Raw genomic sequence first — 64,793 nt, forward strand, 5'->3', positions numbered from 1 at the left:
TTCTTCTTCTTCTTCTTCTTCTTCTTCTTCTTCTTCTTTTTTAATATATAAGACTCACAGGAAAATCACTTTAGCAGAGTTGATTTTTTTTTATACGTATAAATTAGGGTTAATGATACCACCCAACTCAGAGTGATATTGCTAGTCAATATTTGCAAACATGTTAATGCAAATTGTCAAGTATTGGCTTCACATACTTTCAGCAACACATTATGGATCTAACTAGTAGGAAAGACACCTGACAATTTCAGAAGTCTTTGCAAAGCTGATATATTTTTATTGCTATTTTCCAGATCTCTAGTAAGAAAAAAAAAAATCTCACTTTAATCAGAAGTTAGGGGATTTTTGGAAGAAACTGAGGTGCTTCCATCAATCTGATGGAGGCTGAAAATTTAAGTCTTTAATGCAATGGTTAATTTTCTTATACTTAAGTATGCTCATATGAAGTAGAAAAACATGTATTTTCTCAATTGATATGAAATTCCACCTCTTTTTTTGAAATTCCACTTTTATTACACTTGTTATCTAAAACTTTGGCCTATTATGGTAAGAATGCAAGCAAACAAAAAAAATCTGAATTCTCATTTTTTGACTAAGTTGTAAGATACCTTTTAGCAAATTATTCTAAAACCATCTTTGCCCTTGATTGTTAACTTTAGAAAATACATTCTTATAAGACTGTGAAAATCAGTTCTGATTTTGGTGTGGTGCTTGTAATAGTCATTTAAACATTGTTATTGACAGTTGATCATTTACTTCCTTGATAATAAATTGCTTTTGGTAGCTATTCCCTTTCCTCACAAATACTATTTTGTGAACATTCCAACCAAGTGCTTATAGAAAGAGATTCTGATGTCCTTGACCAAATATACCATAATTGTTCAGGCTGGATTTTTCATTTAGTGTGGCTTTTACAAGGCAGGCACTTTTCCACATTCCCTACGTAATTCTATGCTTGTTTTCCCCAAATGAAGGAGAAAATAACCTACATTTCTCTTTGCTGGAGAAACTTACATAAAGGAAGAGAATGTTAGACACCAAAGACATGCACTTCAGGAACTATACTTGCTAGTAACAGAAACAGACTCACTCTCAGTCATACACACTTACTTGTTAAGTCCCCCACCTGTGTCACTACATCTCCAATTGAGAATACTGAATACAGAGATTTGACAGAGTACAGATTTCTCACCCACATAAAAATGGAATGGTATTGACCTCATTGATCATTTTCCTGTCAGCTGAATCGTCACTGCTCATAGCAGTTTGATTTTAGAGGTTAATAGTATGGCACTTCTACTTTTAATTCTATTTTATACAAACATCTTCATTGGTTTCTTTAGAGATAAAGTCTCTATGACCATCCATAGAGATAGATAAATATACATGTGGAGCATATTTATAATTGTAGTTAGTATAATTGATGCGAATATACCAGATAACAAATTAGGTATCCCCTCTAGAATTTTTTTCAATACTGAAATCACCAATATGTATGATTTTACCAAAATGTATGATTTTGAGACAAGGTTTCATTGTACTTTTTTTTTTTAACCTCTGGATGTAGACTTTTTGAATTTTATGATGCATTCTTATGAAAGTACTTACATTTGGACAAAGTCAAAACCATAGGTAAGAAAATCTCATGAATATTTTTCCAAGAAGGAGAAGTATAAGAATCACAATGGTGGGAGAATTCCACTAAGATCAGATATGATGTGGAGATCCAGAACTTTCATACATCACCTTGCTTTCAGCCAACTGAGCCACCCAGGTGCCCCTTTCTCCTTGCTTTTTGTATTTGTTTTACTCATAGTCACGTTCCTATTACTGCCACTTTTGCCACTAACTACTGCTCATCATGACATTATTATATCGCAAGCATCGAGCTAAACATTTCATAGAGTTGCTTTATGCAGTCAGAACAATGCTGTAACAAGTATGTTTTTGCATTACCACACCGTTCCTAATGATGATTATGCTAGTTCAGAACACTAAATCTTGGAAAGGTTAAAGCAATTGTCTCTGATCACACAATACACAAGTGGTGAAACTGGAATTTCTGAGCTTCAGAGCTGCTGTATAACAATATTTCAATGTATTAAACTACAAGCAGAGCCTCCAATTATTACTCTCACCAAAATACAACCAAACTCAGTTCTTTGGCTGCTTGCCTTTCAAAATCTAAAGTGAGCTCTGGCTACAATGACCAAAGCATCCATAATCTTAACATTCCCAACAGCCTCCCACAATTCCAAGCTACTTTACTTTGTAAGAGACAGAGATTTTTATGATATAAAATGTGCTTTATACTTTCATAGCCCACTCATGAATACGCTTATTTTCCTTGGGGGCACAGTTTCTGTGCATCTTGAAACAGAGAAATTTAAAAGAAATTCCATTTCTGTGAGTAATGTCTCTATGTGAAATAATAATGATATAAAAAAATAAATATAAGCCATTTAAAAGGAGAGAAAAGAATTTACTATGCTTTCTCTAGAGAATAATGGGCGAGTTTTCTGACTTCCCTAATCCATCTCCTGAATGCCTGATGTGTACTTCTGCTGCAGGGAGAAAGCAGCATTGGTTTTCACTCTGTGAAATGAGCTGGACTCTATCTTCTGCCTATCTGATGCTCTTTTCCGGGATCTTAGCACAGTTAAAAATGGAGATGAAGCTGATTGGGTTTTTTTTGTGTGTGCCAAACGTTGGCTGATGCCCACAACAGTGAAATCACTCTGGAGATGTGTCCAGAGCACAGAACACAGATTTTCTGAAGCTGCCGGGGAGAAGGTGGGCGGAGCGAGGGCGGTGCCCTTGCAATTGCTGGAGTTGTTTTTGGCTGGAGTCCGTGGAAACTGATGAAGATGTCACACTAGCAATCTCAGTATGTGACAGCTCAATATTGTGACAGACATATGGCTGCACAGCTTTACCCTGGGAACTTTTGTTCTGCTGCACTTTCCCCTAATACCACTTGAGTTATTTGCGTTCGGAAGGCTTCATTTTAGACTCCTCTTTCTCTCCCCCGTCTATCCATCCCGACTTTTTCTTAACACAAAATGGATTGTAGGATTATTACACTAAGAAATATGAGAGGGAGGGATGTCTGGGTGGGCTCAGTCAGTTATGTGTCAGCCTTTGGCTCAGGTCATAATCCCAGGGGATCCAGTCCTGCATGGGCCTCCTTGCTCAGCAGTGAGCCTGCTTCTTCCTCTGCCCACTGCTCCCCTCTGCTTGTGCTTTCTCTCTCTCTCTCTCTTTCTTTGACAAATAAATAAATAATCTTCAAAAAAAAATCAGAGAGGGAGACAAAGCATGAGAGACTCTGGACTCTGGGAAATAAACTGAGGGTTACAGAAGGGGGTGTGGGATGGATCAACTGGGTGACGGGTATTAAGGAAGGCACTTGTTATGATGAGCCCTGGGTGTTATATGCAACTAATGAATCACTGATCACGACATCAAAAACTAATGATGTACTATATGTTGGCTAACTGAACATAACTAAAAAAAAGACTATAACCATGTACCATTGGTAAAGTAGAGTAAGAAAAATATCCACTTGGAATAGCATTTCAAAACTATCGTCTGGGATCTGAATTTAACTAGCATGGAATCACTTGACCACATTGGTCTTGCATTGTTTGCCAATTATGTCATCCAGGTAAAGCATATTTGCCCCCCAAAATAATTTCTTTGAGTTTTGGGAGCCCTATAATGAGCTTATTGGCAAATATAGAATGTGATATCTTATTATATTAATTTACAACTGGTACTTAACCCAGAACTACTAACCATACCTGTTACTAAATATTTTTATAAAGATTTTATTTATGTATCTATTTGTGAGAAAGAATGAGAGTGGGTAGAGCAGAGCAGGTGGGAGAGGGAAGGGGAAAGAATCTCAAGCAGACTCCACACACTGAGCAAGGAGCCTGATGTGGGGCTCAATCTTATGACCCTGGGATCATGACCTGAGCTGAAACCAAGATTCAGACACTTAGCCGACTGAACCATGCAGGTATCCCTCAAATATTGTTTTATTTAATGTTCATGACAAGCGCTTGAGGGAGATATGATTGACATAATTTTATCAAAAGGCAAATTGAGGTTCAAAGAAGCTAAGTGACTTGGCCAAAGTTACACAGTTAGTAAGTGATGGCTCTAGATCTGTACCCCAGAGCTTCTAATTTTAATTATTTTTAATTATCTCTACCACCTTATGCCTCTTGAAAAATATTTGTTAAGTGGATTTGTAGTCAAAAAAAAAATACAACTATGTATTGGAGGATGAATTCAATATTAGGTATTCATTTTTGAAAAGGCTTGGCTCAGACTCCAAAGTGAAATATTTTGTGATCGCTCAGACTGGTGACATATTCTTAAATTGGTAAAACGAACATATCAAAAAGCACACATTCAAAATAATTCAGAAAACCATGTGCCATCCAGGGAACTCAACCAAAGTTCTGAAATGTTTCTGGGTCAAGAAGAAAGGAGACTAATGAGATTGTTTCCTGATGCTTCCAATGCTTCCCTTTCTTCTTTTTCTACCGGCACCTGTAGGTCTACATTTCGGAGGAACCAGAATTAGTTCAAGCTATGAGGAATGAAGATGAAAGGAAGGCAGCGGTGGAACACAGAAATGGGGACATAGACAGGAAGACAGTCTGTATTTGAGATGTAACCTTACATACGATTGAGAGCATACCCAACAGTATGAGTGTGCCTGTAACTCTTATATAATCTGAGGAAGCTGTTATAAAACCTCAAGACAAGTGCATGGAGGGGTTCCCATTACTGGACTTGGCCATCACAAAGTCAGGGATTTTATCTTATTTATCTCTGAATGGAACACTCAGGATAACGTGTATCTAGCCAGTGTTGACTTCACCCTCCAGTGTGTTGTAACACTGGAGGGTCTCAGCAATGAAGATACTTCAGTAATGGAAACTTTCAGGGAAACATACTGATTAAACAAGCTCATCAGAGGTAGGAAGCACGTTGTGCAGTTCTTAAGGGCACAACGTATAGAATGGAAATCTGTTTTAATCCAGACTCAGCTTTTTCTTTTCTAATTGAAATGCAATCCCTTTCTCTTTGTTGAGGTGACTTTGCTCCTCTTTCTCAACCACTTTATCTCTTTTCTCCTCTTCCTAAGTCATTTATTTCTCTAGTATTTATTTAAGCCTCACTAATATTTATTATTCAATAAGTGGTAGAATGAATATGTGGATAAACAAAAGAATAAATGATCAGGTCCAAAGAATATATTTGTGCTGAAGAAGATAAAGTTATCTTTTCCCACTGAATATGAAATGTTTATAGAATGCAAAAGGAATAAACACACACATACACACACACACACCCCAATCATGGGTTTTACAGTAAAAAGCTTTGATTTAAATAATGTCTTAGTCAAGTCACAGTTCTGAGATCCAGTTACCTCTACTACAAAATGGGGAGAGGGAAGAGATAAATAACGGAAGTTCTTTGGGGAATACGGAGTTATGGGGAAATTTAGTTTTGATTTTTAATTTTAAATTTTAATTTTAATTATTAATTTTAATTTTTAATTTTGATTTTGACTTTACAACAGTGTTTTGTAGGCAGAAAAATCAATGAGGTTATAAAAACTAACTAAATAAATAGAGACATGAATAAATTAAAAGCCCATTTCATTGACTAAATGAACTGGCTATAAACTTGGGTAAATAATGACACCTGTGAATGTACGTTCCTGTATTCCTTTCTGTATACAATGTGGGGAGAGTATTTTGCTGGGTCACAGCGTGCTTTGAAAACCTTCTGTTTCTCACAGTTGACTTTTTCTTCTCCTCCTCTTCCTCCCCTTCCACCTCCTCCCCGCCCCTCCCTTCCTTCCCTGCCACCTCCCCCTTTCCCTCCCTGGCCTCTTCTTCTTCTCCTTCTTCTTTTTTCTGGATTTCATGGTCAATAGCCGTGTTAGTATGAAGTGGAACTTTTCAGAATAAAGCAAGGCTTACTAACAATAAAGGATGGGGAATTGCAGGAAAGCAGTACAAACTGAGTGTAATTTCCATAATGATTCTTCTTTCTTAGTGGTTTCAACCTAAGGGCCGCTGAAGTTGTGTTTATGTCTTTTTTTTTTTTTTTGAAATTTTTATTTATTTATTTATTTATTTATTTTATAAACATATATTTTTATCCCCAGGGGTACAGGTCTGTGAATCGCCAGGTTTACACACTTCACAGCACTCACCCAAGCACATACCCCCCCCAATGTCCATAATCCCACCCCCCTACTCCCAAACCCCCTTCCCCCCAGCAACCCTCAGTTTGTTTTGTGAGATTAAGAGTCACTTATGGTTTGTCTCCCTCCCAATCCCATCTTCTTTCATTGATTCTTCTCGTACCCACTTAAGCCCCCATGTTGCATCACCACTTCCTCATATCAGGGAGATCATATGATAGTTGTCTTTCTCTGCTTGACTTATTTCGCTAAGCATGATACGCTCTCGTTCCATCCATGTTGTTGCAAATGGCAAGATTTCATTTCTTTTGATGGCTGCATAGTATTCCATTGTGTATATATACCACATCTTCTTGATCCATTCATCTGTTGATGGGCTTATGCTGAAAGGAGCTTGATTGAAGATACTGCAAATTCATATATATATATATATATATATATATATATATATATATATATATGTTTCAGTTTATTACAGATTAAAGAAAGTTGTTTTCAGGGCTTTTGGATTTTATTAAATAAGTATGTTGCTTTCTCAACTGATCTGTGAAAAACCACCTGAGTCAAATAGTTAAGTCTTAGCACTGTATATGTGGAGTTAAACACAACATTCCCATTAAGTCTGAAAAACAGGGTGTTTATACCAGCATTTGGACAGAGTTTGCTTTAGAGATAAGTGCTTTGTTTTTATGTTTATGGCTAGCAACAAAATGTGGATTCTATTTCTTTTGATTCATCTGATCTCATTCTCAATAATTTTTTATTTTTTATTTTTTTAAATAGGTAACTTTTTAAAAGGCGAAGGGAGTCCATGGCTAATTATAAGATGTTATCAAGTTGCTACAAGTTGAAAGGTTTAGTCTTTGGCTCATAGACTTTTCCTCAAGTCCTAAGGCAGTCTTGCAAAAAGAGTCCCAACACCCCAACTCATCCAAATAGCATAATAATAAAATAAATCAAACTTATGGCTTTAATGGCCTGCTAATATTTACCAGCCCTTTCTTCTCTTGCCTGTTTCATCCTGGTAATCTACGATAACATTCGCGACCTTGAGCTCTATTACCCTAAGTGAATGTATGTTACTGAAATGAATTTAAATCTCAATTATAATTAAAGCTAGTTGTCTACAGGGAGATTTTTCTTAAGCCTTTCCTAATACATCCCAGACTCCCAGCCTATGGGTCTCATTAACTTTCTCAGCTGCCCTAGGGATTCCCAGGCTTTGGAGAGCTAAGTGATGCTTATTGTTCAGGCTGTAAGGAAGGAGCTAATCTTCAAGTAGTAAGGGAAGAACATACACACACACATAAAGAGGTACATATAAGATGCTATAAGACATGTCTACAAGAACGCAGTGACAATCCAGGGAGCACATATTCCACAGGGGGACATCCGGAGTTGCTTCATTAGGAAGATATTTGCCCCAGATATTGAGGAAAAGGCTGATATCTGAAAGCAGAAATAGAGACAAGGGGCCATAAATGAGTAAAAAGCAGATGTGAGAAAAGGAGAGTGTGCCTTATCTGCTGTGCCTCAGCATGGATTAGCAGCAAAACATGGACCCCTTAGACCATGGGGCAACCTGGTAGGGCCTAGGGTGACCCTGCCTCTAGATAAAACATAGTAAACAACACCTGGTAGTCACTACTCAACTAGGGTGTGTTAGTAAAGCGAAGGAGGTACTCTTCCACAAGACATCTATTTCAACAGCCAGCTGCCAGCATGTCTCTATGCGTTGTGTGAAAGGAAGTATCTAGGATAGACTAATAGCAGGGGCCCAAGACACTCAGCCTAAGGAATATGGCTTATGGTTAAGGGAAGTTCAGACAAGAGCACTAAATCCTTTTTACAGAAAGAGTAAGTAAAATTAGAGTCAGGAAAACTTTACCATCTTAAGATGAATTATGAGGATAAAGACATAGGTAACAACATCTCAGAAAGTAAAGTAAAACCAACTAAATCTCTAAAGTGTAAGAAAACCACAGAATGGCATATAAGGAGCATATAATGGCTCAGCATGGAAAAGTGACATTGGGATTTAACTACCAAAATTCCCACAGGGGTCCCTTATGCCTCCAGATGGCCAGGTCACCATCTACCACACCAGGGTTGCTTGGAGAAATGGCTGTCCTCTATGACATACAACAGGAATAACCTTTGGCATCCCCAACCAATGCGTGAAAAATTAGGCCTCATTAATGGGTAGAGGAGATACTTTCTAATTTTCTCTGAATCAAAAATTCACATATTTCATGAAGATGCCCAATGGTGTTTCTAAGAACCTCTTGGAAGTCTTGCCTTAGGAAATGTCCACTCACTCTCATCTTGGTCAAGAGGTTGTATAACAACTTCCATCTGGCAGTGAGCACACTGAGAATGTTGCTCTGACACACCATCTTCTTCTTATGACCCCCTTCTATCTTCAGGTGACAACGTCACACTGTGTCTGAGGTAGAACTTCCTTAACTCTGCACCTGATGTTAGCTGCTGACCCAGAGCGGCATAGCTCATACCTGGTGTTATTTTCTCCTGCAGGCTGCCAGATTCTTCCATTTAATTTCTTAACAACTCCAGATGTTTGGAAATGACTTCAACAGGGCCAACCCCATGCTATCTTCTTCTGTCTTGAGTCTTCCTTCTAGCCTGAGAAACTCTGTATCCGCAAGCACACACCAGCCTGTTCTGAGATTTTAAGCCAAAGTAAAAACAAAACAAAACAAAAACAAACAAAACAAAACAACAAAAACAAAAACAAAAAAACCCTGTTCCTCTGTATATGAAATAAGTTACCCATGGTCTACTGATTCTATTATAGCTACTCTCTAAATCTTAGTCTTGACACAATTATACCACCCTACTGAGACTAGGATGAAGAAAAAAGAGCTAACCAACATTGATAGTCTTCTCATATACATTAACTTAATAAAACTTATAATTATACTTTGAAGTTAGATATTATTTTATTCTTGCATTCCCCTCCATTTTAAACTTACCATATTTTAGACAAGCTCATCTTCTACCCCAAATCTCCCTTTCCAAGGCCCTGCCCATTTTCAATAAATGAAAACTGAAACTTCCATTTATCCCATCCAAAAACTTTAGCATTATGCTTACTTTTGCTCTTTCCCATCCTACCTTGAAGCATCTCAAAAATTATATATACTCCAGCCATACTCAGAATCCAACCAATTCTTACCACGTGTGCCTCTATCGTCATGCTGTAAGAAACGATCATCTTTCGCATGAATTTTGCAACAGCCTACTAATTGTTCTTTCTTCTTCTCTCCTCACTCACTCACTCACTCCACTCCTCACTCTTCAGTCTATACTCCCCACAGAAGCCAGAGGAATCTAGCATCCTAACCCACATACCCCACTTGCAGTACCCCAGTTCCATCCCTTCTCCCTCCCTTGCTCTGCTTCACTGTTCTGTAGCTTTTGGTGTTCCCCAAATGCACTAAGCATGCTCTCACTTCCTGGCCTCTCCCCTCATTTCCTCCACCTGAGCATCTGTGCTCCCAGATATCTGCATGCTTCAGTCTCTCACCTCCTTTGGGTTTTGCTTACTTCCTTTGTGATGCCTTCCCTTGATTCTCCATTTAAAATGGCAAGGCACTCCCACACCAGTATAATTTGTTCCTTCCCTCCTTTATAGTTTTCTATAGAGCCTACCACCATCTGGCATAATACTCGTTTGATAGTATTTTTATTATACTTCTTTCTTTGTTGACTGTCTATGCTGACTAAAATGTGGATAAAGAAGAGCTGGAATTTGTGTTTGCTTTTTATTGTATCCCCAAAGCCAAGAACAGTGCCTGAATCACAGTGGGTACTCAATAAACACATGTGGGATGACTGAATTAATACAAGGCAAACAATGGATTTAGAGAAATATGGACTTGTGATGATTCAACTCTTCCTAACTTAATACCCCTTGATCTCATGCATAACTTTTTCTCAGTATCAGCTTCATTTACCTCATCTATAGAGCATAAATAGCATGAAGAATACTGATTAAAATGGTAAATATGAAATGCCTACGACATAGTAGATATGAAACAGATGATGACTGTCATTGTTATTAAAATATTATTTTTAATAACCTGTGGGATGCCATTTTCACTCTTCATAAAGTGGAAGAATTTCTGTTTTTACCACAAAGTGTAAAGGCACATGAATTAAGTAAAAATATATGCATTTATATTTATTATTTTTATGTTTAATATATAAATTTTATATAAATACAAGTGTGTGTGTGTGTGTGTGTGTGTGTGTGTGTGTAAAAATGGGCAGCACAGGGTTTGGTCCATAGAAGTTCTATAATGAGTGATTGTTTCAACTGTAGTTAAACTATCTTCAAGATTTTTTATAATACATCCATGTACTAAATTTCTTGAGTTCAAAAGTAGTTGGGCATCCTGGGGATTGGAAGGATTTTATAAATTTTAAGACTTAATATACCATGTTGCTAAAAGAGTGCTGTGCCTAGGGCTTTCATATCCAGTTGCTGAGCTTGTAGTGGCTAAGAATAAGGATCTTCAAGGCCTGCTGAACAGCTCCCAGGCCCAAAGTAGGTGGCCCTTGTTAAAGAGATTTCTTTTTCAACTTCAGGAAAATTCACAAGGACTTCACTGGTTTTTATTTGCTATCAAAAGCACACACACTCCTGGGGAGGCATTCTTACAACCTACTTCCTGCAGGTAACCCACTAGAAAAAAAGTAACACTTTGTTATCATTACCGAGAAAAAAAAAAAAAAAAAAACAGAAAAGAAAAGGAAAGAAAAAAAAAAGGAATCCTCCAGTTTTTGTCAATACCATGTCAGCTAATTAACCAAAGGAAATCTGGTGCTATGATTTTCTTTTGCCAAATCACATGAAAACAAGCCAAGTAACTTACCAGCAGAATCCTGGAGCTAGTTTGTACCAGTTTGCAAGAGAATATTCTGTGCAGAATATCTCTTTCCTCCTCTGTGTTCAGTGACATCACATTGGTTCTTGGAAACAGGCCATAGAGGGAGTATTTACACCACAGAAACGGGAAAACATCAAAAACCGGAGCTTTTGTGTTTTTTTGTTTGTTTGTTTGTTTGTTATTGTTTTTCTTCAGAGAGCTGGTTTTCCAGCACACTATTGATTCTACCTTGTTATTTCCAAATGTATGAAATAAACAACCATTCATTCAAAAATTTGTTATTGCTGTACCTTCTCTGTGCAAGGCATTGAATTTAGGAGCTGCTCTCTGAAATAGATGCATACCATTCAGTTGAATGGAATGGTTGCCTCAAAAATTGTTTTACTGCCTTGAAATTTCTGGTTTATGGTTTGGTTTCTTGAACAGTCAATGTGCGCTGTGAAGCATTTTACTTTACTGCAGAGATATTTCATTGTGTTTGCAACATGAATATGGAGCTTTAAAGATGTAAAATGTAATAATCAAGCATAGGGGATTCTCATGTTATTAAGCCTATTTGTCATTGGGGAAAGAAAAAACCTGAGAAAATCAAGGCCCTGCCAATAATGTGATCATTTCACCTAGTGGGACAGACAGGATAGGAGACTTCAGAGACATGGACCAACTCTTCCTTCAAAAGGTGTTTCACATATACCTAGAAACTTCTGAAATTATGTTTGATAAGCTGGAATGTGGCAAGAAGATGCAATCTCTCTGATTGTGTTCTCTGCATTGTCTACCTATCTAACACCTCTCAGCTTTCAACTAGGTCATGTGGCTCAGAATAAATGGCTAAGTCTTGTCTTACATGATTTAGCATGTAAAAAACTGCAGGAAAACTGCAAATTTTTCTGCAACTCATATTTAGGAGGATGGCAATAAAAGGTGCCTGCCACTCTTTTACTCATACTTTTCGATGTCTTTAATTTCTTTATTAGCTTTTATATTTTGACCTTAACTTTGAAAATAAAAATTAATATTTTATTAAAAAATTGCTTATGGGCTCTCAGCTTCCTGCCATTTCTTACAAGTCAAATTCCTTTCAATCCTATCCTCTCTTGTTTTACTCTAGTTTGGGAAGCAAGATTTTGAAATAGGACTTTTTAGATTTGTCTTTTCCCATAAACTACTGCCTTGATTATAATAAGTCCTTTAAAAAAAAGATGTAATATATTTCTTCAAGGCGTGAAGCTTCTAAAGATCTAGAGAGACAGAGATGAGCCAAATCTTTACTTTTGTGGTCTTAAAGAAAGAAGAAGAAAAAACTACAACATTTAAATAGGTTCTATCACAGAATCTTTCTTCCTTAACAAAGTGATTAATATTTCATTACTTTGTTTGAAAGTTTCTAAGAATAAAAGTAGTTTTGTTTTTAATAATACCAAGATATATTTTAAATAACATTTTAATTCTGAATATAATAAAACCATATTTAAAAGGAAATAATTACTCCAGGCATGACAAAGTTTTAAAACCTAATAATCTTTGTAAATATTAAAACCCACAGAATAAAGGGGGTGGGATTATGGACATTGGGGAGGGTATATGCTTTGGTGAGTGCTGTGAAGTGTGTAAACCTGGTGATTCACAGACCTGTACTCCTGGGGATAAAAATATATGTTTATAAAAAATAAAAAATTAAAAAAAAAAACCACAGAATAGGGTAGTTTTCTGTTAATATGGATTATCTTCCAGGCTGAGTACTGTATAGTATTCTGATCATTTCAATTAGTGGAAGCTACGAAGTTTAAAGGACAGATAAAATTCTGCCATAGATTTCCAAATTCTTGTTCTCAGTCTGATTTTCTGTATAGAGGAGATAGTAAAGTGAAGAGGAAATCAAAGTTTCATTTCCATGAAATAAGAATACCAAATATAAATATAATCTCTTTATTTTAATAGGCTTAGTCCTTACTGAAAACTGTATAAAGTAGAACTCACCATACTTCATATTACACTCTTCCTATTTATTTTATAGCAGTAGGCACTCATGGGAAGCTTTTCACCCCAAGAGCAAGCTTTTTAAGATGAAAACAACCAAACAAAAACCAGGATGCTTTTTAAAAAAATGGATTCTGTAAATATTCATTATTTAGAAAACCCCCTAAGTACACTCCTGCTTTATCAATACACAAAATCAAAGCTGATGTCCTCTAAGTAAGTGTTTTATGATGTAGGTTGCAAAGTTCGCTTTTCAACTGTAGTCAATCAGTAAACTCCTCAGCTTTTGCAGCAAGCCCTTTGCTTTGCATGAAGCATGGTCTGTTTCTGGTCCATCAAGATTCTTAAAGCATCAGAGTTCTTGCACTTTCTCTAAGCCTCTAGTGTCCACTAGTCCAAGAGCAAAGTGCTAAACTATTTGCTGGTGGTACTTCACGCTTTCTGTCAAGGTTCTTTTTTGTATTTGTGGATAAAGTCCTTTCCTTAGGAAACTGGAAAGCCATTGTCTATGTGATACCTACCCTGAAAGACTTTTTATAACCAATCCATGAAATTCAGAGCACCTCCTTGGGCTATATGTTTAAGGACAGAATTCATGCCTATCTTAAAGGGCAACGATGTTAAATCATTTTGGTATCACATGTTGCTATTTTTTATTTTTCTTTGTAGTTATTTTTTTCTTATGTATAATGGGATGGGTGGCATTGACACTTGACTCAGAGACCACCGGTCTACATCTATTGCAAAACACAAGGTTACCACAGTTGCTATTTGGGCTCAAAGCATGTATCATAAAATACAAATAGAGGGGTACCTTATCTTAAATATTTTAAAGTGTATGTGTGAAGAAAGGTGCTTATCTTTCTTCTGCTTCCACCAAGGCTACAACAATAAGCACCTGGGCTCATTCATAGGACGAGGATTGACATTAAGAATTCCCTGACTGGCTAAAGAAATGTGAAATGTGGGACTATATTATCTAGAAATGCTACAGAACTCCTTTTCTGCAGAGGTTACTGCATATTGAGAATATGAGACAGATTACTTCCAGCATCTCAAAGCATGCTCCCTCCCTCTGCTAAATTTCTAGGGCAAGTCATGTATGATGAGTAATGTGTAGCATCAGGCACTAGCAGCAAAGATGAACAAGACACTGCCTTACTCTAAGGAGATGAAAGACAACTTCTGAACACATAGTGTAGTTATGTTAGTCTTTCTATTTTAGCACTGGGGATGGTTTTTATATAACTTGATAGTTAGGTCTCAATGATATGACATGTATGTAGTATGGGACCTACCTATCCTACTTAGTGTCTAGCATATTCTCTAACAGGTAAGAGAAAAGTTGTTAATTTAATTCATTTAGCAAATATTCCTTCATTCCATAATTATCCTTAAGTCCCTACTATGTGAAGCCATCATCTCTGTAAGATGGTTTTTGCAGGTATTCCTGCCCAAATACAGGGGAATGGATTTGGCGAAAAGTTGGATTTTTGTTTTGTTTTCTTGTTTGCTTGTTCTGACTTGATTATATTTTAAAATTTAGTCATGTAAATAGATCCATCGCAGTATCTTCAAAAATGCTTCCAAGGGACTACCACTTTCAGGATGTAGAGTAGATTTTCCTTTTCCTATTCACCCCATCGAGTAAGAAGAAAAGAAAGAAAAACATAAGACCTTGAAAGGTGGAGATCAAGAGACAGACAATCTCTGAAACTTAGATCCAAGTGAGGACACAGTGGTGAGAGGTCTTGGGTTTTCCTTTTGCCTCATATATCCCAGATTTAAGGTAGAAGAGACCAGAGACCCAGAAAAACTGACAGGTCCAGACAAAAAAAAAAAAAAAAAAAAAAAAAAAAAAAGGAAACAACAAAGTCCTGCTCTCTCTATTCAAAAGACAAAGAAAACATGACTTAGCAAGAAAGAAAACCGTGAGACAAGACTCTCACCCAGCTGAACATCACAGAAAAGACTCGTAGCTCTATCCCCTCTCAGGCCAGCAAAATCCAAGTGTGGACCTAGATTTTCACCTTCACCAAGCTATGAAATGTCCCCCAAACTTCCCAGTAAGGTGATACCAGAGAAGGCCAGGTAGGACATCAGAATGTTTATCCTTGCCAGGCAGCAACAAGGCACCCTGTATCCCTTGCATTGTCAGTCGGAATGACATAGAGACCCCCCAGACTACTGTCTCCACCTAACAGTAACAAGGGGACCTTCTCCTGACATGCCACAGTAGTATCAGAATTGGCCATGGGGACAGTCATGACTTTCACCTCCACCCAGCAGCCATGCATGAGGCCACTCTTCGGCCCGCGTTGTCAGTGGTGGCCAAGTGGGTAGAGGTTACATGCACTCCTATACTAGCCAGGGAAGTATCAATGGACATCTAGTGGGAGAGCTGAAACTATTGCCCGGAAGTAATGAAAAGCCCCAATCCACTCACGTGTCAACAAAGGCCAATTAAGGAATATGAATTCTGTTCCACCCTGGTGTGAACTCTACCTTTCAGAAGGAGCCAGCGAATACAGAAGTTCTGAATAAGATATAGAGTCCCATAATATAATGTCCCCAATGTCTGCATTTTGAGTGCAAATTAGTCATTACATCAAAAACCAGGAGGTTTTCAAATGAAATGAAGGAGACGACCCATAGATACCCACTCGAAAAGGAGCAAGTCCACATCCATGGGCAATCAAGTTAAATCTGACTGAAGTCTCGCCTCCTATACAAAACTTAGCTCCAACTGGATTATGTACTTACATACAATAAGTAAGAATACAAAATTTTTTGGAAAAAAATAAAAACATGAGAGGAAACCTTTGGGACCTGAGGGTAGGCAAAGAATTCTTGGACTGGACACTAACAGCATGATCCATGAAGGGGAAAACTGGAAAACTGGACATCATGAAAATTCAAAACTTTTGTTCTGTGAATGCCTAGTAGAGGGTAAAAACTCAAGTTAAAAAATGGGAGAGAACATTTGCAAACTATTTATCTGACAAAGCTTAGTGCCAAGAATATACAAAAAAGAAAAAAAAATGAAGTTCTCAAAACTCTAGAGTTAAAATACTGGGGTGCCTGGGGTGACTCAGTGGGTTAAGCATCTGCCTTCTGCTCAGGTCATGATCTCAGGGTTCTGGGATTGAGCCCTGTGTTGGTCCCTCTGATTGGCAGGGAGTCTGCTTCCTCCTCTGCCTTTCTTTCCCCTCCCCCCGCTCATGTTCTCTCTCAAAAAAAATAAAGAACTTAAAAACAAACAAACAATTCAATTAGAAAATGGATAAGAAACATGAACAGATATTTCCCTGAAGAGGACATGCATACAGTAAATAAACACACACAAAAAAAATGATTTTAAGCATCACTAGTTTTTAGGGAAATGAAAATAAAGACACAATGACATAATTAGGGAAAAGCTCTTTGACATTGGTCTTGGCAACATTTTTTGGGCGGGGGGTGGATATCACACCAAAAGCACAAGCAACAAAGACAAAAATCAACAAGTGGGACGAGACTGGCATTATGTATTTGCACAGCCACAAAGCACAGGACTGGCTACCATTTGGGACTCAGGGGCTCCCAGCCTAGGAATGCTGTGGGCAGGAACGGGAAAGAACTCAGAACAGCTGGCATCTGCAAACACGAAAACCTGTGGGGCTAAATCCACTGAAATTCATAGGCTGTCTGAGTCTCGTTTCCTTAGTGGCAAAAGCTGATGAAGTCTTCTGCAGAGTAGGTCACTAAAACCACTGTTCCTCCCACCGCATGGCTGATCCTGGGGCCCCTGCCATAAATATTTGTTCCTAGGTACCCCCATACATGTTAGCTTTGCCAGTTTCTGGATGGGGTCACATCCCAGTAAGTCCTTTATGCAGTGTCCCAAAAGGTTGGGGTAACTCACTCCTCACTCTGTCCTTCCTTTCCTGGTTGAGAGCATCTTTTTCTAGCTTTCCTGTTGCAAATCAAAACCACAATGAGAGATCTCCTCATACCTGCATTATTTAAAAAAAAAAAACCTGAAAAAAACAAAGAAACAAACAAAAAATGTATAGCTAAAAGTGTTGGCAAGGATAAGGAGAAAAGGGAAACCCTGGGGGACCAATGATGGGAGTATAAATTGGTGCAGCCACTGTAGAAAGCAGTATACAGATGCCCCCCAAAAATTAAAAACAGAACTACCATATGATCCAGTAATTCCACCTCTGGATATATTATCTAAAGAAAATGAAAGTATCTTGAATGTCTGCACTCCCATCTTCAATGCAGCATTAGTCACAATAACCAAGACATGATAACAACTTAAGGGTCAATCAATAAATGGATAAAGAAAATGTTATAATTTTTTTCATATTATATATAAGTAACATATATAACTATATAGATACATATATATGAAATATTAGTCATAAAAAATTCTGCTGTTTGTGATAAAATGGGTAGACCTTGACGGCATTATGCTAAGTAAAATAAGTCAGATAGAGAAAGACAAATACTGTATGATCGAAAAACACTGAACTCATAAAACAAATAGGAGATTGATTATTACCAAGGGTTGTGGGAAGTTATAAGGAGGCATTGCTCCAAACGTATAAACTTTGTTACAAGATGAATAAGGTTTGGAGAGCTCAGGTACAACAGGATGACTATAGTTAATGATACTGTTTTGCATAGCTGAGAGAATAGATCTAAAATGTTCTCACCACCACCACCACAAAATGGCAATTATTTCAAACATAGCATGTTGTTAACTAACCTTATAGAAGTAAACAGTTCATAGTATACACTTGTCTCAAATCATCCGTTTGTAAACCTTAAACTTATACAATGTTGTATGTCAGTTATATTACAATAGAGCTAGGGAAAAAAATTCTAAATATGCAACTGTCACATAATCAAGCAGTTCACTTTTGGGAAACGAAATGAAATCTTATCTTCACACAAAAATCTGTACATTCATTTTTGTAGCAAATGTATTTATAACAGCTCCAAACTGGAAACAACTGCATAAACACACTATTGTATATCCTTCCCAGAAATAGTACTTAGTTAAAAAAAAATGAATTACTATGTACAATAACTTAGGTAAACCTCCTGAGAATTACATTGCTTAAAAAAAGCCAATTCCAGGGGCGCCTGGGTGGCTCAGTGGGTTAAACCTCTGCCTTCGGCTCAGGTCATGATCTCAGGGTCCTGAGATTGAGTCCCGCATCGGGCTCTCTACTCAGCGGAGAGCCTGCTTCCCGCTCTCTCTCTGCCTGCCTCTCTGCCTACTTGTGATTTCTCTCCCTCTGTGTCAAACAAATAAATAAAATCTTAAAAAAAAAAAAGCCAATTCCAAATGATTCCATTTATACAACATTCTTGTAATGAGTAAATGATAGAAACCGAAAGATCAGTAGTTGCAAGTTGCTTAGGACAAATATTGGGGGATGGGGATGAAGTGGGTGTGGCTATAAAAGGACAAGAGAAAGGCCCCTTGTGATGATAGAAATGCTCTGTCTTGTGACTGTACTAATTTGATATCCTAGTTGTTGTCCTATAATTTTGTAAGATAATTATCACTAGAGGGAAAGTGGAACAAGGTACATGGAATACCTCCAATGTCATTTCTTAAAATTACACATTAATGTACGCTGTTTCACAATGAAACCATTAAAAATTCAATCATCAATAACATCACATCCACATATTTTGCCTCTGGACTATATGGTAATCACAGAACTGCCCTTAGTTGATTTTAAGGAAACCTGTCCAGCATAGCCCTGCGCCAATTTTTTTTTTTTTATTGTGGTCATTATTAAATGACTACGTTTCAATCAAATGCATCTTCCTCTATTTTGTTTTGAGAGGTGGGGCTTGGGTCGCCGCAGAGTATATCCCCTTTGCCACCTGGTCCCATCTGTGGGCTCCCTTCTAGTTTCTCAGGCTACAGTATTTGCTGGAAGTGATCCCTCGCAATATTCTGGAGTCCCAGCTGCATATGGTCCCCAATCTGAGCTCCTGGGGCACTAGCAACAGCCAGCTGGTACAATCCTTGTTAGAGACACAAATCTCAGCAATGTGAGTCCTCCCCACCCCCTAAACTTCTAAAGCAACACCGCCACCCAAGACTCCTGAAGTCCAGCTGTACAAAATCCATTCTTCAGTATTCCAACTTCTAATCATCCCAAACTCTTGCCTGCTGTCCCTGAAACCAGGGCAACAAATATAGAAGTGACTACTTCTGTGATTCCTCAATGCCACCTTTTGCCTTTCCAGTTCTCCAGTATCGGGTTAATAATTCTTAAAATGTGTGGAACTTCCCTATGACCCTGCAATTGCACTCCTGGGTATTTACCCCAAAGATACAGATGTCATGAAAAGAAGGGCCATCTGTACCCCAATGTTTATAGCAGCAATGGCCATGGTCGCCAAACTATGGAAAGAACCAAGATGCCCTTCAACGGATGAATGGATAAGGAAGATGTGGTCCATACACACTACGGAGTATTATGCCTCCATCAGAAAGGATGAATACCCAACTTTTGTAGCAACATGGACGGGACTGGAAGAGATTATGCTGAGTGAAATCAGTCAAGCAGAGAGAGTCAACTATCATATGGTTTCACTTATTTGTGGAGCATAACAAATAGCGTGGAGGACATGGGGAGATGGAGAGGAGAAGGGAGTTGGGGTAAATTGGAAGGGGAGATGAACAATGAGAGACTATGGACTCTGAAAAACAATCTGAGGGGTTTGAAGTGGTGGGGGTGTGGGAGATTGGGGGAACCAGGTGGTGGATATTATAGAGGGCATGGATTGCATGGAGCACTGGGTGTGGTGAAAAAATAATGAATACTGTTTTTCTGAAAATAAATAAATTGAAAAAATTAAAAAAAAAATGTGTCTGTTAAAATAACTGGTACAGTTTCTGTTTCCCGAGTGCAGCCTAACAGATGTAGGCTATCCGTGGCAGGGTTTGAAGCCAAATAAAGGGAAAGTAGTGAGAAAGGCAATGAGAGACTACATGCAAGGCAAAATTATGAGATAGGCAAACACGGTGCCAGGAAAAACAATCAAAAGCAGGAGGTGGATAGGAGTTCAGGGAGAAGTAGAGCTGCAGAGAGATAAGTGTTCTGTTTTTGAGAACAGAACAAAAATAGGAGAACATTCTAGCGCTGCCTTTTCCCCACCTTGTTTTCAAGTTATGATTCAGTTCTGGCCCATGTATGTTACCAGATAATTCTCTTTTCACTTACACAGGTCTTTCTTCCCCATAAACAAACGATATTAACTAAAATAGCATCCCAGGGGTGCCTGGGTGGCTCAGTTGTTAAGAGTCTGCTTTCTGCTCAGGTCATAATTCCAGAGTCCTTGGATGGACCCCAGGATCGGGCTCCCTGCTCAGTGAAAAAACTGCTTCTCCCTCTTCCATGCCCCTCCCCCGGCTTATGTTCTCCCTTCATTGTCTCGCTCTCTGTCAAATAAATAAAATCTTAAAAAAGAAAGAAAGAAAAAAAGAAAGGAAACAGCATCCCCCTTTCTGAACAGATAGAAGGACCAAGATTAAAGACAAAGAAATGGGACAATCACATACACTTTAAAAAAGAAAAAAAGAAAAGAGCTTCACAGGGTACCTGGATGGCTCAGTCTGTTAGGCATCTGACTTCGGCTCAGGTTGTGATCTCAGGGTCCTGGGATTAAGCCTTGCAACAGACTCCACAATTGCTTGTCCCTCTGCCCCCCTTGCTCATGCACTTGCTCTCTATTTCTTTCTCAAACAAATAAATAAAATCTTAAAAACAAAAAAGAGCTCAAATCCTTTCTTTATTGGTTCACATTCCTCTACAATACTTACTCTTACCATTACCTCCTCATGTTTAGCAAGCACTTTCCACACTACAAAACATCTCCATATCTGTGTTCTTACATGACTCTCAAAACAGAGCGGTCTCTTTAGAGACAGAGAGCATGTCTTCTATTGGCTTAGTCTCCATAATGTGATGGAGTTGATGCAAGAAAGAAAAATTGTGTTCCAGGGAGCTCTTGAGTTATGACTTTAGGACATATAGCTGTTATATATGCAACCTACGAAGACTAAATATTCACAGGAAAATGTATGAACAATTCCACCTTCAACTGTGATCTCAGGTTCTTACAACCATTTCTTCTTTCCCCCTTAAAACAGCATGAATGATTCGAGTCAATATTTGCCAATTAAAATGGCAAGTACAAATATCTCTCTTGCCAAAGATAGAGATTCAGGCTTTGATCTTTTATTTTTCTCCTCAACACAGTGAAACACCACAGGTGAATGAACCTATTATTTCCCTTTAACAGAGCTAGACAGCTCTTACTTCTAGTCTCACGTCGCCTTGACCATTGATGGTCCGACAGGAAGCAGAAGGAGATGCCACAACGCACGCCCCAGCTCACAAACTGCCACTTGTAGGAGTCACTTGGACTTTCATGCCTCCCCACTGGTTCATTTAGACAAGTTCAACTTTCCCATCAGCCCAACAGCAACTATTTTCATGCTGTGACCACATCCAGCATTCCAATCTCACCGGGTTTTCAAAGGAAGAATAAAAAGCCTGCTACCTTTCCCAAACACTTTGTTCCATATTAATGACCTCACGGCTGCCCCCCTTTTCAAAAGAGAAGGTGGGGGGCATCGCCAGTTGTCTGCTTGTTTCATTCTGAATCCTGGGCAGCCCAATCTGCCACTCTTTCAACTCCCAGGCACTTTGGAGGAACATCTGCTCCATGAACAGCGAGTCTGACTCCCACCCCTCCACAGAAATCACAGCTAGTAAAAGTTTTATGGGGTGGGTACTTTTTTCCTCCTGCTTCCTCCTTTTGTAACTGACTGAAGCCCAAATGAGCAAGATGAAATGACCAGATATTTAGCCATATGTTGGCATCCACATGTGTACGTTTGGGAGGGAAGAGAAGCTGTCAGCTGTACCAAATGAACATTATAATCATCTGAAATGCAATTAACAGCCCCATAGCCAATGAATCTTTGAGGGATTCTAACAGAGTAAATTATACCTCTCACTTACCTGCAGCAAATTGCCCATGGACCAGGTTCCTTGCTTGTGAAACTCCAATCCAGTCAGTTTATTTAGACTCTGAAGGAGTTTCAGGATATTTCCATACTATTACTCCACATGGGTTATCTCTGTTCTTCCAGTAACGCCTATAAAAGCATACACAGACACACATACACACACACACACAGAATTAAAGGATATATTTAGCATATAAAATGCTGAGTAAATACTGGTTGATAGTTTATAAGTTAGTTTATAACCTGAATAAATACAGGTTGATAGTTTAGATATTTTAACACCCATAACTCACACTATTTTTTTTAACCATTTTTATTATTTGTAAAAGAAAGTGATGGGAATAAAGATTTTTCTCTTTTAAAAACTGTACTGTGTGTTAATGTGGCTTGGTATCTACAATTACACTTAGCAGAAGTACACCAGATGAATGGCAAAATCTTAATAAAAAATTATTGATTAGGACCCAGTATAATAGATTTGACTAAAATATGCTTGTGATTGCATGTCCTCAGAAGGTGACAAGGAATTCAATATTTAAGAAGTTACCAGGGGCCTGACGTTGGGCTAGTAGCTTTTATATAAATAACAATAATAAAATAAAATAGATAAAATAATTCTTTTCTATAAACACAAAAGTTTTACCCTGTCTAGCAGAGACTCAACTAACTTCTCTGCACCTGTGGAAGAAGCTCGTTTCACCTACATTCGCACATCAGTTTCAGTATTCCTAATCTCGTACCACTCATTACTCCAACTCTATAGGGCATACCTATTGTTAAGTACGTTTTGCTTAGCTGACCCAAGTCTCAGCAGGGTCCCATGAGCCTGAGGGCCAAGAACACAGGACAGACATTCCTGGCGATTAGATACTGTGCTATAAGCTAAGGGTGCAAAGCTAAACACAGCTGTCTTTATCCTCAAGGTCAAGGAGACCAGGATTAATCCTTATTGAGTACGGGCTATATGCAAGGTGTCTGCATAGATATCCAGGCACTAAAAACATATAAACCCTCACTATCCAAAACTCACCCCTTGCTATATGAAACAGTGAACTCAAATAGATTCAAACAGGGCTATCCCCTTCACTATCTGAATTCATTCTATAAACTCTTAATAACTGAATTCAGGAAACAAGTAGATTTGTATAGGAAAAGGCTCTCACTTGTTATCTTTAAATCCTCAAAGTCACCTTGTGAGGTAGGCATTCTTCCCATTTTTACAGATAAGAAAAATGAGGCTCCATGATAGTGATGTTAAAAAAAAAATCCCATCACTTTAGAATAGAAAGAGATAGCAAGATCACACAGCCCAGTGTCCTCATTTTATAGCTGGGAAAAAGGAGTTTGGGGAAGCAGAGTGATTCTCTTTAATCTTCGATCCAGCTAGGAGCAGGTCCTGCCTCAACATCTCCTGCTTCTCCCTTCTGTGCATCTTTCCACTTATCTGGGACTAGTCACCTAAGAGAATGGGCCACACACATCAGTCCCAAAACTTTTAGGGTCACACCCCCATGACCACTAAACCACAATCCCAAGCAAGATTCCATGCTTTTCTTCCTTTTTTGCTCATCTCATCCCAACGCTCCTAGCCTTTGTCCCCTCCTCTAGTCTCCCTTTCCTCCCGTACCATTTTTGTCTTCTTCCTGTTCCTTACTTGCTTCCTCTCCCTCCCTACAACATTGCTAGGAGGAGGAAATTACGATCACAGGTATCTAATAAACAGCCTTATACTACATCCCCTCTCAACAAGGAGAGCAGAGGGAGGTTCCTAGCATCCCTCAAAGTACTAGATCATACCAGCAGCAACCGTTCCCTTTCTGCAAGGAAAAAATGCCACACGTTTGTCATTTTTCTGTCCTTCTAGTCATTCACAACATGCTTCTGACATGGGGCTGATTTTTGCTTCGAGACTTCACACCCCCAGAGACTTTCCCTTAGGAAATTTACAACCTTCTGTTCCTTTCCAAGTCATCAAAATTCTAATGGAGTAGTGTACTATGTAAACCTATGCTAATTTCAGTCATTATGCAGATGTCCAAGTATATTGCAGGTTTCCACCTCAAAGTGTTATTTCCCTCTAGAGTCAAAGGTACTTGGATGAGCTGCTGATCCCTTTGTTAAAATATAATCCACATATCACTAGGTCACCAAATTTATCAAACCTCTGCCAGGAAAACAGGATCCCTCTAGAGAGGCTGGCGAGTTGAGCAGTGTTGAATTGATGCTTGTATTGAAAATGGAGTGATGGGAAAACACTCTAAAGAAACTTAACTTTTTAATTAATCATAATCTCCCCCCTTTGTGAATTTCAAAAATTCCCGTTTTTGTTTTCATTTAGCAAGCTCTGTTTGGCTCCGTCTGAGCTGCCAGGAAAACAGTATAAAAATATTTTCCATGCGTCGTCTCATATAATCCTCAAGATAATTTTAAAGGGTCTGCCTGAAATGCATCATTTTTAAACATTTAGAAGCTGATGTTTCAGTGAGGTGACAAGATATGACCAAGGCTACACAGCTCGTCCTAAGTGTTAATATCCAGACCGGCGACGCTTGAGTGGCTCAGTCAGTTAAGCTGCTGCCTACGGCTCAGGTCATGATTCTAGAGTCCTGGGATTGAACCTCACATCGGGATACTTGCTCAGTGGGGAGCCTGCTTCTCTCTCTGCTTCTGCCTGCTTGTGCACTCTCTCTCTCTCTCTCTCTCCGACAAATAAATAAATAAGTAAATAAGATCTTAAAAAACAAAACAAAAAAACCCGGGCCTTACATCAGCCTCCATGTTCTTTTCCATTTACACATATTTACAATTTCAACGTGTTGTCTATCAATTGGTCCAAGCTGGACTTTCCTTGGATAAATGTATCTAAATGGTTGAAGTGCTCATGTTCTATACAGAGTAAGATCTTCAAAGAGAGTGATGTTCTATCTAGGAGATATAAGGAGGTTCTCATTAGCCTTGTAACCAATTATACCTATGATGTTAATACAATTGGATTAAGGGCAAAGAGTTCAGTTAAGGTACATTCAATGTTAAAGTCAGAATTTCCAAATGGAAGTAGGATGTAAGTTGACATTTCCTCAGAAGGTCTCTATCACTGTGGCCTTTCCAGATCCCTAAATCAAAGAGCTCATGTTTCCTGAGAAAACTAAACTACCTCATCAAAATAAAGAAAGTTGCGGTAGACACTAGACCAAGACAAATACTAACTTCCTTATATGGGTTCCATATATACTAAGAAGGGCAAGGTTTTGATGCCCAACAGTGGGCACATGTGGCTTTGGAACCTTAACATAGAGTTCATGGCATCTAACCCTCACCCCTGCCCACCATCCAGACTCAATATGAGAATTAAAATATCGGCAATTAGGGGTGCCTGGGTGGCCCAGTCAGTTAGTTGGCTGACTCTTGATTTCGGTTCAGGTTATAATCTCAGGGTACTAAGAATGAGCTCACACTGGGCGCTGGGTGTGGAGTCTGCTTGACCATTCCCTCCCTCTCTCTCCTTTTACCCCTCCCTGCTTGCTTGCTTGCTCTCTCTCTCTTTCTCTTAAATAAAGAAACATTAAAAAATAAAATACAATATCCACATTTAAGACTACAGCATACTGTTCACATGTGACTCAAATAATGAGAACTCTTACTATTCTTCCATTCAGCACTAGGTCTGTCTTAGGGATCCATTCTAACCAGGGGCCAAATTTCCTGGCTCCAATCATGCATTTTGCCACATGCTGCCGTTCATCGTGTAGAATATAACACATGAGCAAGAGTTAAGGAGAGTAAGGATGCAGTGATGACCTCTTGATTCCTGACACCGACACTCCGCAAAAGTTCAAGCCCTGGTGTCAATAAACACTATCATCTCCCGCCCATTGGACCAGCCCCTTTTCAAACTTGGCAGTTGCTGTGTATGTACCCATTTACTGTGATTATTTCCAGAAGTGTATATTTTCACCATCTGAGCGTGAACCCATAATTTATAATAAAAGCTGAAACAGAGACACTAATGCTAAACACAGAATCTTTGCAAATTATATCCCAACAAATAATAAATTTAATAGAGGATCATGAGACCCAAATTGCTAACCATAAGGAGGAGGGAATGTATCATCTTCTAATACTATTTTACTGAATATAAATGAATAAAGCCTTCTTTTATTGAATTTGGGTCATCAGCATTCCAAATCTCAATGGGGCTTTTGACATAAACATACAATCAAGAGCTGAGTTATTATTTTTATAACGATAATATTGTAGCTGGTGCCTTCAATCAGAAGCATGATAAATAATCACAATTCATATAACTTAATAATGTGTTAATACATTTATTTCAAAAAAATATGATACCAGTGTATATCTTTCATTCATTCCCACAGTCTATTTTCTAATAAATTTTGAAACAAAATCCAAGTTTAAACATGATTGTGGTACTCTAGGCAGATGTTCAAGTCCAACCTGCCTAAAAACGCATTCAGTAAGATGAGTGGAGCATAGTCTCATCCAACTATCCCAGCTAAGTTTTCAAGATAAGTTTGACTTTAAGGAAAATCATGGCTATTTTTTTCACCCATTCATTCTCAGGAAGGCAAAATAACATTATAATAATCTGCACTCATTATAAAGTCATATGACCTTAGGTCAAATCCAGGCTGTCAATCACTGACTTTATTGCCTTCAGATACTTGCTCTCTGATTTATCTCCTTATCTGTAAAAGGGTATAATAGTGGCATTTAACTAAAAGGCTTGTTTTAGTATTAAGTGAGATAACCTACAGAAAGCAAAAAACACTACTTCTGACATGACAAATTCTAAATTAATGCTAGCTATTATTTTTCAGTTATCCACAACATTTTTGAAATGCCTACCGGTATACTCTATTAGGCAACAACCAGATGACATATTTGTCAACGCTGCCCCCACCTTGTCACATACAACCCAACCCCAAATCCCAAATATAAAGAAACTAGAGCATTCTCGCAGAGCAGTAAAGAAAGGAATCCACATTACCATGCCTTGTATTTATTTAAGTTGGTATTTAAATTCCAGTTAGTTAACATACAGTCCAATATTACTTACAGGTGTACAATGTCGTGATTCAAGACTTCAGTACAAGCCCCATTGCTCATCATAACAAGGAGAAGTCCCTAACAAGTCGCTAACAAGTCCATAAACCTCCCTACCTCTCTCATCCCCCACCCCACCTCTCTGCTGGTTACCATCAGTTTGTTCTCTACAGTAAAGGGTCTGTTTCTTGGTTTGCCTCTCTCTCTCTTTTCTCCCTCTGCTTATTAGTTCTGTTTCTTAAATTCCACATACGAGTGAAATCATATGGTATTTCCCTTTCTCTGACTTATTTCACTTGGCATAATGCACTCTAGCTCCAGCAGCATCCTTGTAAATGGCTGTAAATCTCTTTTATGTTCAAGTTATTAGATAGATAGATAGATAGATAGATATCTCACCTCTTTATGCAGTTGATGAACACTTATGCTGTTTCCATAATTTAACTATTACAGATAGTGCCACTATAAACATCAGGGTGCAGGTACCCCTTTGAATTAGTATTTCTGTGTTCTTTGGGAAAATAGTAGTAGTAGTAGTAGTAGTAGTAGTAGTAGTAGTAGTACAATTGCTGGATTATAGTGTCATTCTATTGTTAACTTTGATCTGGCTGAAGGAAGGAATAATGAAGCATCCATATTGGAAGCAAGTCCCCCACAGACAGCATGTGAGCTACACAGTCTCAATGAGCCTCTTAGTCAATCAGTAAACAGAGGCTTACATCCAAATGATGAAATATTTCAGAGTTAAGAGGGGACAATTGTGTGGTTCAATCCATTCAGCATCTGCCTTCAGTTCAGGTCAGGATCCCGGGGCCCTGGGATCAAGCCCAGCATGGGGCTCTCTGCTCAGCAGGGAGTCTGCTTCTCCCTCTCCCTCTGCCTGCTGCTCTCCCAGCTCATGCTCTCTCTCTCCCTCAAATGAATAAATAATATCTTAAAAAAATACTTCAGAGTTAAGAATAAAGCTAGCAAACTTTTAATAAAGCCATTTCGTCATCTTTAAAATGCCTTGATGGTTATTTTCAAACTTAGAATTCTCAGATGACTTGGCATTTTGTCCTGGACTGAGGTGGCATAGGAAGAGGCAGATCTTGGTGCCCAGCCCTCTCCTTGAAGCCCTGAATATATTCCTACACCTGTTAAGTCTAGCTTTATAGGAGGGACTTCACCTGCATATGTGTTGACATTTCAGCCAACATGTCCAAGGTCCAACCATATACCTTATACAAAGTCACCCTTGAGCTTATAGGTGCCCACTGCAGTAATGATATCTGCTCTTAGGAGGGTGCACCGAGGGAAGAGACCCATATAGATATTAAAAAAGAGTTTGAGTAGGAATTCCAGATCTCAACAAACAGTAAGGCCTGATCTAAGAGATGGCTGGGGACTATATGTGGGATCCTCCCCTTAAGCATATGAAGTCCCTGGCTAAAAAAAAAAGGAAGTGTCTGGAGAAATCCTGTTTAGATTTTTTTAAAGGGTGGAGCCTAGGGAAGGTACCTTTCTGGCTTGAGTCTAAATGCAGAATCAAGGCTTTGGAGCCAAACCACTGGGGTTCTGACTCTGCTTCTGTTCTTTAACAATTAAGTAATCTCAGGCAAGTTATTTAGCCTGTATTCTTTGGTTTCTTTGTGAAATAAGAATGATAATCATTTACTTCATAGTATTTGAGAATGAAAGAATGAGTTAATGCACACAAAGCAGTTCAAAAAGTAGCTAGGAGAGAGTATGCATTGCATAAATATTAGCAATTAGCTATTATTATTACCATTATTAAAAGAAAGAGTAATAGTGATATTGTTAGAGTGGTAGTAACAATAAGGTGCAAGTTCTGAAATAATGCAGTAAATCCTAAAAATAAGTTGCAATCGGGAATTTATTTTGTCTTGTTCTGTTTGGAATAAGGGTCACTTAGATAACATTTATTTTGCTCGAATAGAAGCCCTTCCTCTGGGTAAGTAATTAACGTTTGAATTTCTGATTCTGGCCACATCACAGATTGAACTAACCTAGATCCACTTCCCGTTACAAAACAGAAATACTGAATATGAATCTAAGAGAGAGAGCAACAACAGGTACACAGCTCTGAAGGAAAAATAAGTGGAGGATGCACTGCCAGATGTGAGAAATGAAAAAGGAAATTTAGCTGGGAGTATGAGCTAAACAAGATGATGCATGACTGAAAAGAGGCAGGTGAAATGCTCTAGCAGCAGAGAGAACCTCTATAAAGCCTGAAGTCACACAACTGTCAGTTATGCCATTTCTAAACCTGAATGCATCCGTAACAGTAACGCAGTCCCAAATATGTAAAGACAAAGATGACAGAGCTAAAAAGAGAAATAGACAATTCCATAATCATAGTGGAAGATTTTAACATACCTCACATAGTCACTTACAGAAAAAACTTTAAGATGATTGTGAAAATTAGGAAAAATAAATAATAAAGGAAACAGATTCTCAGCAAAACTGTAACTAGTTCCAATCCTCTTGATGATGTTGTCCGAACAAAACATCAAGTTTAGAAAATATTTGAATCTAATGAATAAACTTAACCAATGGACATTTAGAGAACACTTCACTCAAACAAGTTATTCTTGTGAGAACACGGGAGATTATACTTGGTATCATGAAATATTTGGAACCGAATGGCAGCGCATACTGGATTCTTTAAATTCTTAAGGGGTGCGATGACCACACTGTCTTTCATGACAATTTAAGCTTTAAATGCACGTATTATAAAAGAAGAAATGTAGCACCATAGTGGTCTTTGTATTTAACTAAAGAAATTAGATTTTTTCAAAGGAGGAGAATGTGAAAACAAATTGGAAAGAAAAGATTGGAATCAATGCAGAAATTAACCAGAACAGCAACATTGGCAGAGGGATCACAAAAATTTTCAGCAAAAATAAAGCTGATTCCAGAAAAAAGAAATAACAGGAAGGAAACACTTGAAATAATTGACAGAAACAACATTAAAATCATAGCTGAAAACAGGCTATCATCAGAAATAAAACTGATATTTAAAAATTTAGTAGAGTATCATGGATAATTTTATGACAAAATATTAGAAAACACTATTAAAAGAAATTTTTAAGAACAATATTAAATGCCCAAACTGACTAAAGAATATATAGGAAACTTGAATAAACAGAAGTCCACTAAGTAGGAAGTAACATCCTCTTCACCCCCTGACCCCTAGTCACCTTATGACTTCTGGTAGGGTGCTTTCAATTTGACGTAATAATGGTTCCATCATGTAAAATATATTCAAGAGATCAAGGGTATAAGAGAATTAATGTAGATTCCTGAAACTTCCCCTTTTTTACTCTTGGGGAAAAACTGGTGCTATCTGTAACTTATGCAAAGTAAAGGAGCCACAGGTTTGGAGGAACCCAGATTTCATCTTCTTTTATGTAATGAGTAGGAGGCACATCTAGAGAAATAGTGGCTTCCCATAGGTAAGTAATCTCACATTCTATTTCCTATAATGTTATAAATTTTCTGTACCATTTCAGTGCAATGAGTCTTACCAAACCTTACTATGATTCTTTCAGATAATCTCCAGATCCCTGATCATGTTTCCAAATCTGGACAAGGAATTTGAGAAAACTGAAATAAGCCATTCACAGAAAGACAAAATAGTACATGATCTCACTGGGATGTGGAATCTAAAATAGTCAAACTCCTAGAAACACAGAGTAGAATGGTGGTTTGCAGGGACTAGTGGGACTAGTGGGAAAATGAAAAGATGTTGGTTCAAGGGTGCAAAGTTTCAGTTATGCAAAATAAGTAAGTTGTGGAGATTTAATCTACTACATGATGATATAGTTAACAATTCTGTAGTGTATACTTGAAATTTTCCAAGAAGGTAGATCTAAAGTGTTCGTTCTCAAAATTGGAAAATAAAGAAATGAAAAAAAAAAAAAAAGGTAACAGTGAGGTGATGTATATGTTAGTTTGTTTGATCATAATGATCATTTTACAATGTATTTATACATTAAAATATCAAGTTGTAGATTTTAAAATATATATATATTTTTTTATTTGTCACATATACCTCAGTCCAAAAAACAAACAAACAAACAAACAAAACCCTACAAGATGTAAAGAACTAAAAAGAAAACAGAGAATAAAGAGAAATAGAAACTTATTTATACCACCTGTGATAGTGTAAATTTTCTCAAACTCTCTACAAAGCAATTTAGCAATATGAAGAAGTTGAAAATGCCTATTTTTCGTAGAGGTTCTGGTATTAGATATATAACCTATGGCATCATTTTTAAAAGTGCTGATTATAACCCATTAAAAGATTTCCAGTTCAATTTAGTAGGTTTTTATCCACTTTAGTTTATTAGAACAGAACTCAAAATGCCAGAGTAAATTTTATTCATCATATACATATATCTGTGTGTATGTGCACATGTGTATATGCATGTGAATATAGAAAAGATAAAGGTAAGTATCTTTCAATACATAGGTTTGTGTGCTTGTGTGCAGGTCATGAGTCCCAAGATAAAATGTATTTCCTTCTGTGAATTACAGTACAAAAAGTTTAAACAGAATTTTCCTGGAGAAACACCCCCATATAAGCACAGTGAGACATTTACAGGGGTGTTCACTGAAACATTTTTCCTAACCATGAGTAATGGTAAATAATTAGAAGTCCTTCAATTAAAAATGGGTAAATAATTCATAGTACTCTTATATAACAAAACACTACAATAGTCAAAATAAATGAACTAGCTCCTCATGAATCACTATGCAAAATTTCACAATATAACATCGGGCACAAAAAGCAAGTTGAAAAAGTACATCTGTAAAATTTATGCAATAGAAGAACAAAATAATATTATAGACCTTTATAGCTATATGGAGTGGAGGTATAGAAACATACATGGTAAGGATACACACATGCTGCAGGACTCTAATTACCTCTAGCCTGGTTGTCTTTACATGGTTAAGGAGAGCAGATTATGATTGGAATAATGAGGAATCAGCTGTAAGTACAAAATTATATTTCTTTCCAAAAGAGGGATATGAAATAAATCTGATGATATTGCATTGGTATACCTGAGTGTTTGCAATGTCTCAAAAGTAATTTCTTAATCAAATTAGGTGAACTGGCTTAAGGAAGTGTTCTGTGCCAACAGGAGTATTACAAGTAATTATAACCATAGCATCTGTATTTAAATGAACTAATAATGCAAAAGAAAAACTGGTATCTCCCCAAACACATTCAACATACGCCCACAGTTGTTACTGGTGTATCAAGATGGAAACTTTAAATTGAACAGAAAAAAAAAAAATAAGACATTGGAAAGAATTTCTCAACTGCGAATTTCAGACTTTAGAGATTTAGAAACAGATGGGGATCCACTAAATTTCAGACTCGTACACGTTCTCTTAGCTAGAGGTCAGTTAAAATGACCAGCTTTTTCCTGAGGTTCTTCATATATTTATGTAATGCTCACTGCAGAAATATTTAAGTAGTGATAAAAGTGCTAAGAATGGGAAAACAGCTTCAACGCACATTGTCAGCTGTGGTTTTTGCCAAATACTTAACTTTCCTTAGGCCAAAATGTTTGCCACATGAATGATTCCAGTTACAACTGCAGACTACTCAAAAAGTGGTTCCAAGTGCCATGAAAATCACACTTTAGCAGAAATTGGCATGTTTCAAACCACCACTGAATGTTAGGGCCAAAGGTTCTTTTTAAATTAACTATTAGTATTTTTACACAAATTCTAAACCTACAGGATACGAGGAAAATGAGCAAACTCATAAACTGGTTTTCACATTCTATGACAAGCTCAGTAAGAAAGTGGAAACACATGCCCCCATACCATCATTTAACCATGAATACTCTATTTTAAAAATGTAAAATGTAATTAATTATTTATCAGAAGATCACCCAGACTAATAAGACTAACATTCTGCCAAATAGTTATACAAACTCAAGTGATCAGTTGAGCTCTTTGGCATACCCTGTGGTGGCTAAACTTTGAAGGGGACCCCAGTGAGTCAAATCTTTACATAACACACTCCCCTTGAGTGTGTGGGCAGGATCTGAGGCTTACCTCCAGCCAACAGAAAATGACAAAGGTAGTGGAACAGCCACTCTGGGCTTACATAAGACAGTATCTTAGCAGCTGGTAGCAAGAGCTTCTCCTACTGGCTTAAAGGAATAAGGTTCCACATTGTAAGGTGGTTTAGGGATGAGGGGGTTTACAGTAGACTTGTAAAAGGACCATTTGGGGAGGAACTGTAGTGTCAAGTAGGAGGAGAGGGCCCTCAGGATAGCTAGTCACCAATGGGAACCTCCATCCTACAGTCACAAGGAATTCGGCCCCAGATCCTAAGAGCTTGGGCAAGGATTCTGAGTTCCAGAAAGGAACACAGCCCTGTCCATATGTTGAGTGCAATCTTGTGAGAAGATGAGAAAAAGAACGGGTTGAGCTGTGCCTAGACTAGTCCACCAGACTGTGAGATCTGAAATGTACACTGTGCTAAGCACCTAAGTTTGGGTAATCTGTTATGTAGCGACAGACAACTAAAACCATTCGCCAACTGTGAAAAAGCTGCATTGTCAGAAGTTCCCAATTTTGAGTGTGCTTGAGACTTACCCAAGACTTTTTTTTTTTCCTTTTTAAACAAATACACAATTCTGTACCTCAAAGCAATTGCTTGATCAGAATTTTGAGAGAAGGGGCTGAGATATGCTAATTTTTTAAAGATTTCCAGGTGATTCTGAGGACACCAGTCTGATCCTTGAGATCCTTTCTAGTTATAAATGTTTACAAATGGCATTTGGCATGCAAAGGTTGATAACGCTTACTTCCTCTCATTTTCTTGTATAGTAAAATCACACATGATATTTGCTGTAGCTCCAGAGACCAACTTTTAAAACATGGAAGCAGCTGTGCTTGATAAATATATCTATCTTTGGCCATCTTCCAAGCCAATATGTCATCAACCAGTGTGTGGACATTTACTTTCCTTCTTAAAAGAGAGAAAGAAGAACAGAAAGACAGAGAGAGAGAGAGGCACAGATACACACACACACACATTTTAAATGACCTACACACCCAAAGTGACTATAAATGAGGCTTGTTTGGGGTAGGGGTGGGAACAGGCACATCTTACTACTTTCTTTCCTCTCATTGTTTCTAAAACCAGAGCTTCCCCTTCCCTCCCAGCTCCGGCTGGGCAAAAACCTCCTATTTCCTACTGCCTATTTTTTGTACCCATACCTAGCAAAGCTCTGTTGCTCGCCATCATCAATCTATAATGAGAGAGGAAAATACAGGTAAGAGAGGAGAAACTAAACCTTGGAGAACTCTCAGCTATAAATTAAAGTTCGATCTTACTTATATTTTAAAAGCAATGGCCCCATGGAATAAAGACAAGGGAGTTTTTCCTCCCTCTATTCACTTCTAATTTATATTGTCCCAAGTCAAGGTACTGTGGAAGGAAAGTTGTAGAAGCTGAGAGGCTAGAGGAATTGATTTTTGGTTTTTGTCTTCAAAAAAGAGGAGTAACAGGAACAGACAGAGTATCAGATAGTAGCTTAGAAGTCCATGTGCCTCAGTTTTGATCCTTGGTTTAACGTGTTAACCTCTATACCTCTGGTTCAAGGCCCTATGGTTGCTGAGTTTCTAAGGGCAACTATAAATCCTGAATAAGCGGTTCATTCTGGGTTGCCCTCTTTTCAAATGGGGTCAAACTACTTTCTTGGCAGATTTCCTTTAAGATGATTTATTATATTGCTGAAAAAAAAAAAGAATGAATGAATGAATGAACAGACCCCTTTCTCCTCTTCTTCTAACCATCCCCATGCAGAATTTGTAAAATCCATTAATCATATACTGGGTTTGAATGAGTTTTCAGGACTTCAGAAAGCAGCCTGCTGAAAGTTTAAGCAGATGTTTCCTTTTATTAATGCAACGATGAACAACGTTGAAAAAGGAGAAGCAAATATTTTACGATCTCATCTTCAAAGTCAAAGAATTCTCAGAGATTTGTTTTTTTCCTGCTTTTAAATTTCAGGTCAGTGGGACTGGGTTCAGGAACCCTCACATAGCACATGTTTCAAACAGAGTGTCGTGGTACTACAGTCTGTTCCCTTCTCTCTTTCCCGCACTACCTCTTCACCCCCACCCCAAGTCCCATTATGTTTGGTTGAAGCTGCCTTTGGAACAAAGATTGACTTTTAATACACATTTGCGTGCATCCCAATAAATAACATAGTTTATTGTGTTTCAATCAGTCTCTTATTCTCAAAAACTCTAACAATAATTTCAGATGTGGTCTCCTCACATTTCAAATTCTGACATAGCTATGCCACTTGGCACTTTGATCACTTATTACTTGTGGTTTTCTTTTCTTTTCTTTTATATTTATGTTTAATCTGAATCTCTGCTGACTAAACTTCTTTTCTAACTATGATACACACTCTATTATCTCTCCCCAGGATACTGTCTCTTACCATTGAACTAATTATAGGAGCAGTGGATATAATATCTCTTCTTTTATAATAAACCCAACCAACTGCGCCATATTCCTATTGCCACTAGAACATTTAATTCCCTTGATGATAGCTTTAATTGTTGCTAAGAACAGTATTTTTTCCAGGGCTCTTCACTTTTCGTCACCAACAATAAGATGTGTTTATTTCCCTTTTCAAGAGCAACTTCTTCCCCAGGCGGGAGAAAGAAAGTTACTTCGAAACCACATAAAATGTACTGAGCATTCAATCTTAGGAGTGGAGAACAATATGCTAAATTGAGACGTGAAATCTGGAGTATACAACCACCTACACTAGATACGGGTTCTCCCCTCACATTTCAGGGTCCCCTCAGCCACACTGAAAATAAGTACTTTCTAAAAAAAAAAAGACAACATTTCTCCCCTTTGCGATTGCATGTAACTGATCTAATTGACACATTTTAAATCCCTGAGAGTGCAATGCAGACTTGTCTCCCTTAACATGTGCTCATGCAAATGATGAACACTGGTAGGAAGAATGTTTCTAAAGAAGATCACATTTGCATCTAACTGATTCAAGCATCATATTTGATGTGGCTACATGGAAGGTATTCTTGCATAAGTAGGGACTTTTTGGAAACCTTGATCATTTTTTTTTTTTTTGCCCATTTCCTGCAGCATAATATCAATTCTGCTTTTCAGAAACAAAACAAAACAAAATATGCATATGTTTTAAACCCATCAGCATCAAAATCACAGGATATAGTGAAAGCAGGAAATATGCCAACATCTCATTGGTCAATTTGGTTGCTTACTTTCATGAACCTTAATCTACCCATGTACAAATCTGGAAATTGAATTAGACCAGAGATGAGAAACGATTTTTGTTAGCACTGACTCAGGGCAGAAATGTGCATGGGCTTGTATTTGGAAGAAATTGTGTATATCTATACCTATACCTACACGGACATCTATACCCACCTGTACCGATTTCTACAGCCATCTACATTTATATTGGCATCTTTAGGAAACGTAACATCTATAACTGTGATGGATAGTTATTTTATTATTTCTAAATTCTTGAAGGCTTTTTTAGCAAAGAAAAATTCAGAAAATGTATTAATAGTCTTTGAAATAACATCTAGGAATAATAATAATTAGAGAAGGGGATCTAATTTCATATTAGAGTTTAGCCACACAAATAGGATTTTTAAAATTCTGATTAAGGAATTGGTAAGCAGGTGGAAAAATATTGCTTCTACCATTTCAGCTCCTACTACTCTTGGCCTCATACACTTCATTGCAGTAATATTGGCCTTTGCTCTGTTTTTGTAACATACAAATTAATTTCTGCCTCAGGATCTTTGCATTCTCCTCTTTCAGGAACTTTGATCCAATACCACTGAATAGCTCATTTGTTCATTCTTCTCTTTACTCAGTGTATAATCCCTATCTCTAAGAGAAATCCCTACCTTCTTATATACTCCACGCTTGTTTATAACAGTGCCCTATTTTATTTTCTTATAGGACTCATCACTAACTAAAATAAAGTACATTAATTGTCTGTTTCTGTTCAAGAATGTAAATTTTTTAAGGACAGATACTTTGTCTTATTCACATCTCCAGCACAGAGCAGGTGTTCATTAAATTTTGGCTGAATGAAGAAATATGTTTTTTTCTTGTCTTTCAGATGATGTCTTAGACCAAGTTGTAAGGCAAGGTAAGTCATTAGTTGCTCATCACTGAAATATGTGTTTCTAAAATGATAACTGATAATGTTAATAACAACTAGTACTATACTTAGCATATTTGCTATCACACTGATTTCCCCACTGAAAGTGGTATTATAGCCAACTCTACTTTGAGGATGAATTCTTGCCATGTCATGTGATTTTAGATCAGCTCCAGGATTTTGATGGGAAAGCTATTTTTAACATCCCAGATTGGAAATGCCCACATTGCACTGTTTTACCAGGAATACAGACCACCCTCAAAATCGCTTAACACTGGATTTCTAATCTCATTCTTAGGGTTCTTATATTTGTGAAAGGAAGCTAACATCAAATAATGCGAGAAAAAATAAAGCCTGCTTTTTGTTAGAGGAATAAATCTCAGAAAAAAACATATTTTCATGAAAAAAAAATAGCCAGTTTATAGTAGAGTGGCCAGGATTAGTAATACTTAAAACAATACTCAGAGGCTCTGACTTTCTCACCTCACACAGTTTCCTGGCCATTTAGACAATTCACTTCATATCTGAGCTCAGAAATACTATTTATGCCTCAGTGGAGGCATAAATAGAAAGCTATTTATGGACCTCTCAGAAAATCAGAGTCAGAACATTACCAAGCTTATTGTTTGAAAAAACTATTAAAGAATAATGGACATACAATATTGTATTAATTTCAGGTATAAGCTATGGTGAATCGATATTCATATACATTACAAAATGGTCACCACCGTAAGTCTAACTGCCCCCTGTCACCACAAAAGTCGTTACAATATTAGTGACTATATTCTCTCAGCTGTACATTATGTCCCCATGATGTATTTTAATACTTAGTTATTTTTTTTTGCTTTGTTATAGTAGGTACATCTAAAACATGACACTAAAGTGTTAATCTGTGTTACAGAAAAGATACTAAGATTTTCTATTATTTACACTAAACAAGCAAGCACCTTTAAAAAAATAAAAGATAAATAAATAATATAAAATTATTTATAAATATATATTATATAATGTTTATATTTTGTATTTTATAAAAATGTATTTTTATACTTTATAAAAAACAAATAAATAAATAAAACCCAAAACAACATAAAACAAACCAAATTATTCCTTTTTGACATTCCCCTAGCCAGAGGGGACACTGTGTCCTCTTCCAAATGACCAAGACCCCTTTCAGGGGTTACACGCTATGAAGACATCCTCTAATTAGAAATATCAGCTCTGGCTGGAATCACAGGGGCAATGGAGAAGGGTTAGGGTTGTGGAGGAGGGGGTCCAAACTTGGGCAGGGGATTCCTACAGCTTCTGGCCAGCTGCCCTCAGACCCTTGCTGCCTTTTGCCATCCTTGGGTGGATAGCTTGGTTGGAGGTGCTGCGGGAGCTGTCCACCCACCCAGGACTTTAGGGTGGGTTCAGACGGCTATGGCAGGTCAATACTCCAGGAACAATTTTTTTTTTTTTTTTGCAACTTCAAAGATTTTATTAACATGAGGTTTTTGTTTGTTTGTTTGTTTGTTTTTAAGATTTCATTTATTTATTTGACAGACAGATCACAAGTAGGCAGAGAGAGAAGAGAAAGCAGGCTCTCCACCGAGCAGAGAGGGCTCGATCCCAGGACCCTGGAATGGTGACCTGAGCCGAAGGCAGAGGCTTTAACCCACTGAGCCACCCAGGTGCCCCTAACATGAGTCTTTAAAAACTAGCATCCTGAGGCATCTTGGTGGCTCAGTGGGTTAAGCCTCTGCCTTAGGCTCAGATCGTGATCCCACATCAGGCTCCCTGCTCAAAGGGAGTCTGCTTCTCCCTCTCCTCCCCACCTCTGCTCTCTCTCTCTCTCAAATAAATAAAATCTTTAAAACAAATAAATAAAAACTGGCATTCATACCAGTGTGGGGGTGAGGGTGGGAGAAGAGGGGAGGAGAAGGGGGGCGAGAGGAGGGTGGGGCAGGGTAGTGGGGGAGGAATTCTGCTCTGTTGGTAATCAAGCTCTGGCTTCATCCCATCATGGATTTCACAGTCCCCCAGAGACACATGGTCCTTAAAAATCTTGCCCCACTTCTTCAGGATGATCTTGTTTTAATGGGTACCAGTTGGTTGTGACCAGCTTCGATGGTGCCATCAGTGTTGCATTTAACATGGACCGTCTTACCTAGAGAGTTCTTGCAAACAACCTCCATCATCCTGTCTGGAGCTCAAAACACCTGGAACCTGTGGCTGCCACAAGCTCCTCCTTCAAGGGCCAAGCCCATGTCAGAGTGGACTCCAAGGGCGAGAAGCAGACCTTTAATCCAATTCACCTACTTTATCCCCCCCCCATATTCCCAATTGACAACCATCAGTTTGTGCTTTGTAAATATGAGTCTGTTTTATTTTGGGTTTGCTTTGTTTTTAAATATCATATGTACATGAACTTCTACAATATTTGTCTTTCTTTGACTTATTTCACTCAGCATGATAGATTCTAGGCCTACCCATGTTGTCACACATGGCAAGATTTCATTCTTTTTTATGATGATTCTTCCATTACACCCCATCTTCTTTATCAATTCAACTATTCATAAACAGTGAGTCGGCTTCCATTTCTTGGCTCTTGTAAATAACGCTATACTGAACATAGAAGTACTTCTAAAAAATATATGTTTATAAAAAATAAAAAATTATATTACAAAAAAAAAAAAAGAAGTACTTCTATCTTTTCAAATTTGTTTTTATTTTCTTTGGATACTTAAACGGCCAAATTGGCCGTTCTATTTTTTTTTTTAATATTTATTTATTTATTTGAGAGAGAGAAAGAGTGCAAGTGAATGAGGAAGGCCAGAAGTAGGGGGAAGAGAGACAATCCTCAAGCAGGCTCCTCTCTCAGTGTGGAGCAGGACACTGGGCTTAATCCCAGGACCCCAGAGATCATCACCTGAACTGAAACCAAGATTTGGCCACTTAACCAACTGAGCCACGCAGGCACCCCTGGTAGTTCTATTTTTAATTTTTTTTAGGAAACTTCCTTAGTGTTTTCCATAATGGCTGCACCAATTTACATTCCCTCCAACAGTGCACCAAGGTTTCCTTTCCTCCACATCCTGGCTAATACTTGTCATTTCTTGTCTTTTTCATACATTACTAACCATTCTAACAGATGTAAAGTGATACCTCATTGTGGTTTTGATTTGCATGTCCCTGATAATTAGGGAAATGCATGTAGCTATTTTCATGTTGCTGTTGGCCCTCTGTACATCTTTCTTTGGAAAATGTCTATTCAGATCCTTTGCCCATATTTTTTAACCAAATTGTTTCTTTTTTTGATATTCAGTTGTATTCAAGCATACTCCTAAAAAACCAAAACAAACAAACAAACAAACAAACAAAACAAACCTAAAACAAAACAAAAAACCCACTAGTAGCAAAAACAAAGACCCTGATTATATATATTACTTAACGGAGCTGTGCATGATTTGTTGTCTTGCTAAAGGCCTATTTTGTAGTCAAGTCATCCAAGTGAATTATAGTGGTAGGAACATACCCTTCTGACATAATCAATTTAACTTCAGGCAAAATGTTGGGATCAAATTCAAAATATATGGGTGTGGGTAACAATTCTCATGACTAATCACCTAATTAATGCATTTTGCCTTTGTTTACTAAGAATATTTATATGCTAATTAAGTCAGATGTACTGACTGGTCATTAAATGTACCACTGATGAGATTTTAATAATAATAACTAAAACTGAAATCTTATTCAGGTTAAAGTTGGGTTTTTTTTTTGTTTTTTTTTTTTTTTTTTGACAGAGAGAGAGATCACAAGTAGGCAGAGCAGCAGGCAGAGAAAGGGGGAAGCAGGCTCCCCACTGAGCAGAGAGCCAGATGCGGGGTTCCATCCCAGAACCCTGGGATCATGACCTGAGCTGAAAGCAGAGACTTAACCCACTGAGCCACCCAGGCACCCCTTATTCTACAGGTGAAATGACCATCTCACACCACAATTTCAGCAGTTTATCAACTACCTGGGTGAAGGTAATCTTTTTTTTCTCCCCACAAATCAGTTTTTACTGAATTCTGGAGTTGTGAAGTAACTTACCCAACATCAGATTTAAAAAGTTGTAGAGTGGGTCTACAACCTAGATTCTGGTCCTTTATTCTTTTTCTCCCCCTAAATCAGTTTTTACTGAATTCCAGAGTTGTGAAGTAATTTACCCAACATCAGATTTAAAATGTAGTGGACTGGGTCTCCAACCTAGATTCTGGTCCTTTAAGTAAGTTTCCAAACTTACTTCTAAGATAAGCATCCCTCTTTCAAAGGAAAGTTTAAGCACAAGTTCAACATATAACAGAGATAAATATGCACCCACTACTATCAGTTATGAAAGATGCCAGACAACACACCTGGCCCTTCAACTCCTTCCTCCACTGAAGTGACTGAAGGAGCTCTGAAGAAAACACTTAACACATTGCATGGTTTGAAATCCAATGATGCATATATAGATAGAGACTGAAGCTTGCAAGGAAAGGGATTAATGATAATGACCAAGTCATCAGTATTGGTTATGGACTCTTTTCATTCATTGTATGTTCATTAACTATGGCTTTCTTAAGTATAAGTTGATGGATTCTTCCCTCTCTGTTTCACCAGTTACTTCAACACTCAGTCATCATCCAGGCCTCTGTAAGGCATGGCCTCTGCACATCTCCAATGTCACATAAACTAGAATGTAGTACTTCTAATGCTCTTAATTGCAGCAACAGCTCTGAGCCCATTGGTGATTCTTCCACCAGAAGGAAGGAAACAAAAGTGTAAGTACGTCTTTTTAGAATATCTGTGAAATTAGCTCTACCTGATTTGACTTTATTATTAACTCCAATATGATCTGAAGTTAGACTAATGTCAAGACTAATGTCGAGTTTTGATATTGTGGGATAAGCACTGAGATTGGAGTTGGGCCGTTCATTTCCAGTCAAATATAACCCACCTCCCTTGTGACCTGTGAGTCTTCGTGAAAGTCATTCTTTTTAGTTTCGGGCATTTCACACGTAAACAAAAGAAAAAAATATATCATAACAGTGAAGCCCAATTATGTTTTTTTAAAGGATGGTATTCAAAATATGCAGCAACTAGAAGGTCAAGTACATTGTCCAATCAGAATGGATGCTGACAGCAAACACTGAAGGGGCCCAGGCATATAGTAGCTGTGGCAGAATCCGGTGAGATCAGATAGCATAGTAAACATGGAAATGCTTTGTTAACTATGAAGTTTACCTAAGGTTAGGTGTAATTATAATACTGGTTTATAAGTTCTGTACATTCTTGCTTACTTATAATATTTCAAACCATGATGTTCTCCATGAACTTCAGTGCTACAAGTATTTAAAAAGACAAAGACGATGGTGATTATGATGGTTATTTAATTTTTTACCAGAATTCTAAAGGATGGGTTTCATTATTATCTCTGTTTTACAGATGAGATCCTTGAGCCTCCATAAGTTTAATTCATATGCCTGACCTTACCCAGCTAATCACCTGCAGAACCAGAATTCAAACCCAAGTGTGTCAAAACCAAGCCTGTGTCATAACCTGGGTAGTTGAAGTGTGATTTTTACCAAGAATTCACAGTAAATTTCTCAAAGTCATAACATGCTGAAGTAAGACTTCCACCTCCTGTTACTTCTCAACTGGAGTCACTGGTAAGGTGGGTTTATTCTATATTTAATGGAGCTTCAAGATCCCTCACTTACACCATCATCTGCCAGCGCTGAGAGTTACTTAGGAGTCCTAGAGGATTTTGGGTGGGGAGGGAAAGCCAGGTTGCACACAGAAGCAAATCTACACAAGTATTACTGGGAAATGGCGCACAAAGAACTCAGAAGAAAAGACTCTAAATCTCTAAAATTTCAGAATTTTCTTGGGATTTCTCTTATTTGAAATCATGATTTATTTTGTCCCCAGTTGTGTTCTCATACTTTACTTATTTGTTTTCTCCTTAAAGAAAGTCTTTACAAATGTATGACCTTTGAGTCCCCAAAAAACCAGTTCTGCCTTGGTCATGGTGTTAAGTGAGGACGAATCTAGTAGATATCTGGGAAACCAGCTAAGCCCAGTTTTCTCATTCTTAGCTCTTCCTACTCACACTTCAGAGCCAACATAGCAGCAATTTCTGATTTTCTAAGTCTACATTAGTTTCCCTTTCTGCCATCCCCCTAGTATCAATGGCTTCCCCTTTATAATATTTTTAGAATTTATCATATGTTACTCCCAGTTACATGTACCTCAAAGACAGGCTGTGTCTGACTTGGTCACCATTTTATCTTTAATGCCAAGATCAGCACCTGACACAAGGAAGCTACGTAAGAACTCAATGAATAACTACTGAATAAGCATTTTTTTTTTCCTTCCTTAGATATATACATGTAGTTTCTGAATGTCCCATATACCTTGTTGAAAAACAGAATTTTTTTTCACCCCAAATTTTCCAATTTTTTAAAGATTTAATTTATGTGAGAGGGAGAGAACAAGAGAGAATGTGGGCCAGGGGAGGGGCAAAGGGAGAGGGAGAAACAGATTCTGAGCTGAGGAGGGAGCCCAAAGCCAGGCTCCATCCCAGGATCCCAGGATCATGACGAGAGCTAAAGGCAGACATTTAACTGACTGAGCCACCCAGGGGCCCCTGCCCTAAAAATTTCTATAGCTGAACACCTTTACTCAGGACTCCGTCCAAACCTTTGAATTTAAAGACAAGTGCAGAGAGGAAAATCAAACACTTCATGTGAACAGTCAAAGCAACAGAAAAAGACAACTTTAAAATACAGTAACATGGATTTAGATGTCACTGAAAACAACCCCCCCCCCAATCTCACCAACCCAGACAAATCCCACAACTCACTAGACACATCTATAAAAAAATGAACATGTCTACAAAATGTTCCTGTGAAACAGAATGCATTTCCTGAAGAACAAAATGTAATTTATAGAGACCTTTTCTTTTATGACAACTCCCTTGTGTCAGGAATTCAAAGTAGGCCAAATGACCACAAAAACTTGTGTCAGGAATTCAAGTAGATCAAATGGCCAACTGGAAGATGAAGATTGAACAATCTTAACTTTTTGGCTCTTCTTAAGGGAGTAGCATAAATCTTTTAGGGCAGGTTGCAAGACAGTTTGATATGTTTCAGTAGTTGCTTCATACCTCTCTGGGTTCTTCTGAATCAATACTTGTCCAATTTTTGTCTTTGGTTTGATAGAATCATAAAAACATAGAAAGCAGAGTAGGATGGAACTCTGGCGGTTAGCTAATTTAACTTTTCACACTACAAATGCCTTCCAAGGAGTCCCCAAAACTAGCAAGGGAATGTCCTGAGGGAAACTTCCAGATTTGGAGCATCTCCAACTATTGGAAAGAGTGTTTACTTTGTCTTATTCTATTCTGTTTCTTTCAAATTTCATCAATACCTGCCTTCCTAGAATTGACTTCTACTAGGGATTGTTTTACCTTCCGAAGCAACCCAAGATAAAAATATTCCTCTTTGTTACCCAATGATATATTAGCATTAATATTCCTCTTTGCTACATTTTGTGTTGAATAACTAACCTTCTCAACCTTTCTTCTGGCTACATTCGTCAATTTGGAGCCAGGTTCACATGGCTTCCAGACTGGTTATCTTGACCAATTTAGGCTGAATACACCCTAGACAAAATTGTTGGGTAGGATTACTCACACACAGGATGGGCTAGGAGCTAATAGTCCAGATAATTAACAAATTTTAGGGGAATTACGTTACCAAAACAATCTCAAGCCTATGACTCAATCCTAAAAACATTTTGTTTTCTTGATATCTTACCAAAAGCTATAGCTCCTCAAGAAGGGCTTATTTTCATGGGGAGACAAACCATAAGTGACTCTTAATCTCACAAAACAAACTGAGGGTTGCCGGGGGCAGGGGGTTTGGGAGAAGGGGGTGGGATTATGGACATTGGGGAGGGTATGTGATTTGGTGAGTGCTGTGAAGTGTGTAAACCTGGTGATTCACAGACCTGTACCCCTGGGGATAAAAATATATGTTTATCAAAAATAAAAAATAAAAAAAAAAAAAATAAAAAAAAAAAAAAGAAGGGCTTATTTTCTCATTCCTCCCCTCAAATGTAGATATGGAGATTAATAGATAATGAAGACCTTCTGGAGACAGAACCAGAACAAAGAGCTTTCACTGTTTCTATCCAGCAGATTTGATGATTGTAATCCACCCACGACTACCCTTGAGTTGACACTCTCTCTTTTTCTGAAAAGAGAATTTTCATGTACTTCCTTCTTTACTTTTTATATATTATATTTGTTAATATTGAATAACTAACCTTTTTAGTATATTAGTCTTCAGATCACATAAAATTTACCCAAATATATAGGAAAGGACTGTCCATCACTCTGATTTCCTTGATGATTTGTGGATACAGTAAATGGATAAAATTTTGAGGTTTAGAGAGGAAGGGCATGCATAAATATCTGGGAAGCAAATGTGTAGATTACAGTATGGTCTGTTTATGGCTTACCCAAGAATCTATTTTCTCATATCCCTTAATAACCAAACCAATAACTTTGGCAGTGTTTTGCTGTCCAGTTAAAGAAAAAACAAAAACGCAATGCACATTTTACAGCCTTTGTGCACCAAAATGTGTCCACATGATTGAGTTTTGGACTAAGAGATGTAAGTGGAGTTGTCATGTGGGATTTCAAAGACATGCCTTTAAAGGGAGAAATGATATACTGCTTTATGGTTTGACCAGTTAGTTTTCTGAAGTACAGATCTGATATCTGGGCCTTCACCTCTTATTTTACATAATGAGAGTAAGTCACCAACCCAAAAATAGTGGACAGAGAGTTGGAAGTAGCCTGGTCTCTGATGTTATCATGGAGTTGCCAAGCAAACTGAAAGATATCAATGCCTACATGTCCTTATGGAGAAGGATAAAATTGTGAGTCATTATCTTGGGGGAGGGGTAGGTTATGCTAATCCCAAAAGAGTTCAATTCCTCACATGGTACTTCCCAAATGTTCTAAATAACCTTCCATAGTATTTCTGGAGGATTACATCCTTTTCACCTACAAGACCAACAAAGATTTTAAAAGGTTTTAATTGGTAGGTATTCCATCTCTTTTCATTTAAGTAAGCATATTCTAAACAAACTTATATCAACTATATTACTGATGTATCATGTTTCATTATTTTTCATAAATTGCATATTAATTAGCACTGGTTATGTTTATAGTTCACATACTTAGTGGTGAATGAATACGGGTCTAGAATACACAATTTCACTTAAATTTTAAATATGTAATAAATAATGATGAAGAAAAACACTCTCATCTCATGCTCCCAAAAAGTATATAAAATCACAAACTAATAACTGAATTTGGGGCTATTAACAGTTTTGGTTACTTGACTGTCTGGTTCCTTCCATTTACACAACCTAGTAAATATAACATTTTTAAGTATTTGAGTTTTGTTTCTCCTTATGAAATCAAAAGGGTTTATGTTGGTTAGTTCTATTTCCTGAAATCTATGATAAGAGAAAATGGCAAGAAGCAGAAAAACATTTGTAATTCCAGTTTCTTCTTTCATATAAAACATTTTATGATCAATGTTCAAGAAATAGGGTTTAATATCTCCAAAACAGTTTTTATGCTAATATGTTTCTTTTGAAGACCAGAAGGGCTAACTTTAAGAGCAGTGTAAGAATGGGAGCAAAGCTCAGTCCACAAGCTTATTTCTAATATTACCCCATTCTGTGTTCTTGAGTAACTCTCTAGTAACCCATTACTGGACCTCCTTTTGCTAAACCACAAAAATGGGGGCATTTATATATAATTGCTTATTTTAAATTAAATCTAAAGTCCAAAACCATGCTTTGAAGTAGAAATCATGAGCCACATGTGTAATTTTAAATTTTCTTTCTTTTTTTTTTTTTTTTTTTAAAGATTTTATTTATTTATTTGACAGACAGAGATTACAAGTAAGCAGAGAGGCAGGCAGAGAGAGAGGAGGAAACAGGCTCCCTGCTGAGCAGAGAGCCCGATGCGGGGCTCAATCCCAGGACGCTGGGATCATGACCTGAGCCGAAGGCAGAGGCTTTAACCCACTGAGCCACCCAGGCGCCCCATTAAATTTTCTTAAAAAAAAAAAAAGGATTTTATTTATTTATTTGAGAGAGAATGAGTGAAAAAGAGAGTGGGGGAGGAGGGTGAAGGGCAAGGAAGAAGAAGCAGACTTCCTGCTGAGCAGGGAGCCTGATATGTGTGGTCCAGGCTCCAGGACCCTGAGATAATGACCTTGAGCAGAAGGCAGACACTAAATCAACTGAGCCACCCACCCAGGCATTCCCCAACCCTCTTTCTCTCTCTTTTTCTTAAAGATTTCATAATTACAAATTTTCTTATAGCCACATTAAAGATAAAAACAAATAGTTGTAATCCATTTTAGTTATATATTTTACTTAGCCCAACATCCCCAAAATAGTATCATTTTAGCACATAGTCATCATAAAATAATTAATGAGACATTTTAAATTCTAATATTTTTAAAATATAATAGACATGGGTGGCTCCGATGGGTAAGTGTCTGCCTTCGGCTCAGGTCATGATCCCAGCGTCCTGGGATCAAGCCTCACATATAGCCCCACAGCGGGCTCCTAGCTCAGCAGGGAGTCTGCTTCTCCCTCTCGATCTGCCTCTCCCCCTGCTCATGCTCTCTCTCTATCTCTTTCTGTATCTCTGTCTCAAATACATAAATAAATTTAAAAAAATCCTTTAAAAACTGCTAAAATATAATAGGCAAAAAAATTAAAAGATAAAATATAATGAGCGGTTTACACTTGCAGGGCATCTCAGTTTGAAGAAGCCATATTTCAAGTGTTCAATAGCCACATGAGCCCTGTTGCCACAGTTTTGGACTGAATAGGTCTAATATAATCTAGGCACTGACCTCTGGATCTATGAAAATCATTCACATTTTTGTGTTGAGTAGGGAGAGGTCGATAAGAAACAACGGCTGGAGGGTGCCTGGGTGGCTCGGTTGGTTAAGCGACTGCCTTCATCTTGGGTCATGATCCTGGAGTCCCAGGATTGAGTCCCACATCAGGCTTCATGGGGAGTCTGCTTCTCCCTCTGACCTTCTACCCTCTCATGTTCTCTCTCTATCTCTCTCTCTCTTTCAAATAAATAAATAAAATCCTAATAAATAAATAAATAAATAAGTTTCAATGAATCTATATGAAATAAATAAATAAATAAATAAATAGAATCTTAAAAAAATAAAAAGAACCAACTGCTAGAAATCTCCAGTGTTGCCTCCCCAAGCTCTCAGAGCAGCCTACCAGAGGAGATAATGAAATCATTTAATAGCCAGTAGAGCATGAACCCTGAGAAATCAAAATAGACACTGGCCCCTTCAGAATCGACATCATTCAAAACAACCAGTCAAGAGAACATGAATGCAGGTTGGCTATAAGCCATGGCTGTGTATATGCTCAAACAAAACAAAACAAAACAAAACAAAACAAAACAAAATAAAAACAAGTATTATTAGTGAATCCTTTGATAACTGTCTGCCCCAGCATATCACACTCTCCTTGTAAAAGGGCCCTATCTGTTTGGATTCATTGTAACCCAATAAGTTATACAGTGAAGGAAACAGGTAATATAGTGCTTCTCATCCTATATGAGAAGTCTTCAGACTGGCAGTCTTGCAGTAAGGCAGGGTGTGAAGACTTGTCTGCATGGGATTTTGTGTCCATTTGAGAATAACCTAATTGTCTTGCTTGAAGAATTGGGAAGGGACAAATGAAATTAGGAATTGAGTCTAAAAGCACTTCACTATGGCATCACTGGGCACCGGCTAAGGTATTGAATAAATACTTACTAAGGGGATAAATGAATGAATATCTTCTCTGGGAACAGTACTTCATAAATCAAATGTGGTTCTTACTAGGTGCCTTACACGAAGAGCACCGGCATTAAGGAATACTTAGCCACCATGTAACATCTTTTACCTAATGGTATCTCGTTTATATATTCTTTCATGACTGACTACTGATAAAGTCACAAATCCATCTTCTCATAATTGAGTGATCCACAAATATTTCAGATCTTCTGTACAGAATGGAGCACTAGCTCATTTGTTGAGAGTTCCTTGCATCTAAAGGTACAAAATACCATGGAAGAGAGTGAAATTGATGGAATTGTGTCAAATCCGGGAAATCAAGAATGGCGAGACTCAATGTGAGAAGTAACATTGGCCAAGAACAGTACTAGCAGGTGACATATATAAAGATAATGCAAGAAAGGCCTTTCTAGCCCTGGTCTTCCTCTTCCTTACATTGTCTCATGCTACTGCAGTGCAGGAAAGAACCAAATGCTTGATACAATGGGGTGAAATTAGGGCAACACTGTCCTCATGCTAGAAAGCACCGCACAGCAAAGGTACAGGTACACTAGGCATTACCTTTGCATTCTATATCTCCCTTCCCCAACACACACAAAACTGCCACCAAAATATTGAAGGAACATCCCTATTATTTAAAGGTTCTTTTTGTTGTTGTATTGTGTTGTGTTTTTTTTTGTTTGTGTTTGTGTTTTTGTTGTTTTTTGTTTTTTTATATAGAAACAAGGACTATTGCCTAAAATTCTTTATAGTGGGGTGTGTGGGTGGCTCAGTCATTAAGCGTCTGCCTTTGGCTTAGGTCATGATACCAGGGTCCTGAGATCCAGCCCCTCTCCTGGCTCCCTGCTTGGCAGGAAGCCTGCTTCTCCCTCTCCCACTCCTCACTGTTTGTGTTCCCTCTCTCACTGTGTGTCTCTCTGTCAAATAAGTAAATAAAATGTTTCAAAAATAAAATACTTCATAGTATTATTTGTAAAATTAATACCAATTACTTATAGATATGGCTTTAGATTTGGCAATATGGCTGACAAAAAAACTTGAAAATTCTACAACAAATACTTGGAAGAGGTGGATAAAATACTCTCATTTAAAAATGAATAACTGACCCAAGGAAAAGATAAATTCTTAGGTTTTAGAAAATTAAAAAGAAGTGAATCATAGAGAAATAATTTATGTGTACTAATATTATAGCTGTTCCAGGTAAGTATGGAGGTTTTGGGGGTAAAGGGAAACAAAGCAGATAGGTATTAATGTTTATAAATACAAATGGGAAAATTCTTGGCTCTGCATGAGACAGTTTTGGGACTCTGCATATAGCTGCAACCCACAAGAGCTTCACCCTGAATTCAAAGAAAAGTTGAAAAATTTACCTATGGTACAGAAAACCGATAAGAAAACATGTCACAACTGAGACTTGGGAAAGGAAAGCATATATTCTGCTAAAATATTAGGCTTGATGTTCTATGTACTGAGTTTAAAATGTATCACTGGCCTTAGAATCCAAAATTAGCATAGATCTTTGCCAAGTCTAATGATATTGCTGGTAGAGCTCTTACTATAAGCATTGGCAAAGTTACACTGAAAAGATCTCCATAGATACAGTAAAAATAAGCTCAATATTTCAAAACACTTATACAATATTCCCTTCATGAATGAACATTTATCGGACATAGTAGGTAGAGTATAGGTAGAGTAAAATCAACATATTTTAAAACTGAGAAAATAAGTGTAAAAAGACTACACAAAATGTATCTTTATAAATTTTATAGACATAAGGTAATTACATAAAAATAAAGAAAGGAATCAGATACTTTGGATATGGGACAGGAAAAGTTGAAAAATAATCAAACAGAACTACTAGGATTGAAAAAAGCACATAGAGGTACTAGGTGGCTTAGTCAGTTAAGCATCTGTCTCAGCATAGGTCATGATCCCAGGGTCTTGGGATCGAGCCCTGCACTGGGCTCCCCGCTCAACGGGGAGCCTGCTTCTCCCTCTCCCTCTGTCTCTTCTCCTGCTTGTGCTCTCTCTGTCTCTCTCTCTCATTCAAATAAATAAATAAAAGCTTTTTTAAAAAATCACATAGAAATTTAAAAAAAAGAAAGAAAACCTTAATGTATGCATTAAATGTTTAATTAGACACTATAGAAAGTAATGTTTATGAACTAAAGGGGCAACTGATGAAGTAATTTAAAATACATCCCCAAAAGGTAAATGCATGAAACACATTAGAAGTAAAGTTAAGAAACTCAGAATTTGCAATGAGAAAAGCCAACATATGCCTAAAAATAGTTTATAAATGGGGCTATAAGGAGGATTTGGGGAATGATATATAAAGAGTTAATGAATACATTTCCCTACAACTGAGGAGGGTCATAAATACCTAGAATAAGGAATGTAGAGAATCTTAGAAAGAAAAAAAAAAGTTTAAATGTAAATAAAATTGTGTATATATATATGCATGTGCACACACACATACAGAGGGAAGACAGAAAGACAGAGAAAGAGAAAACACACTTTGTTTTCAGTCTTTTGTTAGGTCCTAGGGTAAAAAATAACCATAAAATATGGTTCTTTGGGCACCTGGGTGGCTCAGTGGGTTAAAGCTTCTGCCTTTGACTCAGGTCATGATCCCAGGGTCCTTGGATCGAGCCCCACATCAGGCTCTCTCTTCAGCAGGGAGCCTGCTTCCCTTCCATTCTCTCTGCCTGCCTCTCTGCCTACTTGTGATCTCTCTCTGTCAAATAAATAAATAAATAATCTTAAAAAAAAAATGTGGTTCTTGACCTTAGGATTTTAGACTATACTTGAGCCAATTAACCTAACAGTCCAAAAGAAAGAAAGAAAGAAAGAAAAGAAATCCAAGGTGTAGAACTGTGAAGATCATATTCCAAAAATAAAACTATATCTATGTTTCCACAGGTCTTTCTAGCACCTGTTTTCAGTTTTATGATGTACTCTAACTTCCTAGAGAACAGTGTTGTCATATGATATAATAACAATATCTACCCTATAGGGTAGATTAATAAAGTAGGTAGATTAATAAAGTGATTAATACCAAGATCTTAACACCTTGTTGCTTTTTATCCCTCATTTTTGTATCAGTCTGATGACCCAGCACAATGCATGGTAATTGGGTAAAAAGTCAAATAAATGGAATGTAGAAAATTAGGGGAGCTGTGTTGTTTATAATACCTTTGCACTGAATCACCCCTGGAGACATTGATTATCTGTCTAGGGTGGCCCAGGCATTGAGTATGCTGTAATACACTTCCAGGTGATTCCAATACAGAGCCAGGATGGAGAACTATGGAGCCACAGGAGAATGAGTATGGGCTGTAGAGGTTGCATAAGCTTCAGGGCTGGGAAGAATGACTAGCCTTTGCCTACTTAGGGAAAGAAGAGGAATTTAAAGCTTTTTATTTGTTTATTTGTTTTGTTTTTGTTTGGGTTTTTTTGTTTTTGTTGTTTTTGTTTTTGTTTTGAGTCAGATACAATCCATCCTAGAAAGAGATGACTCTCCTTAGTTACGTGAATAGTTTGGGGAAAGTTGAGTTGAAATCAATGTTACAACCAGAGCTATTATAAGATACATATGCCATGTGAGTTGCATGGTGCCTGATGACTAGCTTTTATATCAACCCTCCAAGAAGTATCTCCATTTAAAGATAAGAAAATTGTGGGCTAGATCTTTTCCCACTTCAAGTGTGGTCCATGGACTGGCCACCTTGACATCACCTGGGAACCTTGAGAAAGGCAGGATCTCAAGTCCCGCAACAAGCGTCCTGAATGAAAAACTACACTTTCCATAGTGAGTAAGCCAACTGATATTCATATTGAAGTTTGAGAAATAGTGAAGTAGATTAATCATTCACAACCTTGGGTGCTCACTGAAATCACCGTGAAACCTACATTTAAAAAAATCCTGATACCTAGGCTTTGGGGTTTTTCAAATCTACCTAACGTGATTTTGATGTGCTGCAGTTTGAGAATCACTGGGCTAGAGACTGCATATAATATGTCTAAGTTGCCATGCTAGCTGGTAAAGATAGAGCTGGGATTCAATCCAGAACTCCAGGGCCATTGTACTATGGCCCTTTCCTGAATTATACCTCTTAGACTCCAGAAATTTTCAAGTTCAAGTAAAAATAAAAATATCAAAACATTATGCATATACATATACATCATCTTCTCAAGGAGTGTGTCCTGTTTCTGACAGTCATGATCATATTTTAAAATAATTGATATGTTCTTATTTCTACATTCAGCTCAGGGCTAAGTAAATATTATTGCTTAATAAATACTATTTGATTAATACACATTGCTATTCAAGCAATGAGATCTATACTAATTGCATCCAAGAAATACTTCTTCACCCTTTCAAGCTAAAACTCAAATTGCACATCAGTATTAATTTATGAGAAATGTTAAACCTTGTCTTTCTTGCTGTGATTGATGCATGCAAATTATTTCACTTATCAAGACAAAGCCTGTCTATAATTTTATATTGAATGTGATAAAATAATGAGGGCTAAAACCTAAATTTCCTAATGTGTAAATGGCTTGAAAATAAGCTTCATATTTATTCATTAGCTGTTACAGTGACTGCATCCCAAGATTATTTTTTTGGTATAGAATTAAACTTTACAAACAACCAGAACATCTCACTTGATAGCTAATTCACAGGAAGATCATTATCTTATTATAATAAATACCTGGATAAACAATATTTAAATAAGCATAGTCCTGCTTTACAGATTTATTTTTCCTGAGGATGGTGTAATCATTATTGTTCCATTGTAATGCCTGGCAAAGGATAGAATGGGGTTTATGAAAAGAATCTGAATTACTTTTGTCAGTCATTCAGCAATGGATTTTCCTGTGCTGCGTTACAATCTCATTACCCCAGGATCAGGCTTTTAAATCTCAGAGCGAAAGGTAAAAGGAGCTAAGGTTAGATGTTATCACACAGACAGGCCTGCATTACATTTAAGTGAGTGGGACTGAATGCCCAAGTGGAACATTTGCAAAAGTATTTGATTTGATAGGAATGTTTTAAGACTCTTTCCTGTTAATTTTGCCCGAGAAGACAGTCAAAATTCCTGTAAGGAACATAGCAAACTCCTAAAGAATAAGAAAAAGAGGGGCGCCTGGGTGGCTCAGTGGGTTAAAGCCTTTGCCTTCAGCTCAGGTCATGGTCTCGGGGTCCTGGGATCAGGACCTGCATTGGGCTCTTTGCTCAGCAGGGAACCTGCTTCCTCCTCTCTCTCTCTGTCTGCCTCTCTGCCTACTTGTGATCTCTATCAAATAAAAAAAGTCTAAAAAAAAAAGAATAAGAAAAAGAAAAAAAAACACATATTTTTCCTTTCATAATGATCTTCCTGGTAGAGTCATCTGGCTGCTTTAAAAAATTTTTTTAATTATATTTAAATGTAATTAATTAACATACAATATATCACTAGTTTTAGAGGTTGAGTTCAGTTATTCATCCATTGCATATAACACCCCTTCTGGCTGCTTTTAATCATTTATCCATTTATTCATTCATTCCCAAAATACCTACTGTGTTAAGAACTCAAGAATTAGGCATCCAATGTTGAAAGGCTCAGGCCATCACGGTCCAAGAGGGGACATCTATCAAGACTATGACAGTTGGGGAGATGACTGAGGACTCTGGAATAGACACTACATAAACACAGAATCCTCCTCATCTCTACAGAAAGGTCAAGGCAATGGCATTAAGGGAAAACTTTTTACAAGAGATGACACAGAAGGTTACAGGGAAGGCTGATCTGCACTGAACAGATCCATAGGAGCTAAGTCCGTTTGGAGGAAGACCAATTTAGAGTTTCACACTTAAAGAACCCCAGTGATTTTCCAGTGTTTCCATAAGGAACCAAAGAAAACAGAAGAGATTCACACTTGCAACCCAGGTGGCACACAATTCTGTAGCTTTCCTGGCTGTGATGTGATGGAGGTTACAGCACCTTCCTCACAGAGGCATAAAGAAGAAAACGAACAAAAATTTTTTTGTTCTGGAATTTTTCACCTATGGCTCTTTCGGTCTGAAAGTAGAAGATGATGCTATTATTTTTGTAAATTCTGTGTTTTTCAAATTCCAAATCTTAAAAGAGTCTTAGATTTCAAATAGCAGAAACCTGTGCTATAGGCCTACTTCTCTCTTGCATTTAGCCATCTAACTGGGTGGGTAAAGTTAACTCTTTTGGTTTTAGTTTCCTCACTGGTTAAAGTGAAGGCATGTGCCTACAGCAGTGGTCCTCAGCCAGGAATACTAAGCACTTCCTAGAAATAATGTCAGTTACTGAGATGGGTGTGTGGCAGGGTTGGATGCGGGGGGGAGCAGTTCTATAGATATCTAGTGAGTTGAGGCCAAAGATATTGCTGAAGCTCCCAGATGCAGAGGACATAGTTCACAACACAGAATGTAGTGGTACCAAAGTCAAGAAACCTTGGCCTGAAAGCAGCCTTCACTGGCTACAGTAAGCAATTAGCTGGTTATAGTCTAGAAAGCACACGCTGATGTGCATTTGGAAGCAACACTCATGAAAAGACAAAGCCAAAGGCAGGATTGGACAACGGGGACCATTTGACTTGACAAAATCTCTTCCAGTCCAGTGAGTCTGGAAAGACTACCCACTAGAGAATGCTACCTTGGATGGAAGTAACAGAGTCCCTGTACCTTTGCACCACTGTCTTGCTCAGTTTTTATTTATTTATTTTTTTTTTTAGGTACCACTCTGAGAAAAGCTGATGTCAGCTACCCCTTGATTTAGATGATCCTTTGACTAGAGTTTGCCCCAAGAAGAGTGTGACCTTGGCTGAAATGCTAAGGAAGTTCCTGAAGGACTTACTCCCCCTCCCCTCAAAGATTGTTGGCTAACCACACTCCTTGTAGTGGGTCAGTGTGTAAAGGGCCAGTTTGGAGTCTATGGCAAGAACCAAAAGGAAATAAGTTGCTTCTTTCTATCTCTGTAAGTGGTGACAATAGCAAAGCATCAGGGAAGGCTGCCTACTTACTAGGACTGTAGGTGAGCTTACAGCAACCCTTCTTCAGATGTGTAACCTACATGGACAGAACAAAGAATAGTAGTTTAGCTTCTGGACTTCCTGCATCATCTTGTTTAAATGTCACAGTAACCAATGGAGTTTGTGCTAGGACTGTTCTTATTTCACAGAGCGAAACAGAGAGCCTCAGTAACCTACCTAAAATCAGCCAGGAGGTAGGGGTGTAGCATTTGAAGTCAGGTCTGTCTGATCGATCTTATCTTGTAATAAATCTTACCTTGTAAGAAATCTGCTACTGTGAGTCTCTCTAAGGCAGATGTTCTTCATCTAAAAGATGGGATCTTCTAGATCAGTCAGAAAAAGACAAATACCATATGATTTCACTTATACGGGGAATTTAAGAAACAAAACGAACAAGCAAAGGGAAAAAAAAGAGAGAGGCAAACCAAGACAAAAGACTCTTAACTACAGAAAACAAACCGGTGGTGACCAGAGGGGAGGTGGTGGGGGTATGGGTTGGGTTAAATGGGTGATGGGCGTTAGGGAGAGGACTTGTAGTGAGTACTGGGTATTGCATGTGAGTGTCAAATCACTGAATCGTACACCTGAAACTAGTATTACATGCCAGAATTTAAATAAAATTTAAAAAACATAAAAGATGGGATTTTTGTATCCTTCACATGCTTTATAAGTTCATTTTTAATGATCCTATGGGGAAAGAGGAGTGTGTAAAACATTGTAAACATGAGATCTTACAATAATTATCATTAATAGCACTAAATATCATTAGTAAGTGGCATCCCCAATAATAATCATGACTTCCCTAGGTGGGAGTTCTTAGCTCAGAAAGCTCTAAAAAGGCCTTAATTTGGCATGGCCATGAATTGATCCAGGAGTGGGTACCTATCAAGAGTTGTGTTTGCTGTTAAATTCCTGGTACCCCATAGTATAACCTGACAGAGAGGGATCTGTGCAATGAGCAAAGAGGAGAAAGAGAGAGGGAAGGAGGGAATGAGAGGAGGCAGCGAGAGAGAGGGGCAGAGAGAGTGTGTGGTGCCCAGGGCCTAACCGTATCGCAAATTCAGTTTATCCTTTTAGAAGCCTCCTGAAAAATGTATAAATGATTGGTTGAGAGTCTTACAGGCTTTATACTCACTTTACCTTGGTCTGAATCTCTATTCCATCATTTCTAGCTGCGTAATTTTAGATAACATACTTAACAGCCCAGTGGCCTCATTTTATTCATCTGTAGAATGGGGATGGTAAGAATAGTCAATCATGGGGCCCTGGAGAAGATTAAGCAAGTTAATACACAAAGTACTTAGGAAGGGAGTGGTGAATGCAAATCCTCACAGTCCTCACTGTTATAATATACCTTTTATGTGTTTTGTATGAAAGTTTGTTAAATGAGATGAATACAGCATGCTATTAAAAATTCCTTGCAAAATGTTTACATACGTACTTCATATGAATCTATGATATATTTAGTCATCTGCATGATATTGTCCATGTAGATAATTTATTGTTTTAAACTACTCCATATGCTTCAAGGAAGTTGTGTATTTTTTCCCTGTCTATTTGCATTTCTCCCTAGGCTGTATTTTCAGAAAGTGGAATGATTGAATCAAAGGGAATGAAGAACTTAAAAGCCTTTGACATAGATGCCAAATTGCTTTCCAAAAGGTTGCCTCCACCTTGGCAGCAGATGTGAAAAATCTAGCTTTTACGTTCAATAAACTTCCTCAGATTAATGGAATAATGAACACTCCCTTCCCCGTGTTTTTACCATTTCTAATCTATTGTTTATGAGTTAGTGTACTTCATTGCTATCCATTTTTCTATCAGGGATTTTTTGTTTTTTTGTTTTTTAGCTCTTTCCTTATGCATTATATATATATATATATATATATATATTATATATATAATTATATATATATTTGATATATATATAATTATATATATAATATATATATAATTATTATATATATATGTATATATATATAATTATATATATATACATATATATATATTTTAAGATTTTATTTATTTATTTGAGAGAGAGAAAGAGAGCACAAGCAGGGGGAGCAGTAGAGGGAGAAGGAGAAGCAGGCTCCCCACCAAACAGGGATCCCGATGTGGGACTTGATCCCAGGACCCCGGGATCATGACCTGAGCTGAAGGCAGACACTTAACCATCTGAGCCACCCAGGCACCCCATTATTTATGTTTGAAAGATAAAATCCTTTGTCATATTTATATTTTCCCCAGTATATCACTTGCCTTTTACACTGCTACTAATTTTGATAAAGCCATGACGGTAAAACAAATATCTTAACCAGTCCTTTCTCAAGTTAGGACTTCGGATAGCAGATATTGTCCTGTCCCAATCCTAGTCCCTTGGATTACCCTGGACGTCACCAGCAGAAAATTCTAGAACACTCATCACTTCTTATCTCTGCCTGGCTGCAGATATTCATTCTCCTGCCATAAGAGAGTCTCTAGTCTGTAAGAGGTGGAAACAAGCAGATGGGAGTGACCATCCCTCAACCCAAAAGGGACTGAAATCTCAGCCTCACACCTCCTGGGGACAATTCTGTAGACTAGCCCTCACTGTCTGGTAGAGTGTCCCCAGTTTAATTGAGTATTGGTCACCCTTAACTGGTACTCAATAATGCAGTAATGCACTTATCAATCCACCATTTTATTTGCTCTCCCTTATTGTCTATCTCACTTCCCACTACTTTGTGTATTTCTTGGGGCTGTCCTTCAAATAAACTAGTTGTACACAAATCCTGGTCTCATGGTTTTCTTTTGAGGGAGTCCAAACTAAAACACATGAGTCTTATTAAAGTGTTTCAGCGGCTTCTTAGTTTGGGTCATGATTTATTCATGTTCTGAAAACTAATGATTGGTGTTGGTAGATTATTCATAAACAATATTTATAAGAAGAATCAAGTTCAAAAAAATTCAGTGTTTCTCAGTCTTTCATTTATTTATTTTTTAAAAATATTTTATTTATTTATTTGACAGACAGAGATCACAAGTAGGCAGAGAGGCAGGCAGAGAGGTGGGGGGAACAGGTTCCCTGCTGAGCAGAAAGCCCGATGTGGGGCTTGAACCCAGGACCCTGGGATTATGACCTGAGCCGAAGGTAGAGGCTTTAACCCACTGAGCCACCCAGGTGCCCCTCAGTCTTTCATTTATAACCAAAAAAGACTTATGATTGAAGTTTAGATATTTAGCTATTTTTTGTAAAAAGTTTTCCTTTCTGAATTTCTATAATTGTGGGGTTTAGGAAAAGTTTGAAAACCACAGGGACTAAATGATCTCTCAGATACTTTCCAGCTCTAAAATCATTTTACCCCCTTACAAGATTTAACACGGTTTGGTTCCGGACACTTGCATTTTTTGGTTGAGTGAATGATTCTTCCTCTTATTCATTGCTGTATTTGCAACTTATGTAACAATTCAGTCTGCTCACTCATTTACTTATTCTTTCATGCATTCATTTAGAAAACATTTGCTGACTGTGCTCTGCATGCAAAGTGGAATTGCATGAAGTAGGAGAAAGAACACCAGACTTGAACCCAGCAGAGAGTTTGCCCCCAGATCAAATGTTTTCTGTGAATTTCAGGCAAGCCCTCTGCTCTCTCTCTCTGTTTGTCTCCTCGTGTCTAAACATAAATAATTATAAAGAATAAAAACACTGAGGGGTGCCTGGGTGGCTTAGTGGGTTAAGCCTCTGCCTTCAGCTCAAGTCATGATCTCAGGATCCTGGGATGGAGCCCCGCATCGGGCTCTCTGCTCAGCAAGGAGCCTGCTTCCTCCTCTCTCTCTCTCTCTCTCTCTCTCTCTCTTTCTCTCTCTCTGCTTCCCTCTCTGCCTACTTGTGATCCCTGTCAAATAAATAAATACAATTAAAAAAAAAAACAATGAGCACTACTATGGGCTTACAGTGTACCAGACACTTTCAGAGTTTTACATGTATTTTCTTGCGTTGTATTAACTGATTTGATTCTGTGTGGTGGGTATCACTAACACCTCCATTTCAGAACAAGGAAGCTAAGACTTAGAGAGGCTAAGAAACTTGCACAAGGTTATATAACTAGTAAGTGGCAGGAATAAGGATTTCAGCTGTGAAAATAAATGAAAAGCACCCAAATGAGAATAAACAAAGGCTATATATTCAGAAGTTGCTCTAGCAAGGGGTCAGCTGTCATCACTTGTATCTACAATGGGCAGAGATTCAAAGGCAGGTGAGGGAGTTGGAAAACTTAAAAAGGAAAGGCTTCAGGTATTCTCTGATTGGCGGCTGTTGGAATAGTGAAACTTGAGGTGAGCTAACTTGAAATGGGTTTTCCTATATGAACAGTCTGGTGAATCTATTTGTCTTTCCCTGCTTGGCCCTAAGTTGGAAGGAGGGGTAAAGATTAGGGAAGCTGGCAGTTATTAATCAAGTCCTGACTGGTGCCAGATGCTACACAGATAGGGGTTCGGCTTCCTGGTCTAGTTGTTGGAGAGTGTGGGTGAGACTTCTATTTTCATACATTGTCTGGTCATTATATATTAGTAGATTCAGTCTCTCATTTCCAGGGAGTTTTTACTTCAAAGCTCACACTCCAAATCATACCCTACTTTTCATAAAAGAATATATGTTCACCCAAATTATACACCCTGAATATGACAGTATAAAATTAGTATAATTATTCAGAACACAGAACTAAGTATTTAAGGATAGAGAAGTACAACCTATTTTGTATGTGTATAGCTTTTAAGCTTAGGAAAACTAACATACAGAATTGAAGGTGGAGTTTGAAGGAAAAGAACAATGTGGACCAAGTATGCTCATATCTCCAACCATGACGTCTTCGAAGAAGCTATGATTCTAGAAGGGAGTCTCAACCACAAATGGCTCCAGAGGCCAAGTGAGAAGCACTGATGAATGAAGCAAGCAGGCCAAAACAGAGTGTGAATGGTGCAGAATACCCATCTGAAAGTTGTATTTTGGGGCCACTTGGACAGCTCAGTCAGTTAAGCCTCTGACTCTTGATTTAGGCTCAGGTCATGATCTCAGAGTCAAGAGATTGAGCCCTGGGTTGGACTCTATTTGGGCATGGACCCTGTTTAAGGTTCTCTTTCTCTCTTTGCCCCTTCTCCCTGCCCGCCACCGAGCTGCATGTGCTCTCTCTCTCTCTCTCTAAAAAAAGATAATAATAATAACAATAATAAATAAAATAAGATAAAATAAAATACAAGTTATGTTCTTATTCAGCTTTGGTAATATAGGACTGTAGCCAAGTGCGGCAGGAGATTTAGATTTTTATATAAAAACTTGATTTCGAAATGATGACAGTGGGCACCTTGGTGGCTCAGTCAGTTAAGTCTCTGCCCGCAGTTCAGGTTTCCTAGAGTCCCAGGATGAAGCCCCTCACTGGGCTCCTGGCTCAGCATGGAGTCTGCTTCTGCCTCTGCCCCTCACATTGCTCTCATGCTCTCACTTTCTATTTCAAATAAATAAAATAAGAAAAAATCTTGAAATGCAGACTAGTTATTTTATAAGAAAAATAAAGCATATCAAAAATAGACAAAACTTGACAGCCACCAAAGAAATCATGTCTGTGAGTCTCCTAGAGCTCACTGGCCACCAGTAAGAACCAGTGCCTAGAGAAACCCTCCAAACTGCTCAGAGAGGACTTACAGGCAGCTCCCCCTTTACCAATGCTGGGCTAAGCAGGTTACCCGAGCTTTTCCCTTTCCCAAGTATCCAATTTCGTCTGTGTTTCCAGAGTGGCAACAGGACCAGAAGATGAGAATCAACATATGTTCTTTCACATAAACTTCACAGCAACTCAGTGAGCTAGGTATTATTATGCCTTCAGGAATTCATGAAACCAGAGACAAAACACACACAAACAACTGTACCAGAGAGTATGAGAATAATTGTACACCGGTGTGCAGAGGAAATATGCATGAAAGAAATAATCAGTATATACTGAAGTTGATTACTTCTCCTCCAAGGTAGAGAGCTTACAGGAAGCTCTACAAAGAAAGTGACTTGAATTGGTAAATTTAGGGCTTGCCTCAGGTTACAAGACTGAAAAAGAACTAGAAATTTTTTCTATATTACCACCAGACATTAACATTTATTGCAAAACAACAACAACAAACACCAAAAAAACAAAAACAAAAACAAAACAAAAAACTGCAATTGAACTTAGACAGGATTCTCCCAAAATATTCACATATTTTACTTAAACTCTTTCCTCAATCTAGAGGCTGAGAATACCCATTTTGAATAACTGGCATCTTTAACGGGTGACTGAAAGCCTGTTACATTCGACCCTTTTTTGTTTTATTATGGACTCCATGGATAGGCAGAGGTTTTTGTGAAGATAAGACAGACATCTACTTGTCCTAGAAGACTGAGGTGACCAGCCCCTTTCTTTTCAGAAAATGGATGCCTATCATTTCTATTTGCTTCTTTGAATCTGCGTTTCCATTCAGGTGAGTTATGATTTAATCCCCCATCCCCAGCCTCATAATCAGGGATGTGCATAATACAGATTAAGCATTACTGTCTCTGAGAAAATAAACCCAAGGAAAAGATCAGCATACAATGCATCAATTCCCAAGGCATTCAGCAGAAAATGAGCACGTATTGACCAATGAGTGGAATAATAGTTTTGTTGACAATGTCAGTGGAGGTGTTCAATCTCCAGGCAGAGGAGGGAGAGAAACAAAGGAAAGAAGAAAAAAGAACCGTCTCTCTCGGCTCCGTTCTCCACCAATTCTTCCAACACATGGGTGGGCAATTTCTTCTAGCCGACTCTCCTATTATTTTGAAAGTTAGACCTTCGTAGTTCACTTTTTTTCTTTTTTCTTTTTAAGATTTTATTTATCTGTTTGATGGAGATCACAAGTAGGCAGAGAAGCAGGCAGCGGGGGAAGGGGAAGCAGGCTCCCGACTGAGCAGAGAGCCTGATGCAGGGCTCAACCCCAGGACACCAAGACCACGACTTGAGGCCCAAACCACTGAGCCACCCAGGTGCCCCTGCAGGTCACTTTCTTTAAGAAGTTCAGATCACAGTCCAAAGAACTTAAAACACAAACATTTAACAATGCAGACGTGGGAATAAGAAAAAGAAGGAACTGCAAATCACTAGAGGATCTGAAGGTAGAAGGGAGGTTTCTGCTCTTTATTGAAGAAACTATTTCTAAACAGGGGCCTTGAAGAATTCCTATTCATGGGATGACATTGACACTATTTAAGAAAAGTTATGGGAATTCTGCAGATCAATTACCCTAAGGAACAGTCTATTGTGCCATATTATCCCAGCTATTTTTTCCTTACTAATTATTGATATTTACCTGAATTAATGAAATAAAATGGGCTCCCATTTGGATTGGCTGCATAGGTTAATGGTTATTCCATGATAACATACTTGCTTCCATGACAAATGCTTTCAAAGTATGGGAAGAACCTTATCTATGAACCTTCTGCATAAAACGGTTCGTAACATAAGCTCTGGAGAATCAGAAATAGAGGGGTACATGAATGCCTTATACATAGCAAAACTATGAGATTAATACATAGAGTGAAACTGGAAGTCCTCTATAACATCAACGTCAATGAACCAGGTAAATATTGTCTCTGAGCTCTCTTGCTGTAGATTTTTATGGAATATGTTTGGGGGAGGGTGCGGAAATTGTCCAGCTCAGACTGTGTCTCTTTGGCACGGGGCATCATTTGAGGTGGATCATTTTTAAGAAACAGAACATTCAAGAAGTTTTCTTTTTAAATCCCTCCCTACCTCCCAACTGCCTAAAAGAATTTAGATACAGGACTGAGAGCTACCACCATCGATAACTAGAATATAAAATGAAAAAGCATGGTAGACAAGGAGGAGCCTAGCAAAGTCTGTTGGCTAAAATTCCTCTCTAGGTCCCATTGCTTTAGCATTGCCCCAAGCATTTATTTATCAAACATTTACTCTTTGTCATCTACCTGTGAACTCTCTTCCTTTCCATTGAAGGAAGACCCTTCCTTAGCTCTGGATGGTATAGAAGTCTTAATCTTCTGACTGCCTATGGACCTCACATGTTCATGGATTCCTTGTACACAGGTAGTTAAATTTAGTTTTCTCCTATTAATCTGTCTCATGTCATTTTATTCTTAGATTGGCCAAAGACCATCGACAGGTACAGGAAAACATTTTCTCCCCATTAGGGTCATGATTGTTGTTGTTTCCTATAACACACACACAAAGCACTGCATAATTATATATGCATATAAAACATGTACACACACACACACACACACATAAGTTGGTTGGGTGGCATAAAAAAAAAAAAAAGCTGGTCAGCCATTTCACCTAAGTTTTGTAAAGA

General features: G+C 37.9%; 1 long non-coding RNA gene and 1 pseudogene across 1 annotated transcript; both read right to left on the reverse strand.

Moving 5' to 3' along the window:
• Positions 1–6,749: 6,749 nt before the first annotated feature.
• On the reverse strand, positions 6,750–22,306 carry LOC132008078 (uncharacterized). The gene is made up of 3 exons (XR_009401537.1): positions 22,176–22,306; positions 8,749–8,917; positions 6,750–7,684 (listed from the first exon to the last, which is right to left on the reverse strand). It is a non-coding gene; the product is annotated as an uncharacterized LOC132008078 (long non-coding RNA).
• Positions 22,307–29,389: 7,083 nt separating this feature from the next.
• LOC132008077 (ubiquitin-like protein 5) lies at positions 29,390–39,641 on the reverse strand (annotated as a pseudogene).
• Positions 39,642–64,793: the final 25,152 nt, after the last annotated feature.

Source organism: Mustela nigripes, unplaced genomic scaffold, assembly GCF_022355385.1.
Source record: "Mustela nigripes isolate SB6536 unplaced genomic scaffold, MUSNIG.SB6536 HiC_scaffold_35, whole genome shotgun sequence".
Classification (NCBI taxonomy): Eukaryota; Metazoa; Chordata; class Mammalia; order Carnivora; family Mustelidae; genus Mustela; species Mustela nigripes.